This window comes from Triturus cristatus, chromosome 8 (genome assembly GCF_964204655.1).
Source record: "Triturus cristatus chromosome 8, aTriCri1.1, whole genome shotgun sequence".
NCBI classification, from domain to species: domain Eukaryota; kingdom Metazoa; phylum Chordata; class Amphibia; order Caudata; family Salamandridae; genus Triturus; species Triturus cristatus.
In genome coordinates this window covers 1,556,151,507-1,556,223,595 of record NC_140591.1, presented here as the reverse complement: position 1 = coordinate 1,556,223,595, position 72,089 = coordinate 1,556,151,507, and the positions used below count along the sequence as shown (strand labels likewise).

Sequence of the window (72,089 nt, the reverse complement as noted above, 5' to 3'; positions counted from 1 at the left end):
CCTCGGTTTAACACTTCTTTACGGTTAGTGAAAAGGAGGAGAACATTGCTATATGCTCCATTTGTAATACCTCTGTTAGTCGGAGTAAGATTGGTATAAACTATGGTACCGGAGGCCAAATAACCCATCTGAAAAAACACAACTTGATCAACTGGGAGGACCACCTTCGCAGCATAAAAACTGCAACCATTGGTGTTGGTGGGGATAAACAAGTAGAAGAAGAAGATCCGATCACGGTGGGAGAGAAAGGACAGGGAGACATTCCGTCTGGTAGTGCTACACAAAAGTAGCCCTGTCCCCAGCAGTGCAGTATTATTGTCGACCACATCTTCAGCAACATCTCAGTGGCACAAGAGTAAGAGTCAGCCTGGGACAGCAACGAGTACCGCAATGAAAAAAAGTGCGTTGTTGAGCCTAAGAGGAAGGAAAACCATGCAGCTCACCATTATCAGCATGTTTAGGCCGGTGCAGTACGAATGCAACCACCCAATAGCACATTTGTACAATGCGAAGCTGGCTAAAATGTTATCACTGGACCTTCTCCCTTTTTCTTTTGTTGAAGGGGTGGGTTTTCTGGAATTTGTGACAGCCATCTGCCCAAAATGGCAGGTTCCTAGCTGTTACTACTTTGCCAGAGTTGCTGTTATAGCACTACTTCACGACGTACTGGAATTGCTTGGAAACGCCTTGAAGCAGAGTGCTGTTCATAGTATCCACCTGACAACAGACATGGGGACCAGTTGCCTAGCCACTGATTACATGTGCCTAACTGCACACTGGATCTCTTTCGTGGGGGTTAAACAACAGATATCTGCTGGTGTTGACGCTGCTGAGATTTTTGATGCCACTCGCAAACATGCAACTGTAGCCATGTTTGCCATGGAGAAATCTCATACTGCTGCAAACATTTTGGGTGAGTTTAAAAGCAAGGTCTTTGAGTGGCTGTGCCCAAGAGGGCTTAACATTGGTTTTGTTGCCACGGACAATAGCAGTAATGTAGTTAGGGCCATGAAAGATGGTGGCTATTTCAGGGTCCTGTGTTTGGCTCACTGCATTAACATTGTTGTTCAAGACTTTCTGAAAAATGAATACAATGTCAGCAACTTACTGGTCACCTACAGACGAATATGCACACATTTCAGCCATTCTTTTAAAGTCGGGAAGCAGCTAAGGGTCATTCAACGTGAGCATAAAATGCCCGTCAAAGCACTCATCCAGGAGGTGTCAACACATTGGAATTCAACTTATTACATGCTTGATCGTCTGTTTGAGCAGTACATACCACTCAATGCTTATCTCATGCGAAGATTAGGGGATCCTACTGTGAGAGGCATGACCGTTGAGATGGGTCAATGGGACCTTGTTAAATGCCTGACAGAGATGCTACTTCCTTTTGAGGTCTTCACACGTGAAGTCAGCAGAGAGGACAGTACTATGGGCCAAGCTATCCCATTCTTGCACATGCTAGAGCAACAGCTGAAAGAGGTGTTTGAAACGTACGCAGGTGTGGATGACAAACAGGACGCACATTATTTGGCGGAATCCTTAGCCGTTCGCTTATCTGAAAATACAAGGATTCAAAATAACAGTGTCACATCCACATTACATTACTGCCGCAATTTTGGATCCACGGTACAAAGCATTTCAGAACAGTAAGGCAGTAATTCCTTTTTCAGAAGTGGATGTTGCCAAGTACAAAACTTTGATAGCTAAGCAAGCCATTGACTTTGAAAGCGAACGGCTGGTAATTAGAGGCCCCCTGCCCCAGCCCAGAACATGTACTCCAGGGCAGATTCCAGAGTCAAGTTCTACTTCAGAGCCTGAGGGCAGTGTGTTTGCCTCCCAGCAGTCACCGACACCAACACTACCAATAACCTCAACAGCAAGAACAGGATCATCCACACTACAATCGGCACATGATTGGTTTCTACGGCAGGGGTGTGGTAAGTCCAGAGCTGATGCAAAGGCAAAAGAGGTCGAGCACTTCGGAACACCCCTGAGCATTGAGCGTATCTGGATGACCCAACAGAGGTCTTCATGGACAGAAATCCATTGGTGTATTGGTATGGGAAAAGAAGCCAATGGACAGTGCTCAGCAGGCCGGCGATAATGTATCTGGCTTTCCCTGTCGTAAGTGTCTCTTCTGAGCATGTTTTCAGTGCTGCTGGTGCCATTGTAACGGTGAAAAGGACCAGTCTCTCTCCCAAATGCGTGGAGAGGTTAACCATGATCAAAATGAATCAGCACTTTATACCACCGGACTACAAAATACGTGAATCACAGCAGGAAGAGGAGAGTGACTTTGATGACATAAGTAGTGGGTTACATGACCTACTTCCGTCCGAACCACCAGAGTTTGAGGACGAGCTCCTCTTCCCTGACAACTATGCTTTCAAATTGTTACTTTCTACCTTACTTTATTTATGTGTGTATCTGTCTTTTTCTGCTTCAAATCAAATCACAACAAATGAATCCATCACTACAGTCTTCTCTCTTTATTTCCCTATTGGAGTTGCACCTCTGTGCATTTAACTGCCTACTCCTCATACTCCTGCTCCATCTTCCTGACTCGCCCTAAATACATTTCCCTCAAGCCAGACATTGGATGGAGAATAGTACAGGAAAAATTGTTACCTCCAACAGTCCCTCCAGAAGAAGTGGAACGTGACTATAGGTATCCTCCTTTTGTTTACAAGCTGAATCTCGTCCCTGTCAGAAATAGGTTACCGCCTCAGCAGGCATAAAAAAGCTCATCAATGTCAGAACAGAAGGTACTTGGCACAGTAAGACAAGAGACTCTTTGAAGAAACTTGCTGACATGTCACATTTCTGCAAACTCAATTCAATTGAACAATGACCACTACCCAGGCCGCGGCCCATCTCACAGCACTGACCATGAGGATGTGAACCAACTTCAGCTGCAACTGCAACAAAGAAGTGCCACAGATGAGTAAGAAAACCGAAACAGCGACTAACACTCAATGAATGTGGAGTAATAATGAGGCCACTGGCTCGGTAAAAAAACACACACCTGTCAGAAAGAACTAGGCATCTGACAGCAAAACAGAAGAGCAAGACAGGTAATGTACTAATTTTGGCAATGCATGCGTTGTATGCAGACTCAGAGTAATTGCTGTTTTTTGTGTTGATGTTGACGACGTTGTACGTGAAGTCGAACTGTACTAGTAATTAATCTACCAACCAAAAGTGACTCAAGTGACAGACAATATCTCCCTTCTTATTGTTTAATAACCAAATTGTACTCCTACTACTGCAGGCCAATATCCGTTGCAATTTATAATATGGAACACTACAGACTGAGTTGGAGTTGACCAACATGTACAACACCATGATGATGACCATATCTTCGCAGTCAGTCAGTTGGATCGGAGATGATTGATGGAATAACTCTGGGCATTTCAATTCAAGTGGCATAAAAGGTAAATAAGCCAATAACCACAGTAGACCTACATGTCTGTGTAGTGGTGAGGTCGAGTAGTCACGAGTGTACTAGTGGAGGTATGACTGACAGCCATGTGTTGATTTAGTTACTTACTGTGGGAAATGCTATGTTGCTGTATATAATGTGTCCTCCTGTAACTGTTTCTGGTTAATGGCGCTGTATACAGACTTGTTGTTTAAAACAAATTGTACTTCTACTGCAGGGCTATCTATTGGACACCATAATCATGATGACCACATATACTCTTCGCGGTCAGTCAATACTTAGGATCAGAGATGATTGATGGAATAACTGCGTTTCATGAAGTGCCATAGAAGGTAAACACAAGTCAACAAGAACCACAGCAGACCTACATGTCCGTATAGTGGTGGAGTTGAGTGCAGTGGTATGACTGAAAGCGGTGCATTGATTTATTCACTTAATTTTGGAAATGTTAGGTTGCGGTATATGTGCTTTGTCGGGCTTTGTCTAAATTATAGCTAAATTGAGGTTTGGTTTCGGCCCGGTGCCGTGGGCATGCTTTGTCCTGTTGGTGTACTTTGAAAAATGCGGTAAACAGAGTAGACAGACATGATGTATCTATCCATGCCGCCTCAGTCTAAAAGTGCTCGCTTCTCTGTATTGTTGCACTCCACCATAATTGATGCATTTATTTTATTCATTGATTTTTCAATATCCTATTTGTTTTTCCATTTACACTTACAGGCCGGATTTTACCCAGTGCTATACTTGGAAAAACAGCGCACACTTACCTTCCCAATGAATCTACATGTGCCAGGCAGGCAGTGGCATCACCCAAAATTGATGGAAGGAGCATCCATGGAAGGGACTGAGGACCAAGGGGAATGCCGAGATGCAACTCCCCATTTGACCAGGATAACACAATAACAGTATCAACTTTCATCTTTGAAACTATTTGATTCATTTTTTGTCTTCAATCATTAATACCGTGTGTTGTTGTTATTATAAATTATTTTTGCTCTCTGCTTATAAGTTCTAATTAATCCCACGCGCTATTTTTTAATTTCCTTTGCTATCTTTAAAAGTAAGCCCGGTACAGCAGAACACAAACTGTATGTAATCTGTTATCTGTGTCTCTCTCTATGAGGGCAGACAGGCAAGTCAAAGTGCCTAATATTAATATTCTGATGACATGCACTGTCTAATTGTCTAGTAGCAGTAGTTAGTAAGTTTTACTTATCATTAACCATCAAATTATCATCATCATGCATGCATTTCCTTTTTCACCCATAACACATTTATGGATATGGTAGTCTACAAAGATTATGCTTTCTTTTGTTGTTTGTCCATGTGTGAGAAGTTGGCCTGGCATATGCTGTCCTCTAGCTATAGGGGACACCTTGCACCAGTCCAATTCGACTCTTATGGTGATAGGTTAAAGACAACCTTTAAAGAAAGATATCCTAGTGGTAGCTGTGGAGAGCAGCCTTCAGGAGTGTTAAGCTTATTGTTTTACCATAGATAACCTCTTGAATGACCAAATGAAAGAGTAGTCCACACAGGTATATATATAAAATATATGTCGTCGAAATCCAACTGATCCGGAAGAATCGCACTGCTAGACCTTCCGAAGTAGGAAACGGACACCAACTTTGTGCTTGATTACTTTATTTTTCCCGCAGTAAATGCCGCCATGACGCGTTTTGGGCCCGTAAGCCCTTGATCACATATAAAATATATGTATTTATATGTATTTATTCTAAGAGCAGTCCCACAAGTCTCTTTATGAGGCTAGAGGAAAAGTTACAATTCAAACAAGCATTGATATTTACAATAAATAGCACTGGAATCATAGGGCCCCAGGGGGGGACCAAACCATGTATTAAAAAAGTGGTATAAGAACCACAACAGTTCTACAGACACTGCCTAGGGCATTAAGGGTCGCTGGCCCCTTGTGAAACCACCCAAGGTAGTGAGGAAGGGGACCCACGGGAGACGCGTGCAGTGGTATAAGCTGCTAATGGGATCCCTATTAAAGCCTATAGAGAATGTTGCGGTTGAACTTTACAAGATTAAAAACACTTCTAGCAGGAGTTCAAGTTCAGGAGCTTAGAGTCAAGCTTTTGAAGAGCCCACACCCACGAGAGTACCGAGGAACCACTGTTACCTGCCCCAGGGAAGCCGGGGGCATAGGTCGTTTTCGATGTCGGGTCGAGGGCTGATTTTCAATGGGAAAAGGTGCAAAACTGTTGCTAGCCAAAAGCGTTGTCGATGTCGTGAAGATTAAAGATGTATATCTTGAAGAGAAGGACCTGAAAGCAGAGGGGACAGAGTCTGGGTCATGGCACAGTGACCAAGGAGCTCAAGAGAAAGAGCCCTTCAATGTCGGGTGCTTCAAGTGGAAAAGGTGCAGCTTGGATCAGCAGCCACGGGCTCCGGGAGGCTTCAAGGAAGGCCAGCTTGTAGAGGGCAACTGACCACAAAGGATGAGGGTCACTGTGGTATTAGTGTCCGGATTGGATCCACTAAGCCTTGGCAACCGCAACCCACGCAAGATTCACAAATCAACTGCTGGGGCAGACCCACGAGGTCTGAGCGAGGTCTCCAGCAAAGAGACTGAAGAGAAGGCCTGGAGCAACCAGGGGAACTCTTTGAAATAAAGATTGACCTCCGCTAGGGCCCACCAGTTGAGAGACAAGGGACCGCAGGAGGCAGCAATTTGGCATGCGTAAAGATGCACCCACGGGTCGCCGGAGTGGGCTAGGGTGTCGATCTTTGGCACAGATGATGCTGAGAGGTTGGCTCACAAATGGGCCAAATCACAACTTCTCCACTTGTCGGGTTCGTGTGCTGTGCAAGAGGTGGCTGGTGTCCTGGGGTAATGGGGATCTCGGCACCCACGGGGTCAATGGTACTGAGCTTTGCTGTGCACACTCACTGGCCTCTGGGATGCTTGGAAACCCACCTCAAGGTAGAGAGGAGTCGACGATGTCCGTAGGAGCAGCGAAGTTCCAACTGGGTCACTTGCAGTGTTTCAGATGCCTGCCAAGCAGGGGGGTAACTCCTTTACCCCAAGGGAGATTTCTTCATTCAGCTGGGCAGCAGCTCGTCAAAGTTCAAGTCTGTGAAGTCCAAGATTAATCTGAGGCTCTGGGGACCCTGCAGCCACCTTTATCCAGAGGTGGGGGGGTGGCTAAATCAGAGCCCACCAATGAGAGTTCAGGTGGGAAAGGGGGGCTACACCCTCCCCCCTTTGTGTGTTTCCCACCTGGGCAGGGGACAGGATGCCCCTGAACTGGTTCCAGGCGGTGTATGCAGAATGTAGGCGCTGTAGCAGCCTACGTGCAACTTTGAAAAGCATCCTATGGTGCACCCACCCAGTTCCAATCCACGTAGTCTGTCTGGGGAGGTGGGAACACCTCCCTGCAACAAGATCCCTATTGTCCAGCTGCCGTGGCTGGAGTTCTGCCCAGCAACAGGCAGCCAGAGTCGTGTGGGTTGCGGGTAGCATCCATTTTGTATTACGTGTGCACTTTTAAAATGGTGTCTAAATTCTGCCGCTTTTCCCATATCGCCCCTCTAGCAGGGGGGAATCATGCCCTCATGCCCATGGCTGGACTGGGGGTATGAATCCTACATGTTTGACACCAAACACGACATGGTTCTGTGCAGCCACTCTTAAGTTATCACGCTATCGCGATTACTTATAATGCGGTTAAGAGTATATGGTATGGCTGCACTACAAACAACCTTGCACTAGTTTTAATGAAGGTTGCAGAGGGGCCCTACTCAGGTAGGGGTCCCCCCTCACACATATCTCAGCACCCTGCCTTGTAGGATTAGCAAGGCCTGCTTTAGGGGTGACCTATGAGGATATACGTGTTGTAATGGGGTGGGATACAGGGTACCTGTATCCCTGTAAGGGGTGCAAGCACCACCTTACCCACACTACAGTAGTGGTCTGGTGGTGTCAGTTTGTATGGCTGTCCCAGTGGTGGCACAATAAATGCTGCAGCCCCTGGTTGGCATCTGAGGGACCCATGCCCTGGGTACCTAGGGTACCATCTACAAGGGGCTGATAGGGTATCCTCAGTATCCAATTGGTATGTACCTAGGGTACTCACATCGGTTTAGAGAGGAAGCAGATAGGCTGGGGTCCTGGATAGCAGGATCCCAGCCAGACTAGTCAAAAACCATTCAAATACCAGGCAAAAAGTTGGGGGCAACCATATCGTCAGATTCCACCTTCCTACATCATGCGTATTGTTTTTCTTTGTCAAACCTTCCCCAAAACCCCCCTTCCCAACCATTCATCAAACCCTAACCCTCTTCCCCCAGGCTATGTGATTTACTGAGGTGTGACTACATTAAATGTACACCAATAATTGATCACACGCTTGCTGGGGTGGACGTGGCAAAAGCAACACTAATTCAATTTCAAGGCAGGAGGAGGATCTTCTTCTGCTTGCCCACCCATGATAAGTAAATTTGCGAGTTAACTTTTTAAAAAAAAGGAACCTAATCAATCATCATTAATTGCTGGCATCGATTGTCATCCTTCCCGGTATTACGCACAGCACTAAAGGTTACGCTTGAGTCTAGTGTAGCCAAGTTGAGTGACTCGAAAACAACAATTTTGTAACTTGTTGTACTAGGCTATCCCCTCACCCATTATGTTTTATTTACTTCGGTCTACTACTCCCCCCAGAGTCTCTCTCAGGCGACTGACTGACTATTTTTCTTTTTTTATAAATGCTACTGCCAGTGTCTACTACTACTACCACCACAACCATGGCATCTGATTCTGCATTCTCTTTGGAAACCCAACCTGCATGGTCATGCAGCCATCGCTGTGCCTAACTTAAACATCAATCACAGGTAAGAAAAGAAAAGATGTTTGGGGGCGGAATAATAATGGACTAGGAGGAGAGACTGACCATACTAGTAGGACAAGTCACTTAGTGAGGGCTACCGCATCTATCTGTTTGTGTCTTACAAATTCAGCCAAATATTTAAATCAAACACTGGCTGTGGCCCTGCAGCAGCAAGGAAACAGTGTGATGTAAAACATTAACCCCACCCACAAATCATTAACCACATTGTATGTAAAGTATAAACATATAACATTTAATCCCCGAACAAAAATAAACCATGTAAAAAACCCACCCCTCTCTCTAACCCCAACCAATGTCCAAAACTTAAAAGATCCAAAAATCCAATGTCTAATTGTGAAAAAACCCAACACCCGATTCCCACCCACCAAAAGAAGATATAAAAAAGGGGCAATTTAACAGGGTCTTTAGCGGCGGGATAGTCTTCTAATGTCCTTCTCCATGGCCTTGAACTTTTTCTTCAACTCCTCTACCTCCTCCTCCAGTTGCGCATTCCGGAGGAGCATGCGTTGCTCATAGGCCCTGCAGTTACATCCACAGGGGGCAGCAGTAGTGCTGGAGGTTGTAGGCGGGCGGCGATAGGTGGCTGCCTGGCCGTGGCGCAGAACAACTGGAGGGACCTGCCTGGGGCCCGGGGCATTGGAGGAGGCTGCAGCTGCTGCCGCCTCCTCCTCCTACTCCTCCTCCTCTTCCTCCTCTGCCAGAGCCACCAGCCATCGGTATTCCGCGCAGATGGCCTCCAGCTTCCTGCGCCGGGCCATGACAGACAACTCCTTCCTCGTTGGCTTTTGAGGAGCTATATCAAGAAAGAAAAAATATTTTACCAAAACTCTTAGCAAAACAGTAACAGAAAATTAATTCAACACATAGTGGCATAGTAGCTGTAGCACTAGCATGCACAGCACATAACATTTGTGGTATGTATCTTCCCTCCCACTTCCTCAGCCTCTAACATTTGTGGGAGTTTCAGGCATTATACTAGCACTATGGCTCAGTACACCAGTCTTCCTTTTTCTCTTTAATTTAGCGAAATTACATAACCTTGTTGTAGCCGGCATGCCAGCTCAGTCAGCTTGCGCCCAAGACAAACATACTCAAGTCTGACTCATGACGCAGAATCACGTTAGTTCTATTTACTACTGTCTGCAGGTGGGCAAGCTCGTAATTTTCTATTACGGGTGGCACTTGACATAGTCTCTCTGTTACATCAAGTGTAATTGCTCAATTTCACTTTCACCCTGCCCAGACTACTACTAAAAGGCAGATTATTTATCTGATCCAATGACCAATGCTTATATATGGGACAACATGAGATACTTTATTTTGATTGATTGTGTAACCAACAGATAGGCCACACCCCATAGAAGGCTGGCTGACAGTAAAATTAACATAGGTAGGCACTGGTCCTCTGAGTCGGAGGAAGGTGCTGATAACTACATACATACAAAATATCTATATGAGATGTGCTTGCAAACTACTGTGAGTCAAGGGAGTATTCTGAAAATGCAACTTATATTCCCCTCGGCTTTGCTACTGTGGCGCGGTATCTTTTACATTCTCTTCAAAGACTCTGGTCTGCATACAGTGACAGTCGCCACCTATGCTATCTATGATGAATACATCCAGGCATCCATCCATTCAAAGTAAACGTTTAACATTCTTCTTAATCTCTCAACAAACCTTAGTTTGTTTCACCAACAACCACCCATGCGTCCTTGCTTGCCTTGGCTGTGAGTTTGACTCAAACACCGCTGATGATTCTTCCTATCCTATCCACCCATATGGTTTGGGCACCCATGCAGGCATCTTTTCTTTGACCATTCACCCATCCTTCAACAACCCATGCATCCGATTCCTATCAGCCACCTATGCATGCTTCCAAAGTATCCTTCGCTGCCAGTCATATTACATCTCGCCCGTCCTTCCTCCTTCCACCCTTCTTTCCCTTTTTGTTCAACACATCCATCAAGGTCATCTGATCTGACTTTTAGTCTTCTCCATTTTACTTTCACAGCTGAGTTGGAGTCAGATAGAAGAGACCATTGGTTACTCAACTCACGCTGCTAATGCTATTGCTGCTAATGCCATTGCTAGTGAAAGGGTGTTTTCTTCAACCGTTGTCTAATGTTCATTGCAACTTCATACTTACTAAGTCTCAACAGTACAGTGAAGGTACAGTACACCCTTCCGGCTAGTGTAATGTCAATAAGTAAGGAACATATTATCTTACCACCGCCCGCCGCTGCTGCTGGCTCACCCCCTGTACTTGCACCTGCAGGTTCCGCTGCCACATCTCCTACTCCCTCCGGAATGGCCGCATCGCCGCTGGCCCCAGCACTGGTGGTGGTTGGTAGTACGCGTAGAAAAAACATTACACATTTTTAGATGCCATATAATCCTCCCCCTATTCATTCTTTTTCACTAGCAAGATTGGAAAAAAATTGAATACATACATATACAACATACATCACTACTCCAAATCGGGTACTAGAGGGGAGTAGACACTAGTAGTGTTATTATGGTCCCTAGGGTAATTCTAGTCTACTCTACTCTTTGCAAAGTTAGCCTGAGCCATGCACCATTTTAGCTTCATGTCTTTGCGCATGTTACCTCGTAGCTTGTTGTGTAAGACGCCTTTGAGCCCACATGAGCTCATACAGCTACTACTTTGAGCATTGCGTACAAGAGGTCGAAAAAAAAACACTTTCTGGTCAGTCCGTATTGCTTAGCCAATACTATAACATGCTACACTTTTTGACATGACTGAGAAATGCTTGCATTATACTATCTAACGCGCACCATTTTTATCATAACAGGCGAAAGATTCCCTTCCACGAACGAACAAGAGCTTTGCAGAGCTTATGATGTAACCAGTACTTCTACGTTCTAAGGTGAGGGGTACCCCATAATTCGAACAGAGATCTTTTGACGTTTTTCGGTGGACTTGTAACAATGTTTATTGTTTTAATCTTATGCATTTTGCTTTTTTAGCTGGCTCGTATAGTATAATGATTTGAATTGTAGAACAACGTACAGAGCTTGTTATTTTAAAATAAACCTTTTGAACTTCAACTTACACAAAGACTCTGTGGTATTTGGTGTGGTGGACTTACACGAGTGAGTGAGCGAAAGGGTGTTATGTTCTGGGTTGTCTAATCATTGGGTATCTTCGGGGGTTAGGGACCTAATGAGAGAGTATAGCTAGTCGGTCAGGGGATTGGGTGTTCTGACTGAGGTGTGAGGAAGGTCCAACCTCCCATCACCAAAAATCCTATTTTCTTGTGCATAGTTATGTATGTGGCTGTGCAGAATCCCCACAACAGTAGTAGTATATCCTATCAAAAATAGTCAATATCTGGTTGGCCATTTTGTTGGTGGGAATTGTCGAAAAGCCTCAAGAAAGATTAAGACCAGAAGACGACAACACAAAGGACTGGACTCCTTGGCTAGAGCTATCGGTGAATCTGAGTTTTATTTAAAACCATTTAAATAAAGAGTGGCCAACTGGGCAAGCTTAGCTATAGACAGACTAATAGTAGTAGTAGTACAGAGAGTCATAGCATAGGCTCATAGCAGAGGCAGTTGGAGGCAGGGATAACAACAAGAATTTAGAAACAGTCAAGATCGAAGAAGATTTGAAAAAGAAAGAATTATGAAACAGAAATAATAGTTCTGAAAAAATAAGGTGCTGTAAAAGTTAGGGAAATATAATTATTAATATAACCACTGGAGGAGTTACCGGGGACAGCAGCAGAGCCCTCGGTAGAGGAGCGCTCCTGGCCATGGGAGGCATCTTCATCTTGTCCTGCCGCCTGTGTCCCCGTCTTCTTGCCCCTGGGTGCTGATCATGTAAGATATAACAATGAAAGAGACACACATTAATAATTGGTGTACTGTGAAACAAATCAAATATTTAAAAAAAACACTCAAAAAACATTTTAGGAAACAACAATTGCAATAAAATTGACCTATCTCATCAGATCGACTAGTAGTATTATTGTAGGATTCACGGACCGTCTACTTATTATTTATGAACACTAATCCAGAGTTCCATTCTGATTCCAGAATACTAACTAAGCCTATGTACCACCTGACCTAGCCCACATATTCCAGACTGGCCAATTGTTCAATAAGTCTGCATTTCAATTTTAGCCGTCAAAAATGTATGGGTGTAGGACATATGCATAAATTTGTGCATACACCAAATTGTTAGTTGCGTCTGATGTTCTGCTAGTGACACTGCTAAGCCTTACCACTCATTAAACAAACTACAAAAGGTTCTACTAAGGACTGGGGTAAGCAGCACTCAGTGACAGAGAGGATGCATAATGCAGACCTCTAAAAAATTACCAACTAATACTAACTAAACCTTTATCAATCCATCTACCACTATCTCTTCTTAGTGACAAGAGGACAAAGGAAGGACTAGAGTCTCTGTAGCAATAGCATTACCTGATTTAAGTTCTCTAAGTAAACTCTTACATAATCAGCCCAAGCGAGCGTAAAGTTGCAAACAAGTAAGAGCAGCACCGAGCACCTGTGTCCAACAATCACAGAAGATTTTAAAATACAATTTACCTGCAATGTAAGCAGCCGTATTCTTGATATTCGGAAAAAAAATATACACAATACTTATACTACTAGTATATTAGCTACTCAGAAGCACCACAACCTCAACACCTAGCAGGTCCAACAGGTCCTGCTCCCGGTCCAAGATGTCAGACCACCGGTGGGACAGCTGGTGATGGGTGCGCTCGATCCCAGACTGGCGAAACACAGCCCGGCGCACCTTCGCCCACCGGCGGTGATGCTCCTGGGTTGGGTACCCGGAGCCAGGCCTGCCGCCAAGGTGAGGTGGCGCTGCACAAAAAAAAAAAAACAAGGGCGGCCACCTCCACCTCCCCAAAAAGCTCCCGGGCCTGCACCCCTGGTTGGCGCAGTCTGCCACAAGGCAGGCGGCTCTTGGGCGCAGGCGCCTTGCCCTTGGAGCGGCCGTTGGTCTTAGTACTACCCTTAGGCATGGTTCTGGGGGTGAGCGGGAGGCACAAAAGAAAATAAGGGAAAAATAAAGTTAGGGGAAGGAGTAAAAGAAAGTAATATAAAACAGTAGAAAAGTGAGAAAAAAGTTAGTAAAAGTAGAAATAAAATGCAAAATAAAGACTTAGGGACAAAGAGGGATAGATAATAAATAAAAAGAATCAGAAAAACAGTGTAAAAAGCTAAGGATGGTAAAGATTGAGGGAGGATAGAAATGCAGGCCCCAGAACCATAGAATAGAGTGAAAAACAAGATGGCCACACCCGTCACGACCTCGTGGATAAGTTTGCGCGATATTTCCCCGCGAGCACGCACAAAACGTCGCAAACATGTTAATCACGTTCCCGAACATGACATGCGCATCGCAAACACGCTATACGTGATGCGGAACAGGAAATAAGGCATCGTGAACGGGCGGGACAAGTCAAAAACAAGATTGCCTTGCCCATAGATGACCGAATGGGTAAGTTCGCGAGATACTATACCCCCAGCATGCAAACAGACTCCCGAACACGCAATACGCATTCGCAAGCAAGAAAAACGCATCGCGAACGGATGGGACAAGCAACTACGCGCGCTCGTGAAGCGCAAGTGCAACTTCGCCTAGCTACGCGTAGGTGACTACGCATACTATGACCAGAGTTAGTTTTCTGCAGCAGCTATCGCTGAGAAACTGGCGATATAGGCAGTTTGCACCAGCTTGAGAATGGTGCGGAAAATCTATCACCACTTTTGCCACGCTAAAGTGCTGATAAATTGGCGATATGTCCTTGAGAATATGTCCCTCTGTTGGGGTCCCCCCATTCAGGATGCCCAGATGTTTTGCTATTACTATCTTACTACATTTGTCTCATCCACGATAATTACATGACAAATAGACTGCAATTGTTTACCACTGGTGTTTGCCTTTTAAAATAAGGCTGCTGTCAAGCAGTAAGGGTATGGGGCACCTGGCTGGTTATATTTGTGAGGGAGACTACAGCTGTTCGCAACCCGGTGAGGGTGCATAGTTAGCCTGGCACACGGGGTACTCTGCATGATTAGATATTAATCTGGAATAGGCATTATAACGTTAGTGTACACTAATTTGGAAAGTCAGTGTGATTTGCTGTTTTGTCTGTAGTACTGAGACCATTGACCTATTGAATTGGGGTGTAACCCGTGCGGGAAAATCAATTCTGCTAGTTTCAAAAAGATATCTGTAAAATGGAAGGGTCATCCAGATTTGTCATATTTCTCTGGCCCAGCTCAGGGTCAGAGCCTAGGTCTTTTGTCACCCTGCTTTACCAGGTCAATTACATTTCTTTCCAGGAACAAAAGCCTCCTCACAATAAGGGAACCATTAACAGTGCTTCACCCAACTCGTGAGAAGAAAGGGGGTTTGGGCTGACTGATATGCATCAATCAATCAGCTGGCTTACTGTATTAGGGATGGACCTGCCCAGGCCCACTAAACAAAGAAGAAAGCCTAGACCCCTGGAGCAACACAGGAAGAAGCTCCCCTTTGAACATTTAGTGAGAAAGGCTCTGGCACTGATGTCAGGGTGGGACAGGGCAGAGTCCCCCAGAGGAGATGTGGTTATTTAAAAGTGGATGATGCTATTTTGAACTATCCCAACGTGTTGTGCAGGATGGTTGGGACAGAGGTGGAGAGGTGGTGTGGCACCCTAGGATCATCCAAGTGCTCCTGGAACCTTTCTTTCCCCTTTAAAAGTTCTTGCACAAGGGGGAGACTCTCTTGCCTGATGATTTCTCTGTGCTTCAATGCTGGACCATGGGCTGCCATGGACAACTGGAAGGAAAAAAACCCTGATGCCCACAAATGACTAAGGTCTCTGCCCAGTTGGCCCCAGGACCAGTGGGTCTCCCCAATGACCAGTGAGGCTGGCCCCCTTACATCTCCTGAGGACCAGCCAGGGTAAGGCTTGGAGTTCAGCACACAGAGACAGAGACCAGGAGGAAGACTGGCTCAGGGAGCCAAGAAAAACAGCTCTCTGATTATTATACCTCTTTGGAGGTGAGGAGGTCTCCTGCAACTGCCCTATGGGCTAGAGTTCACCACAAGGAGTAAAATGAGCCCAAGGTCATCAAAAGTGACCCAACGGGCACCAGTTATTGCATTTTGAAGTTTGGTGACTGTTTCTTTTGACCAAGCGTACGGGGCTCCGCCTCCATTCCTTACCTTTTTCTTGAGGTGGGTCTGGGCCTGAGGATAAGCACACAATTTATTTATTTTATTTTTCCTCAGCAAGGGTGGTGCATGGAGCCCCCTCCCATGACTCTCTACAGGCCTAGGGAACCCATCCTCTGGGTTGTTTTATATTACAAGGTGGCTGTGACCCCATCATGGGCCTGGAAACAGAGAAGGATGGGGGAGCACTGTCCTGCCCCACCCATTGCGGTGGTCCTTGTCCGGGGAGCGGGGTGGCCACCGCAGAAGACTGTACCCCACAAACACAAGCAGGGAGAGAACGATGCCTGATCCTGCAGCCACGCATGGAGGTAGGTGCCGTGAGGGAGTCAGGGGGCAGCGAGTGGTGGGCTCCCTCAGTTGTCTCTGAATTGAGAAGACGTGGGGCTGCCTAGGTGGGGCCAGGCACCTCCCCCCAAAAAAGCAAAACAAAAACAATAGGAAGTGCATGCCACAAAGAGAAGCTCATTAAGTATATACTGTTCCTTGAGGAGCTCCACACAATGCCCTGGGCTCTTCAATTTACATGTTTTTCTCCTCTCTTGGTGGCTCCACGATGACAGGTGCACCACCAACCTCTAAAAGGAAGTGGGGGCTGCAGGAGTGCAGCAGCTCCCCCCTTAACATTTTGAGGTCGAGCCTAGAGTCAGCACGCAAACAGTGCTCTAGGGAAGATCTGGGGTAGTTCAGTAGGTGAGGGAATCCCTGCCAACTCCCTCACCCATATTTTTCATTGACTTGTCTTTGTCCATCCTAAATGCTGTTTTCCGATTGGTTTATAGGCTTGTTAGTCCCTCCGTATGACGGCCATGTCGTCACTTATATCCTTATATGACTACTGGCCCCTTTACTTCAAGTGTTGCATGGTATATTTGATTTAAATTGTGATCACTATATTCTTTAATGATGTTCTCTTACTGCTTCTCCCCCCTCCCGCACTCCCGTTGTCCATGCCTTCTTGCACCCCCACCCCTGCCCCCCCGCACTCCTGCCGTCCGTGCCTTCTCACCTCCCCGCCAGCCCACACTCCCATTTGCAATGCAATAGGTCTTGCGTAAATGTGAGTCCTATTGCATTGCAAATGCTTTTTTTCATGAATTGTTTTTTCTGAAAAAAGAAGGCTGTGTCATAACCACAAAAATGCAGACGGACTGCGTGAAGTAACACAGGCTTGGCAGTCATCTTGTAGTGATGTTGACAGCACTTACAGTACTTGCATGTTGTAACATATCATAAATGAACAAAGGACTTCATTACATGCCACTAAAAGAAAATGCTTTATACATAAGCACTGTGAGTAGCTTAATTACTCAAATTGCTTATATAGTTTTAGAAGCTTTCAGAAATATATGTGAAAGAAATATTAAAAGTACACAATACTTTTTTTAAAAGTTTAGAATGACTCACGGCTCATCTATTTGTATACAACTTTCTCCAATAGAGAATTTTTGAATAATGTAATAGCTGCTAGATGCAAACAAGCCTGCATGATCTGGTACCGCATTTCTTTGGGAAATACTGAAGATTCCCTCAATAATGATGTTTAATCATTGGCATGGGAGTGAGGTACAAGGTGAATAGGGATGAAATACACTGAGTCACCAACAAGCCTTATTGAGGCTGCCTCAAAACTCAAAACCCCAAGCTTAAGAAGCCATAAGGCTACCAGAGTGTCACCTCACTCTCAAGGAAGGGCTAACTAAATAACAGTAGGGTGCTTCTGGGTGTGAGCAACTTCTCACCAAATTTATGATAGCTTATGATAACTCTTTGGTTGAAGTAGGGAATTCTGACTTTCTCTATGCTGAACCCCTTTCTATTGCCAGAGGGTACAAAGTACTAAGAACTCAGGGAGTGGTAGAAATGCCAACCAGCCAGGGTGGCAAAGAAGGCACCTCCGGGACCCTTGGGCAAGTGGGCATCATTCACCTTGCTGCACTTCCTGTCAGACCTATCTCCTTGGTAAAGCTCCTACCCAAAGGTGTGAGCTGCCTGGGGAAAAATGAACTGTGATGGCTATTCAAATAGACCTGTCTGGCACTGTAGAATCCGCAAATGAGGACACTGGAAACAGACACCTAAAATTAAGGTACATAAAAGTTACCCAAATTCCAAACACACCAGCAGCTTTCTCGAAGCACATCATGGACGCACAAAATGGCTGTTTGCTAAACTTCAATTATTTTCAGTTTATGCATCAAGTGAAAGCACGGCATGGGGCGCTTTGTGAACAAATGTTTTTTTGTTTGTTAGTAAAAGCGCCCAATGCCATGCTTTCACTTTAATGTGGGCCACACCCCTTTCTTTAAGCGGGGCTCCCTGTAACCTGAATATTGCGAGCAGCATCTAAAGGAAAGGGCGCGGCCACTATGAGAGTGGTCTCTCATTTGCAAGAGTTTGAGCTATTGGCATTATAAATGACAATGCCTTTTATATATGTGTTGGTTTTGAAAACAAATAAATAAAAGGCATTGTCATTTGCAATGCCAATAGCTTAAACTCTCACAAATGCGAGGCCTATTGCATTGCAAATACTTGTTTACAAAGTACTGACCATATGTTAGGGGTAAAAATATCCATGAAGCCCTGGGATTTTCACTAATATTTTCAAAGCACTCCCCAGGCTAGACTTCTGCTCTACAGCTTGGAATGCTGTGTCCTGTAGGAGCCTATTATTTGTTTGCAATTATTGTGTCCTGGAATTGTATAAAGGAAATACATGTACTAAAGTGCCCTCTAGGGGCTAAATATATAATTGCATGTAATGTGGTCATAACGTGATGCCCTTTAGGGGATGCTTTTATGATAGCATTAGCATTAGTTGGAAAGTTTATACAAAAATACAAATACACATGTTTTGGTCATTATAAAATGTTTATTGAGAAAATAACCTTGACAATGAATATTGATCACAGTGAATATGCGTTATTAACAGTAATAAGAGTATTTACACATTATTTTTATTATTGATGATTGGATTTACATACAAAATGATGTCTTTAACACGGTTTGTTGATCTTGAACCTTTGACCAAGCCAGTGCTCTTACCTCATATGTTTGTATAACCCCTTTAGGGGGTCAAACGTGAATATAGATTGTCATCAATGGTACTTTCCATCCACCTATGTACATATCTGTAAATTACTGTGTAGTATTTAATAGTGTGTGTAATAAATGCATTATTCCTTTAGCTAAAGAAAAATAATTGACTGGACAATCATTTATTTGAGGGTTATCATTGCATGCCAGTGAACAGTAATTACTAGCCCAGATGCTTTCCCTTGAATAAGACTTTGATTGCTCTGCTCCACTACCCTGAGGGACTCAAGTCCGTCAATGGGGTACCTTGAGGATCTTTTCCTTCTGCAGGCCACACAACTACTACCCAATTATCCTACACTCCACAATGTGTTGGACCAGGTATGTAGCATTTTCATAGATGGGGATTTTCAGTACACCTCCTTTTAGAATGTTTTCTGAAGCCTGCTGGTTGTGACTGGTGGGCAGTGACCTACACACAAAAATCATGTTATCAACCCAAACCAGTCTCAGTTTTTTTTCATTCTCCTAGGGATAAATACATTTCATGTGTTAAGGCTATATTTTAAACCTAGAACAGTGAAGGGGCTCTCTCTTGTTATATAGTGTGTAAGGCCATTAACATTTTGTGGATCACAGTGGGGTGAACATGAATCATACCACAATCCCTACACTGACTTACCACCAATCTGTATTTTCAGAAATTGCAATGTTTTCAACACCACATGAGCTACAGTCTGCAGCATGCTGCAGCTTGAAACCTTCAATGTTTAAGGTATTCCAAGGACCATAGTTAAATGAGTCCAGTTAGACCTTACCATGGATGTATACATGTGCTGCAGGTCTGTGTACATGTTCATCTGTTCCACTAAGCCTTTCATCCTGTCAGTGGATAATTTGAGCCAGTGGTTGTCGGTGAGGGTCACCACCACTCATTTTTGGGACTAGCACTTCGTTTTCTGTATTAGACATTTACTGAGGGCAAAAGAGAGGCGAACACACAAAACGGATTGATGGAGGAAGAGAAAGACAGAAAAAAACTAAATAAACGCACAAAGCAGGAACCTGCAAGAGTGGGATAAAGGGACAGACACCTGCAAGAGTGAGATAAAGGGACAGAGAGTGTCTGGCAGCAAATTAAGGAGGCATGGGATGGATTAAATACTATGCATCATTGGAATATGGTGCACCAACATTTAATTGCACCAGCCACAGGCTTTTGAGCCAAGCTTTGTGCACCTGCACTAATTCTTTCACAAATTAATCACGGACCTGATTATTATGATATATAAGGAGTACCCTTTCATGAGCAAATCAAATCATTTTGGTTTGTGATTTGTGCAGATGGACTTACTACTGCCCATAAAGTAAATACTCAATGACTATTGTGGACTGTAATGGCTATGACTGCACCACTCTTTCGTAGGCTGTTTAAGGATTTCTTTTTATGCTTCAATCTTATAATGCAGTGCTTTTCCAAAGTGCTTGCAGATTGTGCTGTTTACGGGTTGTGAAATAGGGCAGCATAAGAGCATCACATTTTGAAATGCTAAATATTGGCATTGATGAAATATAGCAGTGACAAGAACAGCCTACATGCCCCTCCCCTATAACATTTGAAGGATTGTCTCAAAATATCACTGAAACATGATCCACACTGACCCATATACTGCACTGTGAATAGTCAGCACATTCCCCAGAATGAAAATCTTTGTAAATTAAGAAAGGAGGAGTGGGGTGTGGGTATGGGAGCATAGCAACATATTATATTTTGAAGAGAAAATAGTTCTTTCTATCACTCAGGACTTTTATGCCTGTCTGGCACAGTAATCCATTATCCATATAAAAGTAGTCTGAAAGAGGGTGTGTTATTAGCATTTCTGGTGTGCTTCCAAGCAAACAATACTAAGCACTGTTGATTGAGCACACTGACGTGGCCTGTGACTCTGGGAGGAGCGCGAGCAGCCACTTTCTATATAATTACAGGAGCTTTGCTAGTACACAATCACCTTCAGACTAAGCTGAGTATTGCAGGATCAACCATCTCTCTCATCATGAAACTGCTTGTTGTCCTCATTTTACTGGTACTTGGCTACTGCCTTGGTAAGTTTTGTTACCTTCTGTACATGGGGTTTATTATCAGAGACCTTCTCATGGAGTTGTAAAGGAAGTTTACATTCTTGTGTTGGTTTTGAAAATGGAGATCCTTAGCACTACCTGCCATAATGATGCATGTACAGAAAATAGGCTTAATGCAATTGAATATACAAAGCAATATGGAATTTGTTCTGGGGTCCTGATTTTTTACCTAAGAATTAATTTACAGCAAACAAATTTGGGACACTAAGTCATAAAATTAAGCTGAACAATGACAGCACTATACCTCCACATTAAAGCATATTCTTTCAAATTGTGCCAATCCACTAAGCTCTATTTTAAGGTGGTAAAAGAAAATAAGATTCAATTAAATCATACTGCAAACTTTGGCAGAAAGATACTTAAAAAGTCAGATATCAGCAAAAATGTATTCCTTGAGCTAAGTGCGAGCCCGTCAGAGCACACAGGAGGCTGGGCTAGGCCACATCCTTAACATCACAACTAAGGACCCCCATTACGTTATGCTCTTTGTGTGATTGTTGTAGTTCCAGTAGGGGTTTTTGTACCTTTGACCTTGGAAGAACTCGAGGGCTAGGATTTTACAGAATGGGAAGGAGGACAGTGATCTGGGGTGCAACAGGTTCTTCCAAACTAAAAAAGAAATTGATCAAACCAGCAGGAAAAAAATCTGTTTTGTAAAATATTAATAATATAGATGTAATTCTTGATGAATGTGTTGATATTTTAAATACCTCCATCCAGCGAGAAGATGCACCCACAAACCAGCTCAAAGACTTCTATAAAACATAAGCCCATCCACTCCTTTTTAGGTCTCGCCTAGTGATGCAGCGCGAAAGTGCTGCCATCGCTTTGCGAGGCATGTAGTATACACTATAGCTGGGGGAAGCTCTGCCCACTTTCCATCTATAAGTTTCATTGGCTTCCATTATAAATTGAGCATTCTGATAGGTTTTTAGCTTCGTAGTCCTATCTCCTGACGGCCATGTTGTCATTATTATTCTTCCGAGGCTATCAGCCCCTTTACTGTATAAACCATTTTGTTCCCCTGCCTCTAACCGTTCCCTCCGGCAGTCCGCGATGTTTTTCATCACAACCACCCCCCCACCCCCTCCCATTCGTGCCTTTTTTAATGCCCGCACTTCTGTTTCAAATGCAACAGGGCTCGCGTAAATACGAATCCTGTTGCATTTTCAGTGCTCGTATGTTTTCTGATTGGTGGCCCAAATTGCACTCTTTGTTTCACATGCACGCGATGCCTTACATTGTATGCATGCATGACAAATCAGTGCTGTTTTTTCAAATTGACTGTGGGAGGCTGATACAGCGCAAGCAGTGGCAGGGAAAATGCTGGGAGAAGATAATGAGCATTTTCCCGGCCGCTGCTTGTGCTGTCTCTGCCTCCCACAGTCAATTGGAAAAAATGGCACTGATTTGCCGTTGGACAATGGCAGTGTGTAGTGTCATTTCAGCCCCTTGCAGTTTAGCTTTTACATGTTGGTTATTGCGACGTCTCGGGCTCATGCTAACTGCCTTAAAATCACAACCCTACTACTACCGCCATGATTGCCTTCCACTTCTCACACAACGTGTATCATAAACCTCCATGCCGTGCTGGAGCGTCTTGTGAAGATGCCGTATGCCAAAACTGCGGGACGTCCACTCACAAATGTGAACAGATCCATAGGGGTGGCGGGACGATGTTCCACCACGCAGTCTCAAGCGACAAGATCCGCTGTCTGAAGCAGACCGACACTGTCAATTCACATCACGGTTGCAGGACAAGGAGAGGCGTTTGCTATGTACAGATAGGTCAAGCGCGTGCATCACCTGTTGCCTTTATTCTGTTTTTTCGATGTAGGAAAAGGGCAGGATTTTGTGTGGCTTGCTTTTTTTTTTCCATCGAGGCAAGCGAGTGAGCGTAATATTGACACAGTTGAAATGTTTCAGCCCTGAAGGCCAGCTTTCGAAACTGCCACATTTCACTTGATTTGCAGCATAGAGAACGGATAGAAATTTTTTGACTTATTTTTGTTTCTATTATGTCTTGTGTCCGTTGTTTTGGTGAATCTGTTTTTGACTTCTAATTCTGAAACATGTTAGGTAAATATTCTTTTGCAGCTTTAACTCACTGTATATTGATTTGCTTGGCACATGCCTGCCATCCAGTGGTTTTATCCAGTATAGTTTAACATTTATAGCGCAAAACACCCTCGGTATATTGACGGAGAGTTTACACTTATCAGGAACTTCACCATTAGCTCTCGTTAGACTCATTTTCAAAGGATCAGTGGCAACTATCAGTGTTCATCAAGGCTGACTACCATTCCCCCGTCTCTCCATGTACTGAAACGAACACTACTCCTACAGTGATCAACTTTTTGTCCCGGCAGGTAAATTCTGCAACACCTATCTTTGTCAATCCCTAATCCGTCTACAAGAACCTTGAACAGCTGTCCTTCCGAACCCTTGTAGAACAAATCCAATCAGTTCGCACTGTCGGAATTCAGAGCTGAGCCTACTATGTGCTCAGGAAGTTAGTTCTGACTGGTGCATGTGTAATGGCACTTGCTCTACAAATTCTGGTTTGCTATGCCCAGGGCATTTTGTGGAGTGCTGCGCCGGCAATTCCACGCAGAGAGAGAGGGAAAAGCTAAGGACTATGACCTTCAGACAAGAGACTGCCCCTGATGATGCACCTTATCACCCATGGACCTGCCATGTGTGTCAATGCTGCCAATGATTAGTTGTTGCCTATTACATGTAATGCTCTTGTTTCAGTCTCGAGGCTTATAAAGTTTTTTGTTTTTTTAAAGGTATAAAAGTTTGTTAGACTGTGACATGGCTTGCTGTTTGTAAGCCACACATGCTTAGAAGGGTAGTACAAACACTACAGGAACATGGATAGGTGTAACGTCCTCGATTGGAATGTCCGTGACTTGGGAACATACGTAAAGAGACACAGGGTGCTGTCAGTCCTGGGTGAGGCTCTACTACTCATGTTACAAACCTGTGCGCAAGGACGTAACGCATTTAAGGGTAGCACGCCTCAAAAATCAAAAATATTGAACTTTCACAAAACATTAGTAAGCATGGAATGCGGTGTGCAATCAATCTCCTTTCTCGAATTAAGTTATTCCTGGGCAGATATAACCTACACATAACCTGCCTTCAACAGACACACCTGGTTAACATTGCAACATTATTGTCTATAAAATGAAATACAATCGGAATTGTTCGACTTCAAAACACGATGGCTGATGTTTGCATGCTTGACATGTTGACGGTAATGCGACGTGCGGCACGAGGGCCGAGTGAGTGATGAATGCTGAACTCTGATTTTTCTCCTGAGCACTTTGACTGCTGCTTGCCCCTCCCCCCCCACCCCCAGTGGCCCATGGCGTGGCCCTTTGACATCCTGGCTCCCGTGGCACCAAGGCCTTCTGGCATCGAGGCGCTTTGATCTGTGATCTGGGGGAGGGGAGTTGGTGAGCTGTCACACGCTGCTGAGCAGGGCGCAGGCGGCACCGACTATCTTCAGTTACGGAAAATGCAATGGAAGCTGCAATTGAAGCAGGTACTGCTCCCGGTGGGTGCTGGCAGGCTGCAACACAGCTGTCAAGGTTTCATATTGCTATGTGTGACATTTTCATAATTTCGGTGTAGTTATGAGTGACATTCACCGACTGTGAGTGACATTTTCTCGCAAGCGTAATGAAACCTATAAATAGTAGAAGACACATACAATTTCGTTTACAGTCCTATTTAGAATCACAAACGGGCTTTTGCAGACTATTAAAACAGCAACAAATAGCGTTTTTCTCTTGGGAAGGTGGCAGCCCTACTGGCAGATGTGCATAGCCCTGCACTTGTGAGTGTGCTGGGTAGGCTTACTCGCAAGTTGTTGACACATTCCAGTGTTAACAATCTATTTAATAAACCACCATCGGGCTCACACATGTGAAATGTCTGGTGTGAGGAGTTTCTGGGGCTCATGAACAAGGGCAGAGCACAGCAAATTGCATCCTTTGCAACACCAGCGGTGCTGCCCCCCTTCACAAGCACAGACAGCGACGAGGTGGGCTGCAGCTGAACTAGGCTGCTATAATGATCAGCCTTAAAACACAGATTTGCAGACGTGGGCTCAATAACACACAGAGCTGAGCACAGCACAGCACCAGCAGTGACACTGAGTGTGTGAGTACTGTACACAGTCTGTCACGGGTGCGGCTGTACTGTAGTCAGTGCGGCCGGGGGTGCCTGGAGAATTTAACATATTTAAGGCTAGAAGCGCCCTCCGCGAGATCACCGGGAGCAGTAAAAGACTGCCACCAACCTCCCGGGCCAAGGACTCTTCTCAAGCGCATAGCACATCCTGCTCAGTCCGTCCCAGTCTGAGTCGCCCTGCCACACCGCCGTGCATGACTCAAAGCCGGCTGCCAACCATGGCCCTCTGCTCCAGCCCTGCCCCAAAAGCAGTCACTCAGAGGCCGTGCTGCTGGACCTGGCGGTCACTGTCACTTTTTTCTATGAACTGTATAGAGGTGCACAGGGCTTTAAGTGGGATGAAAAAACTGTGTGGGGGGTCACTCAAAGGGGCGTGGACAATGTAATTAAAGGCATGGCTTAAAACATATAAGCTAAAAATATGCGCTTAGCATAATGTGCCGCCTGACTTGTATTTTGCTGTTTCTGTCAACGCATCCAGACATATGATACAACAAGTAACATCATACCTACAACAAGTCAGGACTATTGGCTTTGTCAATGGTTGTTAGTTGCATAAGCTAATCAAGCAGCAACTATGGCTAGTATATACTATTGAAAAAGCTGCCACTTAAAGCCACAACAATGTTGCTGCTTCTGAGTTTTGAAAAGTGAAGTGGCAATTTGAAGTATGCGCTATTCAATAGGGCGCCGTCACTCGCATCAGCGCTCAGAGTTTTGTGTTTTAAAAAGCAGACACATGGGAGATGTAAGAAGCAAGGATTTCCCTTCCCCCACAACACTCACCTGGCATGACATCATGCCGTAACTCCGCCACTTATGAGAAGTGAGCAGTAGGCTAATGTGCTGCATATCTAAATACGTATAAGGTCCCAAAGGCGAGACCGTTTTCATTGCAAATGCTTGTTTTAGATGGCAACTGGGAAAGACAAGAACTGTGTGAGGAACAAAGGCCAGCAAGGAATTGCTACAATATGTCCTGGAACTATGAGTACAGTTGAGCAACAGACACAGGCCCTGGTCGATCAAATTATCAAGTGTAATACCAGTTTCACAATACTATGCAATGCTTGTGTTCAGTTATTGTTTATTGATAATGTTAACAATAAAGGGATAAATGCATGAAAGGAGGAGGATGGAGCTAAGAGAAAGAAAAACATGGGTGGGTATCTGGAAGATGATCAGAGGATACTGGAAAACCTAGTAGCTACCTTGGGTACCCTGTGGGAAGAGGTAGGCATAATTAAAAAATGCCACTAAAGTTTTGGAAAAAAAGCTTGAAGAGGCACTAGCCAATAACATAATTGAGCAAGCCTCCAGGGGCAGGAGTGAGCCTGTCTATGAGGTGTGTGCTCAAAAAGTTTGGCTGTTGTCTCCGATGCTCTGAGTCCTCCATCCCGCCCTTCCTCAAAGATTGCCCTTGAGCCACAACTACAGACCCAATTCTCTGAACCTTGGGAGACAACGCCCGTAGAAAGTTATTGGGGTGGAATGCTGACAAAGGGCCAAAGTGTTATGATGTAGCGCCAAGTCCAGCGTAACAGCCAGCAGTTTTATACCCTTATGAACTGGTTCTTGGCTGTGAATAATATGACTGAACCTATGGTGTATTTAACACAGGTGCCCAGGTTACCAGAGGGGGCAAAAGAATATAAGGTCACATAATTAAATGAAAAATAAAATGAAAAAAGGATTTTTAAAGCTTTTCTAATATGCAAAGGGGTCAAGCCGCTAACCAAAAGGAAAGAAAGCACACGTGAAGAGCTAAGCATAGCAGAGGGAATTTACTGGTGAAAAAGCCAGGTTTCTAATGCCATTCCAAAGGACAATAGATCAATACTTCTTTTAAGTTTGAGGGGCAGAGAGTTCTTAGTCTAGCGGTGCAGACTACAGAGCTTCTGCCACCCCAAGATGATCTTTTAAATCTGGGGATCACTAGATTGCAGGTGGAGGCAGATTGCAGGGATCTTGCTGGAGTGTAGTACTGACATTTTTTTCTAAGATATTCCGGGTCAATATCATGCAGGGACTTGCATGCAATGCATAATGCTTTAAAATCAATACGCTTCCTAATGGTAAGCCAGAGTAACTGTTTAAGGGATTGAGGTACTGACTTATATTTGGGAATATTTGTTAGCAGCCTAGCAGCTGCATTTTGGATAATCTGTAATTTGTTCTAGAATCTTTTCTGGATATTCATAAAGAGAGCATTGCAATAGTCTATTTTTGATATTATAAGAGCAGATACAACTGTTTTCTGCAGTCCTAATGGAATAAAAGGCAGTACTTTCCCAAGCAGTTTCGTCAGCAGAAAAGAAGCTAAGGTAATGTGGTTAATCTGGCCCTCAAACAAGAGATTGCTGTTAAAATGAACTCCAAGATTCTTAAACTTGGAAACTGGAGTTGATAATGTGCCAAGTTCCTGAGGCCACCAAATTGGAGACCAGAGGAAGGAATTTCCATTGAACAGCAAGACCTCAGTTTTGGCTGAATTAAGATATAAGCAGTTTGCACTCATCCTTTTTACTATGTGCAGAATACAATTGTGACATTTGATGGTAGTAGCCCCTGACTTATTGGCCATCCACACCACAATTTAGGTGTTGTCTGCAAATGACTCTAATGTAAATCCAAAGGATTTAATTAAAGTAGTCAGTGGAGTCACATACAAGTAAAACCGAGTGGGACTCAAGGCCGATCCCTGTGGACCTCCAGGTAGAAAGGAGGCCAGCTAAACCCATTCACCTCCACAACTTGTTTTTGTCCTGATTGGAAAGATTGTAAAAGTAAGAGTGCCTTTTCCTTGATACCTAGAGCTGTGAGTTGGTCTTTAAGTAGTAGATGATTGACCGTATCGAATGCCTCCGAGCGGCCTAATAACAATTAGTGCAACATTCCCTCAGGCATCGAAGATCGGTCTAATTTCCTCAGGGGATGTAATGAGAACAAATTCTGTGCTATGATGGCATTTAAAACCATATTGAGTTTCGTCCAGTAGAATATTCTTATACAATAAGGTTGCACACTGGAAGTTCGACAGTGTCTTTCAATCATTAGAAATTATATAGTGGTTGTTTAAAAGTTTTTGGGACGGGGACACTAGGGACACAATAAGAAGAGTATTTAAGCATAAAGATCTAGTGGAGGTCCTGTTGGCAAGATACAAGGACCATATCAAAAGCAAACAATGAAATCCAGTTAACATATAAACTCTATGGTGCCGATTCCGATCCGCGTCGGAAAGCTCTCCGACCGACCCATATCCGGAGTGTTTTCCAACCGAGCCGGAGTCCTGCAGTCCGACCGAGCGAGTACAATGCGGCCATATGCTGCCAGACTCGGTTCGGTCGGACTCGCATAGAAGTCAATGGAGCCAGTCGTACGACGTGTACATGAGCTCCCATTGACTGAATGGGTACGTCTCACGCAAGGGTGCCCACTACAGTGGGTACGCATTGGTGCCATCTGCACCGTACATGCCTGTGTTGGGGGACCCTTGGGTCTCCTCCTGTGTCCGAGTCATAGGGCTGCGGGTGTCAGGGGGTCCAACGCGGACCCCCAAAGGCAACCACCCAGACGTTTTGCGAGCCGGACACTCCGGCTCGCACAGGCTGTCCGACGCGTGCATCGTACTGGCTCGGTCGTAAATCGCATCCATTGCATGCCACGGTTAGCTTCTTACCGAGACGTACGGAGTGGTTCGGACCCGGAAATGACTCGGTCGATGAATTTCACTTTAGCTCGCATCAAACTTGCTCATTCGTACAGCTGACCGAGGCGGGCGGAAAGCACGTGTACAGCTCGTAGTTTTTCCGGCCAGAACGCGTTTGGTGCCCTTCCAACCCGGATCGGAATCGGCCCCTAAGTGGCACCGGTCTCATGTGATACTGAAATAAAGGGTGATGTACTGGAGATTTTTGAGATGCCAAGTGCTCAGGAGACCAGCTCAATTGATTGACTGAAATTGCGTAGCAGCCCAGCCAAGAGTTGAGTTGAAATTCCTCTGGTGCAGAAATATATTGAGGGTGGAATAGTAACTGTTCCCACTGCCAGTAGCACAAGCATAATTGCTGCTTGTGCCATTAGTGCTAGAGGTAGAGACCCTTACTCTCGCAGAGACACAAATAGAGACTGAAGGGTGGATTAATACTCCTAGGGAAGGAAACAGGGCCTGTAGTCATGGGGAGGCTAGTAACGTAAGTGCAGTTGCCCAGGATGATGTAAAGAACCTTTTATTAAATGTTGCAAGTATCAGTAAGAAATTACCAGAAATTGAATAGGGCCTCCTCGTTGATGCCTTGATTTCTGCTTATTCCAGGATATGTGATCTACCACATGAGCAGGAATGAGTTTACCTCCCATTGTATCAATCCAACCCAATCACTAAGAGGGAGACCCTTTGATGGACTAACGATCTGGGTTAAGACATCTTTAACTAGTAAAATCCTCCCAGTAAGTACTGACTCTTCAGATTTACTGGCAATTAGCTTATTTCTTCCTTCTGGAACCACCCTGACATGTTTTTGTGTTTTGTAATAGGGTGGGGGATCAAAATACAGAGGCCCTGGTACTAAAAGCCATTGACAATGTACTAAATGTTTGGCCAGGTAAAGGTCTACTTTTATTAGGCGGCAATTTAATACAACCTTTGAACCCATAGAATTTGTGCCTTATGAAATTTCTGAAAAGCCCCTTTGATAGACTGGGAATGTAACGTGTATGGCAAACGCGAGACAACCTGTGCACAGTCTAACAAGCCAGTTTAAAAACTCTGGGCCGGATTACGATGACAGTGGATTGCCACAAACAGCCCATTGGTGGCGGTCCCACTGCCATCATTATATTGTTTTCCACTACCACATTAGAATGGCAAGCAGATGGGTGGCGGTCGGAGAGACCGACCACCATGGATCCAACGGGCTCAAGGAGGGAACTTTAATCCCTACAATGGTGGTGGTGCATGCAAGGCACCATCATAGGATTTATGATGTCCTTCAACGCCGGCTGTTTCATGGCGGTATACCCACAATGAAAAGGCTAGCAGAAAGGGACTTTAGGGGCTCATAGAAGGCCCCCCTTCCTCCTTGGCCCTTATTTTTGGGGGCCACCTATGGTGCCCCCATGCATATTGCTGCACCATGTGCATGTGTAATGTCTACTTTTTGTACTGTGGCGTGTGCTGCACCCAGCAGCACCCTCTGCAATAGAAAATAGAGACTTTGTGACCATCGTGTTGGCAGTCACATCTTAATTTGGCTAACGGGACTGTTTCCGAATGGATGCGTCCAACCGCCATCCTCATTAGGCCCTCTCTTGGAAAAATATGTCAGTAGAAGTGTTACCGGAAACATAGGCAGTTTATCTGGTGATTTTGGGGATTTTAAACCTCTTTCTCAATATGAGTCCACCATAGATGAAATAGTGCTGATGAGGAGTCGTAAACTGGATCTACACTTTAGGTACAAAAAATTACACCTCAAATTCTTTTGAAGAACGTAGACGGTTGCGGCTGATATAGATGATTCTTGTCCAGCATGTAGCAGAGCTTCGGAGATGGTTACTCATTCCCTATTCTTCTGCCCAGCCAACACCTCTCAGTGAAACAAATGGTTGGTGCCCATTTGTAGATCCTTGTGCATCAGAAAGCACATGGAGGCTGTTGGAATTCTTAGAACAACAAAAAAAAGTGATAGTATTTTCTATTTCCAAATATTTAATGTCTGCCTGGTTTTGGCTTTCCACGTGTCTGGTAGCTACTGTCTAAGTGTACTTTAGCCTGTAAGCGATGAGACATTTTCTTTTGCACTCAGCACTTTAACAAGTCGGGCTGTCAACTGTTTTTAAAAATAATGGTTTTATGTATGTATGTTATCATACTTTTTATCTTATTTGCACTGAAGTATTTTACAGTGAGTGTATGTATGCATTTGCACCTTAAAATAACATCTTATCTTGAAATTGCCCTAGGAAATGTTGTGACTTTGGGTACTGTTATGAGGTGTTATTGGAGAAATTATTGATCATGCTGTTTATGTATAATTTTTAGTTCAATACCTTTTTTGTTGCGTACTGTATGCTGTTTTTGTGATCCTGGAGATCGAAACTAAAGCTTTTCAATCAATTAAATTACTTGAGCAAGTAGATAGTTACTTATATCTAGCACTTTCCCCTGAAGGACGGGGTGGCTTTTATCTATATCAAGCTTTGAATTCCTCTTTTGTTTGCCGGTCCAACAAATGATCAGGTCCGGCCCTTTCTCCTATAGGTAATGAATGGCAAGAAAATTTCCTAGCACTTTGGCATATGCTGCGGCAGCTTTCCATGGGACATTGGGAGGGTGGTTTGACCTTGCACAGTGCTGGAGACAGAGGGGCATATGTACAAGCCACTTTTTGTGATGTTCCCTTGGCGATAGGGGCCTTGCTTTATGTAATTAACATGACTTAACGCTGCCTTGTACATGCACCACAACACCCATTGTATTTGACGCTGCCCCCTATCTAAAAGTGTGGTGTACATAGGGGGCAGCACAAATTTAAAACCAGAAAAACCCCGGTCTTAAGGTGGCAAAAGGAGGAGAACGCATTATTTCTCCTCGGTTTTACTTTTTCCATGTGTGCTGCCTTGTGCAGCGCACATGGAAAAAGCAAAATGCCATGATTTGTTTATGTCCAGGAAGGTGTCCCTTCCTGTACATAAACAAACATTTTAAAAAATGCTGTTTTGTAAACTTTCATGTGTGCTGCATGAAGCAGCACACATGAAAGTTACAAAATGGCATTTTAGGATTGGTTATGTGCAGGAAGGGACACCTGATGCAAGGGTGCTTGCGTTGGCATGAAGTTGTGAAACTTAGCGCCATCACAGGGGGAAACGCAAGGCTGCACCATATCCTTGTAAATATGGTGCAGCCTTGCGTTTCCGAAGTGGCGGAGCATGTCGTTAAGCCAAGGAGGCTAACGACACGCTCCTCCACTTCGTCGTACATATGGCCCACAGATTGTTGTTTCACCTGCTAGACTGCACACCACAGGTGCAGGTGAGTCTGGAGTTTAATTCATAGAGACAACTTTACATTTTGCAGGCAGCACATGCGAGATATTGCATGAAAATGAGAGCATCCCGAGCATTAATTTCGAAAAGAATATTATGAAAAATGTAGGTAAAGGTGAAGAATACATGTAGAATTTATTTAGATAAAGTTGTAAAAACATCACAGTTTGAGGAGATCTGAGAAAAAATTGACTGTGTCCCAAATAAGATATAGAGCAATGAAGCACGATAAGCTGAAATCATATCATGAAGATCAAGGACAGTTTGAAGAAAGAAGGATGCATTGATTGCTTTAAGTTCATACACATATAACATAAAGCAGCCATTCCTCAATCTCCCTGATACCTTAACAAAAAAGCGATTAATGCTGAATTTAGATTCCCTTCAAGGATTTCCAAAATGGTCAATTAAACGGAGGCTCTGACCACATTTGCCATCTATGCTTCCAGGCTGCTGTGTTTCTATTGTGGATAATTTGAACATGTGTATTGCTGGGAACAGAAATAAGACTTGTTAAGCGCAAGGCTTCTGCAGCTAAATATAATGTACATACACGGATAGTGTATGTTTTACTGGATCAGACCCCCAACTTACTGGCAGATGTTTAATATTCTTGACAAATGCTTGTATCAAAATTCAGACAGCCCATATCAGTATCCCATCACTAGACTCATGTGTTTAACCTATGATTTGATTTTAATGGGCATATGAAGAAGATCATTTCACCCTAGAATTTCTTTTGGTATTCCTCTATAATGATTTTAATCAATTGTAATGATTTTAATTAATTGTACAATACAAATTTACTTTGATACATAAGTTCTTACGGCTTTTCAATCCTTTCTTAAAAGAATTGCACAGTCTCAACCACATAATGTAGGTAATTTGTGACTTTGTATATGCCAAGGATGTTACCCCACCAGGGTGACCTGCTGATTTGGGCAGTAGAACTTCACGATGCATTGAATCAGAGGGACACTAACCCTTACACCATGCATTTTTTTAGATGTTGGGGCATCAACCTAGCATATTCCATCACATTCTATATACTGTAATCTACATAAAGTACCGATCCACCACATCAACATTTATAAGAAACACACTATCCTGCAATAATGCATTGCTTCCAAGAAACACCAAATAAATGCAGTGTCAAAGCAACACTGACGCCTGTACTCCAATATATTCCAGGAACACTAACATAACACAATACACTGCACCCTAGAGCAACTCCCCTGCACACTGCACTGCTTCCCAGGGAGTCTGAACAACCACACATGAATGTATACTAGTGATATTAACTTATCACATTTCACTACACCATAGAGGCATAAGCAACCACACTGAGCTGCATCTTAATGACACTACAATATCGCACTGAATTAATAGGGTCCAGCCAATCAATGTGCAAGCACCCTACAGGCAATAAGTCAGTAACATATATTATTGAGATATCAACCAACCAGTTTGCAATGCACTTTAGAGGGAGTAAGTTGTGACAGTGAATAACCATAGCAACTATTATTCACCACACTGTATCCTAGGTATGATTGCACAACATGCATTTTGCAGATACTAAAACAGATGGTACAGCATTCTAAGTACACTACCTGCTGCGTCAAAGAGAAACTGCCCCACCATGGTGTAGTCCAGGGATAACAGACTGAGTTCTAAATATACTAAACCACCACATTGCATCTCAGTAAAATAAGACAGCAGAAAGCATTGTCCCCCGGGTGAAATAATCCATCATATTGCATGCATCCTTTTAGCACTGACTCATCACATTGGAGTGCAATGCATCCCAGAGGGACTAACCATTCAACAAGCTAAGATGGCAGCTGAGTAGGAGCTCTCCCCTGAAGCTCCTGGGTTAGGTATTACCATATCGGTAGTTATCCCTTTGTTTTCCCCGCCATCTGCCTCCAAATTACAAATAATCCAACTCCAACTATCATCGGACTGCTATTGCAGCTCGTATTACCTTCGAGGATGACCTCCGGTGACCTGACGCTCCTGCACCTCACCAGGATCGGGCCTACCAAGCTGATCGGGTGGTGACTCATCCACCCCCAGATGCAGTGATGTGGGGCCATTCCACCGTCTGATGCGCCACTCCTCTGCTGGTTGAGTCTCCCCTGGTTTGGGCGTGCTTCCTCTCATCGCCTCTTCTTCAGCGTCACTGATACTGAGGGGCCATGGAGGGGTGTTTTGCCTGGATCCCCCGCTGGTGGGGCTGCTGGTGCTGGCGTTTTATGCTGGCCATTTGAACAGTCCCTCAGCACGTGCCCTCACTGATTTGGCTGCTGGTGCTAGCATTTGTTTGCTTGCCGCCTTAGGGAGCCCTTCGGCACAGACTGCCACCTGGGCTCTGGGGCTGAATACCAGCCCTTCCACCATGCGGCCCTCTCCCTCGTCCTCTCTGGGACTCTGGCTGTGGATTGATGGGCCTCCTCCTTGGATGTCCAGTTGACTGACTGACAGAGCTCCGGGACCTGATCTGTGCCCTTACACCGCACAGAACCTGGCATCGCTGGATACGTGCCCCTCCACCACTTGGATCTCTGACTCTTCCTCTCCCTCTCTGGCGGTTCGGCCATAGTGGTTGTTTTTAGTGGAGTCATTTTGCGTATCTGACGGAGTGCCGGGACTTGATCTGTGCCCTACCACTGCGCAGCCCCCGACATCGCAGGATCCGTGCCCTTCAATTACTCAGACCTCGACCACGCCCTCTCTGGTGATTTGGCCATAGTGGTTGCGGACTTGAGTCATAATTTGCTGAAACGACGAGCCTCCTCCAGTTCCGGTGGTGCTGCCACTGGTGCATTCGGGACCTGGCCCGCACACTGCCACCAAGCATCCCCCGACACTGACGGTCGGCGGCCCACCTCAGCGTTCTCTTTCCACCTGAATTCTGCTCAATAAGAAGGCCACGATCCGCCAGTTCTTGCTCCCCAATATGGTGAACGATGCGGCCCCCTAGTGAGGTTTCTTATTTGTCAAGGGCGTGCTCTCTCCCACTACTGTGGCTACAGAGGAGGGAGCATTCTTCGCAAGGGTGGCAAGGAGGGCGGTTGAGGTACTAGACCTCAGCATGCCTTCGGTAGAAGTCAAGACAAATATCTTGATAGAAGTGCTTCAGCCGAGAGTGTCCCTATCAGAATTGCTTCTCCATTTTAATGAGGCACTTAGTGACATCCTGCTTGGGACTTGTCCTAACCCAGCACAGGGGCTTCTGTGAACAGATCGATTGCATTATTTCACAGCCCCACTCCAGGGAACCCAAACGTCCTCACACAACAAGAGCTTGGTGGTTCAAGCCTCCACTTCCCATGTAAATCCTGGTGCATTCCAAACCACACAAAGGGGATCCAAGAGGCTGGATACCTTAGGGCAGAAGATGTTTTCTTCCATCAACCTGGCACTGCAGACCGTGAATACTGCATGCCTTTTGGGCCACAATTCCCATGCTCTGCAGTACACAGTTGTGCAGATTTTGACAACAGTCCCGAAGGAGGCCCAGGTCATACTCTCCAAGGCTGTTGTCAACAGGAGTTCACAGCCAAGTTTGTGATTCTGTGTGGACTAAAAATAACCAACTCACTGGGCAGAGATGTTTCATCAACAGTGGCCTTACGATGCCACGCCTGGTTGTGGATGACTGGCTTTTCTGGCGGTGTCCAAGCATTGTTTATGGACATGCACTTTGATGGGTCCTGTTTGTTCTGATACAAGGCAGATTCTGTGCTGGAGCACTTTAAAGACAGCATGTCCTTGCCACCCCAATGTGCCTTTCACTCCGTTCCTGACACACAGAATGGACTTCCATCCGTCTCTGTACCCTCAAGTCACCTCGCTGCACATGCTTCCCAGCCACTGTGTGACTGAGGATGGGGTACTAGCAGGCCCCTTGGGGCAGGCAGCCAGCAGTTGGGTCAGTCCACACCAATACCCCACAGCAGCAGCATCCTCCAAACCCTCCTAATCTTCCTTCTTCCCATCATGGGCACCCAGTGGGTGGCAGGATGTGCCATAACCTGCCCCACTAGTAGACCAAAACATCAGACCAGTGGGTTTTGCAGATCATTTGAAGGGGCTACTCCCTCCCTTTTTTGACCACCCCTCCCCCATGCCACCAACTTGCAACAGGCTGACGGAACATCACCTATCCCTTCTCCGTTAGGAAGTGTTGGCTTCTGGGCCATGGGAGCCATAGAGAGGGTGCAGACACCAGATGAAGCTTGTGGTTGCTATGCTCGCTACTTTCTGTTGCCCAAAAAGGACAGAAGCCTTCGTCCTATCTTAGACTGTTACTCAAAAAGTGAAAGTTCAAAATGCTCATGCTAGTTCAGGTCCTGTATGCCCTCAACCCAAGGGCTGGATCGTAGCATTGGATTTGGAAGGAGAATACTTTTATATTCTTATCCTGCCTTCCCACAGGAGTCACCTGCATTTCAGAATGGGCCATGAGCACATTCACTTCACCCCTCAGGTGTTCACCAAGGTGATGATGATGGTTTAAGCTAATCTGTGGAGAGCAGGGGTGCCAGTCTTCTCCTATCTCAACAACTGGCTGTTGGAGGTGGGCTCATCTCAGGCTCTTTTCTTCTACCTTAAGACTATGGCGGTCCCCTGCATTCACTGGGGTTCACTACCAACGTGCCGAAGACACACCCGACTCCCTCTCAGACACTCCCTTTCATGAGCCATTCTGGATGCATGCAATTTTAGGCTTATCCTCCAGAATTGTGAGTCCTGGATATTCAGACTATGATACCAATGTTTCAGCCTCTTTCCTGGACTTAGGTGAGACTGACTATGAGGCTGCTAGGAGTTATGTCCTTCTGCATCCTGCTTCTGATTCATGCCTGCTGGCATATGTGGCCTCCGCAGTACGATCTGAAAGTCTAGTGGGTGTAGCATCAGGGGAATCGCTCTGACATGATCCAAATCTTGAAGGGAACTGCAAAAAACCTGCATTAGTGGCTGTGTTTGGGTCAGTTGCAGACCCTCTCCCGTCCCCTACCAGATCCGACGGTAGGGTCAGTGCGGATTCTGGTCTCTGGCTGAATCCAGACTCTACATCAATCTGTTGGAGCTCAGAGAAATCTGATTGGCATTGGAAGACTTTCTACCATCCATCAAGGTAAGACTAGAGCAGGTGTTCATGGACAACACTACGAGTGCTGCTGCAAAGAAGAATCAAGCAGAGAAAAAAATAAAGAAGGTGCACCCAATGAGGAAGAGTCCACAATATAAACTTTTTGACAGAATCTCTTAATAAAATGATATGAGGAGATATATGTATTCCAGAGTGCTTATAGTTTCATTCTCCACAGGCAATAGGACTTGGATATTATATTCTCCAGATAAGTAGGGTATAGTATACCCCAGGTTGACACCCAATTTCTTTACAGCGCTACAAGTTAAGCATGACGCTTCCTGAACGACCCAAGGAAAATTGACACAGAGTGTCAACCTAGGGTATGTGGAGGATGAAACCACAAGCACTCCGGAATACATAGATCTCATCATATCATTGCTTGACTAAATGAATCTATACATAAGCCTTGAAGAAGTTCATTTCATGAACAAAATGTGTTGACTAGAAGCTGTTTATATGAATATGGAGTAAAGAAAGTATAATAAAGAAGATTATTCATAAATTGGATATTTCTGACTCTTCTTCTTTAGGTGCACCTTCCTCATTTTTCATAGGTAAGTAGTAGGCTTTGTTGTTCCCAACCTATTACAATTTTCTGAAAGTGGAAATAAGTATGGATTTTCTTTTATATATATTTCTAGATATTTATTTCACCAGATTTATGAGTACAACAGTAGTATTCTGCATGTAATGTATTTTTTTTTTACAAATTGTACCTTTTTTGTAATTATTTTAAGTAACATGGAAATTTGTAAGCGTTACAGTGGTAATGTGTAGATAAATTGGGGCATAAATATGTAAAAAATTGTCATGACACATAGTGCCCGATTACGATCCTGTCAGGAAAGCATTCCCACCGTCTAAGATCCGGAATGGTTTCCTTCAGTCTCGACTGCAAGCGTTCCCGACAGCAGATAAAAATGCATTGCAGGTAAACCCCGACCGAGTCGGTAGGAAAGCAATCAGAACAACCAATTCATCCAGATACAAGTCCGATGCGAATGACTTACTGGGAAACAGTTAAAAAAGGCATTCCTGCATTGATTCAGACTCAGTTCACATTGTGAACATCTGACGATGCATCCGACATGGTTTATAAACCGTGTCAGTTGGTGTTACAAATGGCAATTTGAAACCAAGAAAACCAGTTAAAACATGCGTTGGCACCACCAACTTGGCCCCCAAAAATTCAAATGTTAGCCACACCCACCAATCCACCTATTTAAACGGCCAAAAAGATGAGCATCTTCCTTTGCTCTAACACAACTGCTGCAAGGTCACATGATTTCCCACACATTCCCTGCTCTCTGCCTCAATCACTCACACTTCACCCACCACAAAAGATACACAGATTTTATTTTACAAACATTTCATACAAACACACACTCTTTTACAAGTTCACACCCACCCTCACCTTCACCCTAACCCTCACCTTTACCTTCACCTTCACCCTCACCCTCACCCTGGCCCCAAGGAAGTAGCCATGGTTCACAGAGAAGGAGTTGGAAGTGCTTGTAGATGAAATAGTCAGAGTAAAGCCATAGTTATTTGGGAACCTAGTCAAACAAACCCCCCGTCCCAGAAAAATAAGATGTGGGACAGGATAGTTAACCAGGTGAACGCTGAAGTACCTGTCCTGCGCACAATGGATATCAGGAGCAGATACTACGATGTGCGAAGGAGGGTCAAAAAACTGTTGGCCAGAGAACAAGCACAGAGCCAGCAGACTGGCGGTGGTCCTCCTGCACCACCTGTGCACTTCAATTCCTGGGAGGAGAAGGTGCATGCCATCACTCCGCCGGAGAGTGTCCATGGAATACCTAGAGCACCAGAGTCTGGTAAGGACCCACTCCACATTCAAACAAAGTTAACAATGACAACTCCATAGTTATCACTGTAAAGGGCACAGCGATACAAATGACTGTTTTGAAATGAAAACCAAAGTACAGTAAATGAGCATGTGATGTGTATGTCACATTGATAAACAACATACCTGCAATGAAAATCCAAAGGCATAAAAATCCTACCATGTACATACTTCTTAAAAAACTCACAGAAAGGCTTGGTGCTCCAAACACCAGTCACCAGTATCAGCCATCTTGCCAGCACATTTTCACTCACTCTCAGGAGAGCAGAGTCACAGGTAGGCTGTTTGCGATGGCTGGTAAGGTGGGTGTGTGCACATGCCTGATGGGAGTTGGAGTCAGAGCAAAAACTCCTTCCACACAGCACAACAAGCCCACATGGAACCATGCTTTTCTCACAGGGAGTAAAAATGTATTAGCAAGATGCCTGATACTGCTGCATGGTGTCAGAAGGCGTTGATGGGAGTGGTGGTCAACTCAGACAACATGCACTAGTGTCAGACATCTTGGATGTACACCACCCCTCATTGTCAGGATATCAATCTCCCTGGTGGCCTGGTTGGGCTGCCTGGGAGGAGGAATGTACGCACCGACTACATCTATCATCAGTCTCTGTTCCACACACACCTTGCCACCCACCTCAAACAGCACAACTGGGACTATGCTGCTCTTCACTGTGAGTGAAAATGTACTGGCAAGGTGGCTGACACTCTGGACTGCTGTTCCTAACACAAGGGCATGATGGGAGTAGTGGTCAACTCTTACATGATCACACACTCCTCAATGCCAGTCTTAAAAGGGACCAAAAGGCAATTATAAAATTTGTTTAATATAAACATTCAATAAAAAGCAATTATATAAAATTCATATGTTAAAAAACAGTCTGAGCTTCTGATGAAAAATATTGTACATATATCACAGAACCGCAATGTCAAGAGAGATAACAACCAAGACATATACGTCATTAAAGATTTGTTAATTTGAAAGAATCAGCAAAGCAAGAACATCTAAGTATTATTTTATTTCTAATGCATTGTTCCCTAAATTTAAACCCAAAAAATTTACTGGTAAGATGGCTGACACTAGGGACTGCTGTTCGTAACACAAGGCCATGATGGGAGTTGTGGTCAAGTCACACAACAGGCACCAGTGTCAGACATCTTGAATGTACGCCACCCCTCATTGTCTGAACACCACTCTTCCTGGTGTACTGTTTGAGCTGTGTGGCAAGGTGTGTTTGTGGGCCCATATCATGCCTGACTTGCAGTGACAGCAAACGCTCCTCCTCACACACATCTCAAATAGCTCTTCTAGGCTTATGGCTCCCGGACAGTGTGGGGACGTATACCTGCAAGATGGTGGACACTGCTGTACGGTATTGAACTTGAAGCCAATCCCCATCAAGGCCCCATCCTCCAGACACCATGCAACAGTGTCAGCCATCTTGAGTGTATACTGTCTGGTATCCATTGGCCTAGATGAGCTGTGTGTGCTTGTTGGGAAAAGCAGTGTTTTCTGTCACTACAACTACCATCAGGCTCTGTCAGACACACTGTCTCAAATAGAAGGAGAGAGGCCCCACTGCTCCAAGAAACAGGGTTCCTTATACAGTCAGTGTTTCAACAGAACAAATCTCTTGAAGGAATCAACAAATGCAGGTATATCACACTCCTTACATGATCAAACAATCCTCAATGCCAGTCTTAAAAGGGACCAAAAGGCAATTACAAAAATCATTTAATATAAACATTCAATGAAAAACAATTATGTTAAAAAACAGCAAGCTTCGGATAAAAAATATTGCGCTTATATCACAGAACTGCTATGTCAAGAGAGATAACAACCAATACATACACATTTGTCATTAATGATTTGTTAATTTGAAAGAATCAGCAATGCAAGAACATCTAGGAATTATTCCACTTGTAATGCATTGTTCCTTAATGTAACAATAAATCCAAGGGGGGGGGGGGCATCGATGCGTTTCGGTGGATTCACAGTGTAGGTTCACCTTCTTCAGGACAGTGAAAATTATTATATCCCTTAAAGCAAATGTGCAGTGTTCACCTGCATAAAAAACAGAACATTTGTCAGAATAGGATCTTTTAATTTTATAACAAAGTCAAACTTATCAACATTACTAATCATTACATATTTCTTTTAAAAAACATTCATCTCTATTTATTTAATTGCATGAATCAACGTATTCATCCCAAAACATGATTTGTAAAGACAGAAATGATTACCACAAAGGCATTTATATCAGATCTATAATTGTCCAAAGGGCCCAAATGGAGACTGGAACCCGAACACTCACTTACGCTTTTCCCTCCCAAACATTCTCCCACATTCATAATCAAGTTCAAAAGGAATTGATGAACTCACCTATATCTTATTAGGTGAGGTACACAGATTACTCACACAAGCTGGTTGTTGCAGATTAATACTTAAGGTAAAGAATGGACAAATTATTAACCCTAACTAGCAAAGTCCTTCCAGGTTTCTTCTAGGTGTCCAATTAGGTGTTAAATAATAGTATCACAAAACCAGGTTGGTTAAAGGGTCTGAGGGAAGTATACAGACCAGCGCGGACATGTCCACCTCCTACTATATCTACACAATCCAAGAGTCCGCGAATCTCTTACTATGAAAAGTGAAAACTGACTGATACAGCACAACAGAACATAAAACTATAAAGGGAGTCCTCTTAAAGAGGACAGGATCCCATCACCCACCGAAGTGGCATGCTTCATCATATGGGATTTCCTCCTTAACTGCAGCCTAGTGCAGTTAAGGAGCTACAACTCCTTGCAGGTGTCAAAAGGAGGAGCTTGCGGATGTTTTAAAATGTAAACAGAGGACTAGATCTATTAAAGATCGATGAAGCTGCATATGGTGTAGTGAGAAAAATGGTGCAGTGTGTATAAAGTGTGTGTTAAAATTGACTACAGAGAGAGAAATATGTTTATTGGATATCTCGGGGTGTCAAGGTTAAAAAGCAGTAAAGGCGCGGTCTGAGCAAATAAACGAATGCACTAGTGACAAATGAGGTCTACATGTTTCAGCCAAATTAGATCAAAGAATGTGATTGTGGCTTTCTTCAGGACCATGGTGTGTTACTACTGCAACAATTATTATTAAGAGGGTGAAAATTACCACAATCAAAATGTATGAGGAACGAAACAACCAACTAGCATACCTGCGTACTTATTTGTCAACAAAACTACAGGGATATTTGGAAATCACCTGTTGGGATAAAGAGAGAAAAAAGGCACAAATTCACAAGGTGCAAAATGTCATATCAGTCAGTTTGCCATACAAACTCATTAAAAAATAATAGGCTGTCATGAAAAGGTCTACAATCAACCTTCTTACCCGCATGAAGTCGGGGATCCCGCCCACCGCTCCTGGTAACAACTCAGGGCGTGAGGCAACTCTCTGTGAAGGAAGATAAATAAAGGAGAACTAGTACTGCGCAAGCATGTAGTTCTAAAATAGCGGTAGCCCTAAAAGGCACCTCCAATGTAGAAAAAAGGAATAGAAATAGAAATAAAAAGGAAGTCACTGAGAAAGGCTGTCATCTGTTAAACGATAAGTAACAGCCCTCATTTGACCAGAATAGTGGCCATCACAACAAAAATGACCAGTGAAAAGGGAGCTGCTGGTATAGTAGATATAGTAATAGTACTACTCACTCTCTGAAATCGGGACAGTAGGCAAATGAAAAGTATTTAGTTCTTACATAGTTCGCAATTGTTAAAAAATCTTCTCAAAGCCATCTCTCGCTCACTTGTCGAAATCCAGTAGTGTGATCAATAGACGGGAGAGGTGAAACAGTAAGTAAGAAGGCCAAACAAAGTCAAGACAGGGGCTGCTCACAATAGCTGCATTGTACCAACATAAACCAAATGGTAAATACGGCGACACGGTGAGGTCTGAATGCACATAGATATACATATGCAAAACTAGCTCGCAAGCTGCTGCCGGTAACCTGTCCATCATTACCCCGGGCGTTCTTCTTGGTTGCTCCCAGCGGTAACCGAACAGGTGTGAGTGCTGCATATATGTTAGTTTGAAAGTGGCATCACCTGTGGAAAGGCGTGAGGGGCAGGTGCGCTAGCGCGTCACATGACGTCAGAAGGGGTCGTCCATTTCTCTACGTACATGCAAGCACGTCTGGTGCAAATACCATGGGAAATGTAGTACCGGTGTTGTGTAATATCTGGTATCCCCTCGAGATCTGGTATCCCCTGCTCTTCGGAATTCTCCGGACGTCCTGCCTATTGGGCAGCTCGGACGAGCCCCCAGCAGCCCCGCCCACCCCAGGAGAGAGGAACCTCGGCTCCAGCAGGCAGAAGGAGCTGCGCGCCGAGCAGAGCTGCAGATAGATACGCACGCATTGCAGTTAGGTGATTCTTAAACAGCCATTGAATCCCTTACGTCTTGGAGACAGGAGAGAAATTAATCCATGGTTCTGAAATTAGCTCATATTACAATTCTTTTCTGGGCCATTTCCAACTGCTGGCTAAACAATTACGTTCGCAGATGCAGCGTTCTTTTAGGAAGCACGATTAAAAAGTGATTTACAGTAAAATCTTTATTGAAATGTTATTCGAGTTTATGTGCGCTAATATGTATTGTGTGTCTGAGAAACATCATGTATGCCTTTGTGCCACTTTCATCGTGAGCAGTGGAGGGCACACATGTTTGTATATACTTACTTTAGTTCAAGCACATAGCTGGCAAGGTTTCAGATTGCTATGTGTGACATTTTCATAATTTTAGTGTAATTATGAGTGACAATTCAATGACTATGAGGGGCACTTTCTCGCGCGCAAAATCAATCAATGAAAACATGAAAAACATGTAAATAGCAGAAATTACTCCCATTTGAGCAGCGAGAACCTCTACGGGCCCCTGACAGACATTAAATTATGACGCCCATTGAGAATACCCGACTATCACAATTTCAGGGATAGTAGCATAGTGATGCACACAAAAATGCATAGGTTAAGTAACAGTCACAAAGAAGAACTTACATAAAACAAAAAGGAATTATAAACTTGTATAGTATGAGAAACAGTACCAGAGTCATAAGCATAGTCGTACACAATATTCACAGTTGTATAAAAGGTCAATTTGTATGCCAGCTTTAGTTTGGAATGTTGAGCGGAAGCTATTATGCAAAGGATCTATGGCCTGTCACCCTAAATGCATTACAATTAAACACTTCTACTCATTCACTGTGCCTGTGTTCACTTACATTCTTACTCAAACTCGCAGTTTTTGTGCCCTTTAAATAATTTTTACCTAATTCATGAAAAATTCTATTCCGACGCTAGTTCAAGAAGTCCACTTTTTGCTCAGATTGAGTTTCCATCGCTTTGTAAGCGATCAAAAATATTGCAGTATAGTAGTGTCAACTCAATTGTTACATTCAGCCCACTTACCAAAAGTAGTATTTTGCGCAACACAAGTGATACATGCGAAATAGACAAGAACGAACTCACAGCTTATACAGCTGAGCTGCTTGTAGGAGGCTGCTCTATTACAGAGAGAAGATAATTGGAGGAGGAAATGCTGCCTGCACGACCAAAGCTGGGAGAAGTGGCTCTGATTTACATGCACTCACACGAAGCAGACATTTTTTGCTGCAACAGGCAGGCGCGTTATGCAAACGGAACTTGTAACATATTAAAGATTGTGGCCACCTTCGAATAATACTTTGCTTTTCTTTTGGGTAGGGCAGTATGGCAGCGCCAGAAGGGCATTGGTGCACATGCTTTTTGCCAGTGATGGAAATGGATGCTATGTTGTTTTTGCACTGGTGTAACTTTATCACAAAGCATCCCTTGATAACCTAAACAAGAACCCTCCCGTTGGTTAAATGTCAATCTTACGTGTAATAGTGACATCAGTCATAGTTCCTTTATTCGTGTTTGTTGGGGTAAATAAAATAATAAACTTGTAGGAACTAAGGATCCCTAGCCTCGTTCCCATATTTACACTCTCGCGTCTCACCTCCCCTCGACTGATGCTTGCTGGTGTTTGTCATTACTCTTTTCTATAATTTAGTGTAATTTATTAGAGCTTTGGGGAATGGGTGGGAATACTCCTTTTGTGTAAAGGTAATGTGGATTTAAGTGCCAGACTGGAGCCCAGGACACTTGTGGAATGGTGAAAGCTGCTGCTGTCCGCATTCAATGTAATACAATATTTAGTTAAATGTGAAATGTAAACTGAACTGTCCCTGACATTGATTACCTTAGGGGCTACACTGAACCACTGTCCCTGCTGCACAGTTAGTTGTTGTGCGAGCTCGGCTGCCGCTGCGTCACTGCTCTCAGTCAGAACAGTCATCCGACCTGAAGGAAAGAGGGCTGAGCATAAAACAGTGAGTACCTCGAACTCCTCAGGTCAGTGTCGTCAGCTTGCCCGCTTATGGCCTGCCTTTACGTGTCCCCTCGTGGCTGCACAGTCTTTGGATAAATCCTTACAGTCATTCTCATGACGTTGGGTCACGTGAATCAGAATGTTGGGACCAGGTCAAATGTATCCAGAGCGGAGCACAGCTGAGTCTGCCCCAAGCCGCGAGCAGCACGAACCAGCACTTCGAGATTTGCTCAGACAGACACTGCGAATTACTATATTGCAGTGCTCCTGCTTGACACTGAGGAAGCGCTATAATGCGTGATGATTATTTTTAATGCGGTGATGCGGGGACTTGCCTTCAAATGCGTTAGGATCACGCGTGATGCGTGGCACTTGGCAGGGCTGCAAACACCTGCCTTTGCTTTTTCTGTAAGCTTCGGTGCGTGTGCTTTGTCTTTCATGGCAAGTTTGTGTGTTTGCATGTGTGCATGTTTGTGGGTGCATTTGTGAGGGCATGCATTATGTGGATGTGCATGTGTTTGGGCACCTGTGTGCTTTTGTTTTGTTTGTGTGAGTGTATGTGTGTGTGCCCTTAACTTCCAAAGCAGTTCTCTGTGCTCATGTTTGTGTTTGCATCTGTGTGGGCATGCAATGTGAGTGCGTGTGTGATTGCATGTATTCCTCGTGTGCAGACTTGATTGCTGCAATGTATCTTTCAAAGTTAAGATATAAGATACTAACTTATATCCTGTACTGTCAATTTCTGGTAAATAAGAGCAAATACAACAGTCTAAACGGTATGAGTCTTATTTAAAGTATTGAAATGGATGGAGACAAGCAGGTTCCTGATCTCCTGAAAAGGTGCTGTTCCGCACAAAACCAAATGAGGTGCATATTAAATGTATCATATGGAAATGATTTAGATGATTAGTGTGAAAAGAGTCAGAAAAGAGAGCTTCCTTTTTTATCAAGTATGTTAGTGGCTCTATGTGATGTGCTCACAGAGTTTCTTGTGAAGTGATTGGCATTTAGCCATGAACTTGTAATGAGGGACTTTCTAGCCTGCTTGCACAGATAAACTCGTTTGCCCCGATTTTGACTCTCTGGGGTCGATTCCGATCCGGGTCGGACAGCCCTCCGAGAGCTGTCCGTACCCTTACCTTGCGACCGACTCGTCCCGGGAGCCGGTCCGTCCGGGCAATGAAGTACGATGCGCATAACTGACACAATTCCGTCCGACACATAGGCTGCGATTCCAGCAGCATTTCCAGTACGAGCCGTACCTCCGAATGCTGATTCGAGTCGCCCGGAAGCAGTTCCCACAGCAGTTTCCGGCCGGACAAGTACGATGCGCAAATCCCACGCGCCAGATGGGTCGCCACTAGCAGCACGTCACAGAATCCGGGAGAGCTGCATATCAGGTCCAATTCGCGTCTCAAAACGATCCACGGCTACGAGACGGACCAATTCTCAACGTGTACGAGACGGAGCAACGAGCAGCAAGTACGAGCTGAACCAACAATGAATCCCATCGTGCAGGTCATCCCAGTACTGTACATCAATGACTGGATCAGGAACAGACGCGCAAAACGCAGACGGTCAGTCAGACACCCCCACAAATTAACATCACGAACACGCGAAATGCTACACACACATAGGGGGTGAAATCCCTTCCACCAGCAACAGCAAAACAACAGGGGTAGCATGGTCCCCACTAGCAGCAGTCACCACACCTAGGGGGTGCCCATCACCACTCCCCTCCCCACTCATAGGGGGCTGTATGTCCTGCACCACTCCCCTCCCCACTCATAGGGGGCTGTATGTCCTGCACCACTCCCCTCCCCACTCATAGAGGGCTGTATGTCCTGCACCACTACCCACAACTCATAGGGGAATTATGCCCTGCACCACTCCTTTCCCCACTCATAGGGGGCTGTATGTCCTGCACCACTCCCCTCCCCACTCATAGGGGGTTGTATGTCCTGCACCACTCTCCTCCCCACTCATAGGGGGCTGTATGTCCTGTACCCCTACCCACAACTCATAGGGGGATTATGCCCTGCACCACTTCCCTCCGCACTCATAGGGGGCTGTATGTCCTGTACCACTACCCACAACTCATAGGGGGATTATGCCCTGCACCACTCCCCTCCCCACTAATAGGGGGCTGTATGTCCTGCACCACTTCCCACGCATAGGGGGCTGTATGTCCTGCACCACTCCCCTCCCCACTCATAGGCGGCTATATGTCCTGCACAACTCCCCTCCCCACTCATAGGGGGCTGTATGTCCTGCACCACTACCCACAACTCATAGGGGGCTGTATGTCCTGCACCACTCCCCTCCCCACTCATAGGGGGCTGTATGTCCTGCACTACTACCCACAACTCATAGGGGGATTATGTCCTGCACCACTCCCCTCCTCACTCATAGGGGGCTGTATGTCCTGGACCACTCCCCTCCCCACTCATAAGGGGGCTGTATGTCCTGCACCACTACCCACAACTCATAGGGAGATTATGCCCTGCACCACTCCCCTCCCCACTCATAGGGGGCTGTATGTCCTGCACCACTGCCCACAACTCATAGGGGGATTATGCCCTGCACCACTCCCCTCCCCACTCATAGGGGGCTGTATGTCCTGCACCACTTTCCTCCCCACTCATAGGGGGCTGTATGTCCTGCACCACTCCCCTCCCCACTCATAGGTTGATCAAGCAAACCATCCCCTTAACATCTTGGCAAGATCATATGTTTGTGTGTGCAAAATGGCCACAAGCCAGATCCAGACAGTGAACATACAATGTGACTCACATCACATGCCTGCCCAAAAGTCACAAAAAGTGAGTGTGGGGTCCAGAAAACCAGCAGATCAATGTGGTGATGGGGTACAAACCCCCCATCACTAAAGTGACCAAAAGGTGAGTGTGGACATAACAAGAGCGGCATAACCAGACCAGCACTTGTGACTACTGCAACCAACGTAGTGGCAATGTGGTGGTTGTGTCACTTACAAACATAGATATGAGAGGCAAAGAATGCTGTGTATAACAAGAACTTTCATGTGCAGACATGCATTGGCCATGACCCCTGACAATACCAACAGTGTACAATTAGACTGTGTGAAAAGTGAGCATCATGATGCATACACACATATCTCTACAAACAGACACACAAACTGCGGATTCCTGTGGAGACTTTCAATGTTAGGTGACAAAGTCACATACCATGGCAGCAATGGGACATACCAAACATGATCAATGTGCAGGATGATGAGCTACAAGAACCATTGGACACTAGGGACAAACCTCCAAACAACATCCCCCCAATGGAACGCTAAAGCCACACCAATGCAGAGGCGCAGATGCACAAACACAGACAGGCAGCCACACACTGCATATCATACACAACACATGTGTGTGTCACAGTGTCCCCAGGCTAGTGCACAACGCATGACGGTGAGCTGAACTACAATGACACACATGTGTACACAGTGCCATACAAAAGTAAATCTTTGACTGGGCACACCTTTGGGGGGCAAGCAGGCATTGTCAGGTGAGCGGGATCACAAAGGATTCATGTGACACAAGGTGGGTGGAACAGCAACCAACACAGCATGAGAGAGACCCAACACAGCACTGCCCTTTAGTACCCTAATTTGTGGTGACATTAGCCTGTAGGCCAATCCCACTGTTATGATAAAGCAAGTTTTTCCCCATACTGTGTAGAACAGTCAGATGTGCATCCTGTATCCGGGATCACAAACTCACATCACACCTCCATAAACACAAATCACTGGCCATGGCCTGAAAACAATGGGCAAAAAGTAGTCATGGGCCAAGACATGATTGAGTAGACATGAAACAACTCCCATTGTGCATCAGCTAGGCACACAGGGACTAGTGATATTGTTTGTGCACACATGACAATCCCGGGGGGGGGGGGGGATCCAAGGTACCCACAAATCCTCACACATGGGCTGACAACAACACCTGTGAAGGTCTGCCACACTGCACAGCATGCGGCACATCGACATTACGTGAAAACTACACAATTAATTCGGAACCCTGCCACACACCTACACCAATGTTGAACCAAAGGAGAGCCACAACGCACAAAGGTCGACACCTTACAACATAGCAGCAATGACCCTGATGATAGGGAGTAGTCTCACACACACACACACACAAGTGAGCTTGTCAATGACAGATATCACAAAGGAAAAACAACATGATGTTGGTAACACATAAGTGCCAATGGTAATCCAGAATGTGTCCCACGTGAGTTGGACAACATCCCTGGAATTTACTACTGAAACAGCCAGGGATGCCAGCCTTATGAGCAGTAGTTTGTCATGCACCTACATCCCACAAAAGGCAGGGCAAAGAAGTTAGATGAACACAGGCCAAGTCTGCAAGTCCACAAAACAGGTACATCTGTCTGGAACACAGGCTGCATCCAAAAACGTGAAGTGAACACATACAGACATGCTCACACAACACACACCATGTGCCCAGGCAATGTCATGGAATGACACAATGCCATGAGGGTACTGCACTCCTGGGGAAGGTCAGCTGTGCCAAATGTAGTCTGTGCAGGCTTCTGTCACGCCAGCACAACACTTGCACAGTGATCCAACTATTACAACTCAAGAAAAGCTATGTCACAGAAGCTTGTGTATGGGAGTCCTCCCTCAGTCATCTGCACATATGCAATACACATGTACACCAAGTTGGACTGATGACACAGATGACTTGTGTAACATGGATGCACAAACATGCCTGTCCAGTGGAGATTGTCCAAGTCAGGGAATCTTTCCATGTGCCCAAATGTAAGCACAACCTATGTGCAACAGTGTATGCTAAAGATGCGAAGTTGCAACCCCAAAGAGAAAATCTGGCCTACAACATGTAGCCAACATCACACCCTGAAATTGCAGCTGAGGATGTCATGGATACATATCTGAAAAGTACACAGATTTCAGGGACCACATGGAGTACATCCCATCAAAAAATATTCTGTTATACCTTTAAAACACCTGTACAGTAGCAAGTCCATGACACTCATCATCAACATCATGTACATTTGATGCAACAACACTGGATTACAACAATTTACTTTATTGGGAACATAACTCTTTGAAACCGTTTAGCCACAATGTCAAGAGGCCAATGGCCAGTCCATTTCTGGAGTTCTCACAGGGTGAGATGTGACAAGTCGTCAACCATTGCTTGCCTGCACTGCTACGGGCAGGGGACATCTCCCCTTGGAAGGGCATACACAAAGGCAGGCCAGGCACCGCAGTAACAGGATCAGGGGACAGCAGAATGAGGCAGGGGAAGGTTGGTGGGTCCAGGAGTGTCACTGGCAACTGCAGCAGAGGTGTCTGACACAGTTGGCGCCGTCACCACGGCAGGGCCCAAGTCCAATGGGGTGTGTGCTGACACGAATGCAGGGCCCAAGTCAGATGGGGTTGTTACTGGCAGCACTGCAGTGGGGAGGTCAGATGGTTGGGACAGGGCCTCCACTGCAGTGCAAAACTCCAAGGGAGTGTCATGGGGCTCAGGTGAGGTTGGCAGGACAGAGGGGGGGACACGGTCCCCACATCAGTGGCAGGAACAGGCTGAGCATGTGAGGTGGGGGTGGAAGTGCATGTGGTAGGAGGGGATGGCCTAAGCATTTTGGGGATGCGGTATCGGTGTGTGGGGGAACCAGGGGCAGGGTGTGGTGGGGGACCTGTGGAGTGGTGGCCTGGGGGCTGCAGGATGTAGACTGTGACTTTGAGCTGCGGGATTGGGGGGTCTTGCTCTTCCTGCTCTGGGGGAACTTGCGGATGGGGGCCTCAGTGTCCGGGCTCCTGGGGGTGGGTGTCTGTGTGGCAGGGGAACTCGCCCTTGTGCGTGGTGACTTCCTCTTCCCCTTGTGCAGCTGAGCAGATGGATCGGTGGGGAAGAGGCCAAGGTCACAGAGGAAGAGCTGCTTGGAAGGGGGGGGGGGTGCAGGTGAGGCAGAGGAAGTGCTTTTGGAGGGAGAAGCATCTGAGGTCTGTAGAGTGCTCGTGGATGCCTGTTTGTGCGTCTGTGACCCATCCCCTGTGTGTGTGTCATCAGTCCCTGGAGTGTGCGTGCCTGCGGATTTTGATTTTGACTTGCATGATTGTGTGCTGCCTGGGTCTGTTGTGGTGCGTGCCGGGTGTGTGTGTGCATTGGACAGGTAGGGTAGTGGGGGCTGTGGGTGTGGCAGAGGTAGGAGGGGTGAGGGACTGTTGGAGGAGGGATACTGCTGCTGTCTGTGTGGAGGCCATGGACTGAATGGTCCGATGTAGGGCAGACATGTTGGATGAGATGCCCTCCATGAAGGACACCAGTTGAGTCCACAGAGTGGTGTGGGAATGGAGAACACTCAGCATCGCAGTCTGCCCTACATGGAGCTGCTTCAGTAAGTCCACAGACTCCACACTCAGGGCAGCAGGGGAGACAGGGGCAGGGGGTGCGGTGCCTCACACGGGGGCCTCCACGGACATCTGGGAGGGTGGAGATGGTGGTGGTGGTGGTGGGGACAGACTCACAAGCACCACATGGACATATCTCAGAACTGCAGGACTCATGATTTTAATCTGCCAGGACTAACACATGCCATCTCCTGCCACTGACTCAGTATATGTGTCATGCAAAGGGATGGCCAAATTCATTGTCACTAAAATGGATATGCTTCACTCACAAAACACCATGATGTGCACATGTTTTGATGGTCAAGGCCACAATAGAGTGCATGCTGTACAACTGATATCACTGTGGGATACACTTCAGCAAGTGGGATACCATGCTACGGCCCAGTATGGCTAAGCAGCCAGCACTGGCTTCTGTCTCAGGGGCAGTGCATCCAAATTTAAACACACTGCACTGTGTCACAACCATTAACATGTATGCAAATGTAAGCCCTGCAGATGTCAAGTGCACAGGTACACCCAATGCTAGCCACATCTTCAGGCATCTGATGATCACACGTAATAAAAAATGCAACAGATGACTGACTGCAAGCACAAATCTGTAAGCATGATGACATCACAGCATGATGAGAATGAATTGAGACTGCCTGCACTGTGATGTACAATACAACATTATGCACCGTCAAGAGATTCCACACCTATGCATGAACCCATTGTGATGATCCATTGGCCACACCCCAGCTAGCTGCACAAACCAAAATGACCAACACCACAGGAGACTAAGAGGCTAGGCCACCTCACAATGACACCGATGCAGACACCATATAGCACACTTCACAATGCACTAATGTTAGGCTGACACACAGGAGTAGAAGAACAGAGTGTACTTCATGTCCGGAGTAGGCATACCTGTCCAGGAAGATGTGCAACATGGGATTACCCTGGACACCAGGCATGTGTCCATGCATGTGTGAAACACATGATGTACATTTTTCTGATGCCCATAAATTGTCGTTGCTGCTACATGGCTGTGTGTCAAATACCCCTGGCACATATGGTGTGCCAAAACATCAACTGGAACACATATCAATTGCCCACACAGAGTACATGTCTTTTTTTCTGGCAATGTGCAGACACATGGAAATCTTGTGCCTCACTCATGAAGACCAAACAATGCACCGGTCGCAGATGCTGTTCACAACGTTAAATTTGTACAACAGCAGGAACACACAACCCAAGTTACACAAGTCACAGACTGAAAGGGGCACACCTGTGTATCAGATGAGAATGGGACATGATCTATTTTTGCCACACGACTCCTGTACAATCAGACAGGAGATCTGTGGAAGTGAAACCAGGATGTGGGAGTGCAAAGAGCATGTGAGACATTGGACACAGAGAATGTATGCACTTACCCCCTCCTTGCTGCTGTGTGGCCTTTAACTGCCCATCCAGGTCCGGGAAGACCACCGCCAGAATCTTGAGCATGTGGGGGGTCAGTGTCCATCGTCCGACCCTTCTGCGAGGAGACGACAGCTTCAGCTGGACTCTGGAAATCCTCTGGGTCCAGCCACGAAGGTCCTGCCACCTCTTCTGGCAGGAGCGGATGTGGCGTCTGTGGGCCCCCACAGAACGAACAGCACGGGCAATGGTCAGCCAGATCTCCTAATTCTGGTGGGCATCAACCTGTGAGGATGACAAGGAAAGAAAAAGTCCTTTACCACACATGCCACATGTTTGTGCATCACACAGTTGGATATACATGTCTCTCTCGCAAGGGTATATGATGGACACAGGTAGTGCAGATATGGTGATTGACAGTTGTCCTGAAGTTCCAACAGGGAAACATTGCCTGAGTATTACAACCGTGTGAAAAGGCACTTTTCATGCACAGTACCTGTCCACTACAGGAACCTACACACCCTGGGGGTATAAACACAATTTCATTGGTGACAGTCAGACAACATACACAATGAATAATGGATGTGGAGTGCAAACTCACCTGCTTCCCTGGTGTCCCATACAACTTGCTATACTGTGGAAGGAGGCTGTCCAGCAGGGCCTTGTTCTCCTCCACTGTGAAGGCTGGGGCCCTCTCCGCAGTACGTGCCATTCTTGGAGCCAGAGGATGCAGAGACAGCAGCAGTGGTAGCAGAGATGTCAATCTTGATCATGTACTGCAGTCAAGTGAGCTCCCAGGTGAACAGACAGACTTATATCTGTGCTGCAGAGGCAGATTCAGTCCGATGTGTCAAAAGCGATAGGTCCAACACGTTTGCATCCTATGAATCTGGCCAATCCATCGCATTGCACGCCTCGTACACGCCATCCGCATCATTTGAAATATTCAAAAGCATTGCAATGACGAGTCTGAAACATTGTTGCAGGCAGCCAACAGATTTTCAAGAAACCGATTTGTACCAGGCTTAAATCCGCATCTGTTCCTATTGAAGACATTGTGCAAGGCGTGCGTGCAAGTCGTTCGTGCGGCTCCGTCCACCCGTGTCAGTCCCCATTGAAGACATTGTGCAAGGCGTGCGTGCGGCTCCGTCCACCCGCGTCAGTCCCCATTGAAGACATTGTGCAACGCGTGCGTGCAAGGCGTGCAAGGCGTGCATGTGGCTCCATCCCTAGGTGTCCAACGCGTCTTTCGCATTGGTCACCCGCGTCAGTCACCATAGAAGTAACTGTTTAAGGCGTGCAACACACCATAGCTTGCCATTGACCCATGGCCACAACAACAATAAAGTCTGTGACACAGTAACTCAAAGTGCATGTCAGGCTATATTACCTGTGTGAGTATGTGGATAAACATGTGATTTTGTATGTTTAACTTAGTGGCACCCACTCCCAGGCAGGGCAGGTTGTCATGGGGACAGATACAATTGTTGGCTGGACACATAACCACTGTGTTTGACAACAGTACATTTCAGTGCATGAGGCATGTACACAGTTCCCGGTGTACATTGTGTATGTCATGTGACACACACCCTGACTCTTCAGTGGAATGGTAGGTGCCTCACAGGGTGACACAGTGCCACATATGTGATGTTCATCCACAGTATGTGTGCATTTTCATGCAGAGATGATTTAATGTGCTCAATGTCAAACGTTCACAACATCCCTGTCTATTGTCAATGTGAGTTGATGTTGCGTCTGTGTGTCACAAACATCCATGTGTAAGCTGGCATGAAATCAGGGGGCACTACATGTGTGTGTCATGTGTGCTTTGTGTTGTGCATATGGGAAGCCACATCATGATGGTGTCCATGTTGCGACACAAGGTCCCTGTGTCTGTCTGTCAGGATCCTGTGATGTGGGGTAGACATCTGTCCTCACTAGTCTCTGTGGTGTGTGTCTGGTATGTGACACTCGTACTGATGTACTGTGACGGAGTCCATTGATTGCTCACAGCACAACAGGGACCTTGTTGTGTGGCCCTGCAGTGCTGAGATGTCAGATGATGGGCATGTATCTGATATGTGTGTCCATACCCAGAGCACACACATCATGTTCTTGTGTCCTGTAATGTGGTCTCATGTGCTATTTGTCATGTACATTGGCACATAGATAGGGGGAATGACAAACTGTCTTTGCTCTCCGTTGTACTGCAGGAGACCAAATGTCCAAAGACCGTTCCCGGACGTGGAAACCATGGGTTAACGTGACTGCATGCGACGGTACCACTTCACCAGGCCACTGATCGAAGAATTGTCGGAGCAGTTGGCCCCACATCTGCAACCTGGCTGGACATACCCTACAGCGCTGACCCCAAGGTGAAGGTGATGGCAGCCCTACACTTTTTTGCCACCAGTACTTTCCAGCACACTGTTGCTACTGCTGGTGGGATGTCACAGACTATGTTCAGCCGTGTGCTTCGGGATGTGTTGGAGGCAATGTTGCATTTCCTCGACCAGTACATCCATTTCCCCAAAGCACAACAACTAGCTGACATCAAGGGGGACTTCTATGCTCTGGGCAGGATGCCACATGTCATTGGCTCTATCGATGGGACTCATGTGGTTTGGTACCACCGCAGGCACATGAGCAGACGTACCAGAACAGGAAGCATTTCCACTCTATAAATGCTCTTGTCGTTTGTTTGGCGGACATGACCATTTCCCATGTGTGTGCAAGGTTCCCGGGCTCAGCGCACGACGCCTACATGATGAGGAGTAGTCGCATCCCAAAGATGATGGCACAGATACAGTACCAGCGTTCCTGGCTTGTCGGTGTGTACTGACTGCTTATCATTGTGTGTGTTTGCTAAAGTAGATTCGCACCCTATTTTCACACTCAACTAATGTGCAATTGTCTCTCTGTAGGTGACTCCGGATACCCCAACATGCCGTGGTTTCTGACACCCCTCAGGAACCCTGTGACACCAGCGGAGATGCGCTACAATGAGGCACATGGTCGGACCAGGAGAGTGATTGAGCGGACATTTGGCCTCCTGAAAAGCAGATTCCGCTGCCTGGACAAGACAGGAGGGGCCCTCCCATATGCACCTGCGAAGGTGTGCAGGATCATCATTGCGTGCTGCATGCTACATAACCTGGCAGTGTGCAAGCGGTTGCCTCTCATCCAGGATGACGATGACCAACCTCCGCCAGCCGTGGAGGATCCTGGCCTGGGGCATGATGCCAGTGATGATGAGGGTGATGGTGATGTTCGAAGCCAGCTGATCCAGAAATTCTTCTCATGAATGTCAGTATACAGGTATGTGTTGTTAAAGTAATGTGTCGGCATGACCTATGTTGGCGGTGCACTGGTGCCAATTGAGTGTGGCTGTATGCTACTTGTCAGGATGCTTGCTGTGATGTGTCCATTCTGGTAGTCTGTACTCCCAAACAGTGTTTACCTGATTGTTAGGATGTGTCTGGGTAGTTAGTGTTTTGTTTTGGGCATGTATATTGTTGTTGTCTCCTGTAAATCTGTGTTTTTGATTGTGTTTTCTGTCTGTCCTTCACAGGGTACTTTGGATGCTGTGTGGTGCGGTCTGAACCCCAAGACACAAATCATTGTTCCAGAGTGCAAGTCCCAACCAATGATGTGCCCCTGGACTTTCATCATTCACCACATGTTTCATTTTCTGATCACTGTCACGTTAGGTTAACGTGCATCAGTTGTGGAATTCTCACAATGTGAATATTTAATAAACCTGCCCTTCACTTTGTGATGTGCTCCGTGTGTGTCCATGCATCTAACAGTAATTCGGATCCTGTACCTGTGGGCTGCTTGCCAATGATCCCGGATGGGTGTTGTGTGTGTGCATTCCACTGTGTTTCCTGTTGACATCAGTGTTGACGAGGAGTTAGGGGCCCTGGTGAGATTGTGTTGTGTTGTCCTAGTGGTGTGTCTCCCTCATATGTGCCACATTCACATGACTCACATAACTGTGTTCACATTGCTGTATTAGTTTGCATGCACAGTGATCCTTAGCTGCTCATCATCGCCATGGCACAAAGCAAGTAGGAATCACGACAGAGGCAAGTATTGTGTGATTGTGAATTTATTTACAAACATGTGTAAGGATGGTGAACGGAATTTGCAGTGTTGTACAATGTGATGGTAATCCAAAGTTCACAGGTGAGTTGGTAGTCTTGGTAGTTGAAATATCCAGAGTAGAATCCACAGTCATTTAGTGCATTGTCACAACTTTAACCCTCCATGTCAAGTGGGTGATTTAGATGTAGGTCGACAAGGTCAACTGGTTTTCACACAAAGGATGTTAACAGGAGCAGGTGTTGGGTGCTTGGGGGATATGCATGGCCATCAGCATCTTAATTGCCCTTCTTCGGATCACCCCTCTTCTTCCTCGGGGGACCCTCATGTGTAGGCTGATGCGGTGCCGAGGACTCTCCGCCAGAGTCCTCCTCCCTCCCTGTGACTGTTGCGGATGTTGTGGCAACAGATGTTGTGGGCGCACATGGAGGTGTGGTCAGGTTGGTGCTGATCTGGTGTAGGCATGTCAGTATGCCCCTATGCACTGCTGTTAGTTCATCCAATTTGTCCCACTTGGACTCCACCCGGGCCATGTGGGAGTCCAAGCGGGCATGATGGGCAGCCTGCTGTTCTTTGAGTTCCTTGAGGATCCCCAAGACCTGTCCAAACTCTCCGGTACTTTCCTGGTACGCATCTATGATGCGTTCCAGGTGTGGCTCATCATGCAGTCCAGTTCCATCGTCAGGCTGTGTCCTCTGCCTGGCCACCCTCGCACCACCCCGACCCACAGGGGTAGGACCTGCCATGGCCGGCCCAGCCAACACTGGGCCCCCTTGAGTGTTAGCGCCGGTTGTGTTGTCCCTTGCTTCCGGGGGGCCCTGTGTACCTGTTCCGGTTGTTGTTCTGGGGCCTGGGCCTGTCCGTGTCGGCATGGGGACTCTGTCTGGTGTCCGATGTGGCAGGAGTGGTTGAGGGGGGTGCTGATGTTACTGCTGCTGGGGCTGCACGATAACTCACGCCAGAGGTGCCAGGTCGGTCAAGGTCGTCGTCCGAAGAGGACGGAGAGTGATCCACGCAGGCGAGCTCAGGGTCCGGCAGAGTCTGGGACTGGGACTGTTCCTCAGGACCTGCTGTGTCCCTAGCATCCCCTGTGTTTGAAGGAGACACACAATGTATGTTATGTTTTTACAGACCTCAATGTTTCACACACATGACATTTGACACTGAACATCATTATGAGAGTCTGTACATTGCATTTTCCTAAGTTGTGACAGACAGAGGTTGATATTGTTGGAGCACTTTGTAATGGCAACCTGGAGCATTTTGATGTGCACGTCAAGCTGTGTGCATGACCAGCTCATGTATTGACCAATTGTCTGTAGATGCAGATTGCCACTCAGGTTCCATTACATACCTGACACTGCTGTATTATCACTGTCCACATTTGTGCTTTAACAATGACATACGTACAATTACACTTGGGGTATGTGGCGAGCTTGGGGCATGTATTGTGTGATTCTTCTCTTTCCTCTGTGTGTCACATTGGTGTGTCTGTGCAACATGGTTGCAGTATGGTATGCCTGAGATCCAATGTGAGACACTAATTTGTTGTCTGTGTTCCTAGTTCACATCTCTTTTCATACAAGTCATGGTGCTAGCATAGCTAATGAAGTTGGTGCTGAGTTTTGTATGTGCTAACGCCTTCTATCTTGTCAAATTCCTCCACAGTGAGAGGGATTGGGCACAGAAGCTCTCTTGCTTTTCAATGCTCATTACAGTGATGGGCAGAGGTGTGTGTGTTACAGTTCAGCTGTTGTGAGTTGCATGCCTCATCAGATACAGTCCAGGTTAGTCATTGTGTTTGGGGTCTCCATGACAGTGAATAATGTGTTGCATGAACATTACGTAAAATGCAGACCGATGTGGGATTGAAATGCAGCTCACAACTGCACATTCTTTGAATGACACCATGCTACAGTGTCAGCTATGTGTGTGTTCATTCTAGCCACTGTCAGGTGTCCACTGTCAATGATGTATAGGTGACATTGCGTGTGCTTGTTGCTATGTACTATGTCTACATCTCCCCAATTGTCATCTACAAGACACATTTTCAAAGCCAGGTCAGGGGACTCCACAGGGACACTGCATCTCCAGAGAGTGGGAGGATACCTACAGTTCCAATGGGTGTGAGTGTAGATGTGTTTGAGTTGGCCAGTGCATAGGTGTGACTTGCAGACAATTCATACATCATGACCATGTGTCATTCATCTTGCCAAGACATTTACTTTTGGAGTGACTGGTCCCAAGGGTGCACTTTGTTCTGGCTGAGAAGGTGTGCTTTGAGGCGACATTGATGGTATTGCAGGACCTCCTTCACCCACAGAGGCCAGCGAATCCCCCATGTGTCCTGCCTCCATTGCAGGGAGTCACAATTTATGTTCAGGATGTCTGGTCTTAGTGTCCTGTTGCCAGTTAGAGGTCAAGGCCCAGCATGGTCTTGTGCTCCCCACAGCAGGGCCTAGTGTCAGCCATCGTGGTAGTACTTTTGCACTCCCTGTGAGGTGAGCATGGTTCATGGAGCATGCGTTTGGCCCCACCCACCTTCCCACAATACCTGAGCTTCCTTCCTGTGGATCTTTTTCCCTATGTGGTGGTGGGCCTGTGCTGACAGTTTGGTAGGCAGTGGTGTCCTGGTGTTTGTTTGCACTCAGGTCCTGAAAAGCCCATGTCTTTCACACAGCAGATCCCAGTGTGGTCAATATTTGTGGGATATTCAAAGGGATTCTGAGGGATTGCATTAGACCAGGTGGTTTGGGTGTAGTTTGTGTTAAGGGGTGTGTGTTTGTGTATGTGCAAGTGCCTGCTGGTAGTTGTAGTCAGAGCTGGCAGTCCTCCTCCCCCACTCCAGACCTCCCACCATGCATCATGCTTCCATTGCAGGGAGTAGTGGTCACCTTTCACGATGTCTGGCATTGGTGTCCTGTTGTCAGTTAGAGGCCAAGGCCCAGCAGGGCCTTGTGCTCCCCACAGCAGGGCCTAGTGTCAGCCATCTTGGCAGTACTTTTGCACTCCTTGTGAGGTGAGCATGGTTCAGTGTGAGCTTGCAGGGACATGTGGGTGGGGGACTGGTGGCTGTGACTGCAAATCCCATCATGCTTTCTGCTACATGCACATTCCCAGCAGCCCAACCTTCCTTCATTTTGACTCAGCTTTCCTGTGAGGTGGTGTGACAGTGGTGGCAAAATGGATGACAGTGTTTGTTGGTTATTTATGGTCATGCCTTGCAGTATTGGTCATTAGGTTTGTACATGTTTGGACGTAGTTCCATCTTACTGTTGGATGGCAGATATTGTATTTGTATAACTGATATACACCACACAGGATACTTGCCTTTCCGTTGCTATGGCTTTGCTGGCGGTAATTTTTTTCACAGCCCCCTTGACAGTGCTATATGTGTGTTGCCACACAATTATGAGTGAATTGGATGTGTACTCACCAGGCTCTGGTATTCCTGTTAATCCATGTATGCTTTCCGGTGGTAGGATGGCCCGCACCTTCTCCTCCCAGGACCTGAAGTGCATTGGTTTGGCAGGAGGGCCACCGCCAGTCTGCCTGCTCAGGGTGTGTTCCCTGTCGATGAGCTTCTTGTCCCTCCTGCGCACATCATAATACCTGTTCTGTATATTGTCCTTTGTGCGCAAACAAGGTGCTTGTGCGTTGACCTTGTCAACAATCCTCTTCCACATCTTGGTTTTCTGTGACATGGGGGTCTGTTAGACCAATGTGCCAAACAACTGTGGCTCTACCCTGAGTATTAAATCAACCATGACTTCCAACTCACTATCTGTGAACTTTGGATTCTTCTTGGGGGCATGGTGCTGGGTGGTTGTGGGGATTGATGGGGGGTGTATGTCAGTGTGGTAGGTGTGAGTTTGTCAGTGAATATGTGATTTAGTTTTTAAGTGGTGCAAATGGTGTAGTTGTTGTGTGCGTTGTGGTGTGTCTCTGCAATGTGGTGGTGGTGTCAGCTGTCCTATGCCTGTAGTTTGCAAAGGATCATGGTAGGGATTTCTTGCCATTATACAGGTGGAGTTGTGGGTGTGTCTTGGTTCCTTTTTTATTTTTTATTTATTGGCTTTGTCATTTGTTTTTTGGGGCTTTTTGTTGTGATTTTTCCTTTGCTTTTGTTGTGCATGATTGAGACGTTCGTTTGACTGTGTCAGACGCTGCCAGAGGCTCGCGCGGGGTAACCCGAATCTGTCACACTGACGTTCTGCTGTTTTTGATGTTGTCGTATGCGTTGGATGCAGAGGGGTCTGTAGTTTGCTAGTCACTACTTGCTGTGCGTCTCGGTTTTCATGATCGTGCTCCGTGCGAGTCGGTCTCAATTCATACGTTTTGCATCATACTGCACGGCTCGTGCATCGCGGGTACGTTTCGGTCTTGTCAATTCCTAGTGCGTGTCGGTCGGTAGGATTCCCGATCATTTTACGGGCGAATCACTGATTTTTCGTACGTTTCCGTTGTTCGGCTCGTGTTCCGTGCGAGTGGGTTGTAATTCACATGCGTTGCATCGTACTGCGCGGGTCGTACGGCGCCGGTCTGTGTCGGTCGGTCTCCGTTCCCGGTCCGTGTCGGTCGGTATGTTTTACAGATGGAATCAGAATCGGCCCCTCTGTCTTAAGTCTCTATGGGAAAGCCTTGCTCCTGTCACATCTTAAGTGCCCCTCCACATGTGGGCCATAGAAGAGGTCCACAGGGCAGCAAAGCCCAGCTATTTACAAGATGCGAGAGGAATTAGTGAGAAAACCCTTTCATGCTGCACAAAGCTTTCTCATATTTCAGAATGGTGGGAGCAGGTGTGAACCTGGACTTCCTTGGGCATGTGCAGAGCCAAGGAGTTGGGTGCTTTATATGAAACTAGATATTCAAAGGTAGTGATACCTGTTGCAATCCGATATGGTGGGCTAATGCACCTGCAAAAGAAACCTGTGTATAATAAACAAAAAATGAATTAGAATCAAGTTGTAACTACTAAACCTTGTATCGATGTGTCTGCACTATGAGGAGGTATTGTCTAAGTCAATTAGTCTGGCTTACAACTGAAAGTATCTATATGCTTTCATCCATTCAGTCACTCATCCGCACTCACATGAAAGTAGTCACTCTTTATCATACAGTCAAGCATCTGGCCTCACCTTACCAACCTACGAAAACCTCATGATCGGACACTGCTCCACAGCTCATTCATCAAAAGCCCAGAACACTGACAAATGAGGAAGGTGCTTGATGTGTGTGAGGCCTCACTTTGGTAACGACCGGACCCTTTTTATGAGAAACCTAGTAAAGGGCCTTCAATTCAGAAACCACCTTAGAACCTGCCTTTTCAGAGATGCATTTAATGTTCACACTTTAAAACATAGTCAATATAAAAACCAGGCAAAAATGTCCTCCAAGACCTTTTTCTAGGATGACCATTTACGTGTCTCCTATGTGTACCATATCCAGGTGGTTCAATTCCTTTTCATCACCATATAATTCTATTCCTTTCACCTTCTTTACTTCCACAGTGCTCTAAAGTAGTCATAGGGCAACACCTAAGAGCTTTGTAAAACTATTAAATGCATAAACACATCTGCACTTTAGTTGCGCTTCCATAACTAAATAAAATGATATATGTCCTATTTGTCTTGCTTGCAGAGGGGCTCAGACTCAGTAATTCAGTACTTTGCTTGACTGGCCAACAAGAGTGGAACCTGCTTTGTCCATACGCAATTCCTTGCTGTCAGACTGGTTGGATAGAGTTGGAACTGCACTACCCACAGTAATCCATTCATGGTGGTCATGTGATGACTGCTGGTGTCGCTTACATAGGCGGGAAAGTACAGGTATTCCTGCTGACCCTCCTCAAGCACTATAACATGTGACACCAATGTGTGCTCCCTCAGCCTTCCCAGAAGGCACAAGTGACTTACCTTCATTGACACTTGTCATCGTCCCTAACGAGTGCCACCATCCATCATAACATTCACTCAGCAAATCAAGGCTGAGCCCAAGTGCATGTCTGTGCCGCACCTGGCGATTGAGATGACTGGTCTGTTGGTGCTGAGTGGATATGATGCAAGCTGGCACACAGGCCCCTAATGATTGACAGCACAGCAGAGCAGTACAAAACTAAAATCCTCATTTTAAATTGGTCCTAATTTTACTACTGAACTAGAAGGCTGCATGGGCTGGGCCTCATGCACAGTGACAGTGCTTGTACAGGAAGAATAGAGGCGTCCCAATGACCACCAGCCTCACCCTCGTCCATGGTGAACTATGACCCCTGTTGAGGGTATAACACTGGGGTGTCATCAGCACAAGAGATAGTCATGGCACACCTGCAGCAAGTGGCGCACCTGTTCAAGGCAGATTACATCAATCCTAGTGGAGATGCAGCTGCCCCATCTAAATCACGCGAAATTAACCTCGGGAAGAATGGTGCCAGCATATTGTTTTTTCTTTCCAAATGTGTCTTTAGACATGTCCAGCTTCCGCTACTGCTGCACTGTTCTGATAAATAGCATCCTTTGTTAGCATGTTCATTTCCAATGAGTGTTTATTTTAACCCATTTGAGTGAGTAGGTTGTATTTGCCTTTGAAAGGCTATCTCTGTCCTCTCACCTACTTGGCTGTTGATGCCCTGCAAGAAAAAAGTCAGTCAGGATGTAATTTTCCTTTTCGCATTTCACAAGCCTGCCAAGTAGCACTATGACATTTGATACTATCAGCCATTCCTGGCTTTTAAGACCACAGCATTGCGGGCCATGTAGTTTTCCATTTTACACTTTCATTAAGGGCTCATAATCCTAGCATTCAAAGTGCTGCTGACTAAAATTCCAGAATTGGCCTGGCGTTTTATACATCCCTGTTAGACCTGGCATCTTTGGCGTGGTTACCCCTGACTTTTTGCCTCTACCTCCTGTATTTTTGATGCTATGCTGGATTTCGATTTTGCTGGTTTAGATGCTTTGGGCACTTTGCCACTGCTGATCAGTGTCAAAGTGCAAGTGCTCCCTTGGTAAATTGTTGTATTGATTGGTTATCCATGATTGGGATATTTGTTTCACCTGTTAGCCCCTAGTAAAGTGCACTGCGTGTGCCAGGGCTGGTGATTCAAATGCTACTAGTGGGCTGCAGCACTGATTGTGCCACCCACAGGAGTAGCGCTAAAATGATGTCTTAGGCCTGCTTGCAGTGCCTATGTGCAGTCCAGGACTGCCATGTCGACCTGGCCAGTGCACCCACTGACCAGGCCTTATCCTTCCCTTTCTGTACATGTCAGGCATCCCTATGGTGGCCCTAGGTACCCCCCTGGGCTGGGTGCAGTGTATCTGAAAGGTAGGGCATGTACTGAGGTGTGTAACATGCCCTGGTAGTGAATTACAGCCATTTTCGTTTTTCACTGCTGAGAGGCTATCTTGCCCATAGGATAGAATGGGGAAGGCTGTTTACATGCCTATCTTCCCATAAGGGCAAGATAGAAAATCCAAGTTTGGTATCTCTGTGTTCAGAATTTAATCATACATCTTTTTAGCAAGATGGTTTTTAAATTCACTGTGTGAGAATAGCACTTTTTAGAAAGTAGCTATTCTCCTGTTTAACCTTCCTGTGTGCCTGTGTGCTGGTTGGCTGACTGGTGTCAGGTGATGTGCTAGGTGGCTCCAGGAGCCTGGATGAGTCAGCAGCAGGGTGAATAGGGAGATCTGCTTTGGATGGGTGGGAGGAGTAGTCCCTGGGTCTGAATAGGGCTGTCCCTGCCAAACACAAAGCTGGCTCCACCCCCTGCTGGCCAGGCTGAGGACTCTGCCTCTGCTGGCACAAAGAAGGCTCCACCTCCTGCTGAGCGTCTAACGACCCTGCCCCTCACTCTGAAAGGAACCAGGTGCTCCAGAGCAGAGCACACCCAGGAACCGGTTTGAGCAGGGGAATCCCCCCACTGGAACAAAGAGAGACAAAGACTTGGAGGGGTATAAGAAGAGGACCCCAGACACCTAAAACTTTAGATCACTTTGGAACTAAGAAGAAACCTCTGCCAAGGAGAAAGCTGGAAGAAACTGAAGAGGAGAAGACTGCCTGCTTGCTGTTTTGCTTTGCTGCCAAGGAGAGGGGAAGGACTTTGCTGTGTCCCCTTCTTTTGATTCTGATCTCCAAGGGCCTGAGAAGAGCTGGCTCCCTGTTAAGAAGTCCCAGGAACAAAAGGACTTCATCACCAGCTCCCCTGGAACTCTGCTGAGAGAGTTCTGACCTGCCTTGGAGTGCTTGCCCAGTCTTGGGGCTTCAGGAGGTCGTTTTGCTGTGTTGAGGGAGCTGGGAAGCAGAAGCGTGAACAAGAGTGACTGGTACCCAGCGCATCATCCGATTGCGTGTCGCAAGACGAGAGTGCGTGGAAAATTTCATCGCGGCACCATCGCAACACGCAGGGTCTCCGCATCGCCGAGTGCGTCGAGCATCGTCCCGAAGCGTGAAGCTTCCTGCCATTGCGATGGTTGTCGCAGAACCAGTTTGCGGGCCGCACCACTGCCGGTGCGTGAAAAGTCTCCAATCGCTGCGTGCGTCGACGCAGAGTCCCGTTCCGTGGCGCATCGAGAGTTGCGGCGCCGGAAGGCAGCGCTGCGCCACGCATCGCACCACATCGAAGAGTGTCGCATCGAACCTGTGCGTGAAGCTTCCCCCTAAGAAACCTACGCAACGAAAGCCAAAGGTATCGCATCCTCCCCCTACAGATCGGAGCCGGCGCATCCACCTCTGCTGCGTGAAGCAGGGCTGCTGCAAAGCCTCCCCAGGATCTCAGGAGCATCGCATCGCCTTTGCCATCTTCCTTGTTATAGCTTTTGGGAACCTTATCGCAACTACAGGTACTGTTGGGCACAAGAGTGTCGCATTTTGTGCATTGAGAGTCGCATTGTGCAGGACACTGACTTTGACATCCTGGAGTACTTTCTGCAAACTCTTGAACTATCCTTAAAGTAACCTTTTTGAATTATATGTTGGTTTGTCTGTAATATTTGGTCTTGTGAAGTTTTTAGTAAAGATACATTATTTTTCTAAAACTGGTGTGGAGTAAATCTGTGGTGTTTTCACTGGGTTACTGTGAGTGTTGGTACAAATACTTTACACATTGCCTTTGATAGCCTAGACTGCTCAGGCCAAGCTACCTAGAGGGTGAGCAGGGGTTATCTTAACAGTGTATCCCCCTTTCCCTGACTAGAAGCAAGGGTCCCTACTTGGACAGTGGTACCTACCCTGCCAACTAGAGACCCCCAGATCTAACATTATGAGACACTTGTCAGCTATGTTTAAAAATCAAATCAAAGCAATTTACATCAGTGGTTCTTAACCTGTGGTCCCAGGACCCCTGGGGGTCAGCGAGGCAAACTCAGGGGTCCATGATTGTGTTACAAAATGAGATAATATTAAAATAAATACATTCAACATCATAAAGTGTATACAAAAAAGGAAGCAAAATTGAAAATGTAAAAGTTTATATTGATTGTGAATTAAAAAAAATATTTCAATATTTGAGCATTCGTTTGGTATATGTTTGTTTTTGTATTTTTGTGCATTGTTTTGAGATTCAAATTATGAAAATTGCTTAGGCTCGGGGGACCCCATCTTCCAATAATGACTCAGTTCGGGCCACCACATTCCAGTAATGACTCAGTGGGAGTCCACAGAAGTCAAAAGGTTATGACGGCCTTATCTAGATAACTTAAAATCTGTTTGTTTCACACATAAAACCAAAAGTAAATTCTGCCCATGTATTTTGTGAGGGTTTACTCACACCATGCATTAAAACAAGCATAGGCAATATAAATAGTTTTGTCCTTTGTGTAGTGAAAAGTATAATACTAAGCTTAATAACGCAATACCACATGGACAGCAGCAGCTCAACCTTTCCTAAATCTGGATGAAAACGACATGATATCCCTTTATGGGGGGGAGGAGGTTCAGTGTTTTTATGCTACTTTATAATTTCGCCAAATTGTTGTAGTGACCATTTTTTGTAATGTATGCAGGTTTTTTTTATGCCAGTGAACTGTCATGTTTTGTGTATCCGCAGCTTTGCAGGGCAGTTCTGCTTTGTGCGTCTATGTGGCGTACAATCCTATTGTGTAGTGCAGAGTAGGTGTTCTAGAGTCAGCTGTGGATGGACAGTGTAATAGCAGCCTTGCTGATTGTGTTCCAGTTTCACAGGGAGATCTGTGCATGTGTACATGTGTTGGGGGTTAAGCATACTTTATCGGTCGAGCAGATGCATGTTTTGCGTGGTTGCACAGTGAAACTTATGCTGGAGATCCGCTTATTGCATGTCCTGTCCCTGTTCCCTTCATTCATTACATCTGTTTGCTTCCTCGCCCCACCCTGGCCCCTCTACTGCTTGCCCCTCCACCCACTTGCTTTTGTCTGGTTTTTTTTTTGTAAATATTTTTATTGCACACTTTCTATCAATATAAACACCCTATACCCACCCCCCCATGCCCTGCCCCATACACTCAGAGTTAATCACTATACACAAAGAGTATAAAAAAAAACATCCATATAACCAAAAATACAATCTTTTCTATTTTACCACAACATAGAGTTGGAGCTGACCAACCGGGCGGCAGATTTACCCCTAACAAAGTCAGCTGTCCTACTTTGTAGTGCTTTGTGCAAGAATAAACATTGACATTAAATAACATCCCTCCAAAAATACCAATAAAAGTGACAGACCCCCCTCAACCTGAGGGTCTCATACCCCATTTGCATTCAATTTGCCCACAGGATATACAAACAATTGAGCAATCCTTATATACATATACAAATTCCTAACCGTCTTGCTAGCCACACAATGTAACCTTTAAAGATAGTTTGGCTATTTTAAAAAGACATAGAAAAGGCTATAGCCCGACCTCCTGGGTCTCCCACTGCCATATATACTAAATGCAAATCCCCCAAGAGCCCTTTACATATCTAGTTGTTTACCCAACCACTTAGGGGTGCCCAAAGTTTACTTCCCCTTTTCTTTGCTTGTCTGTCTTTCCTAGCATAAATAGCCTTCTCCAGATTGTGGTTCACCAATAGCTGTCTCAACCAGTGTTGGAACACTGGGGGATTTGGATCTAGCCAGGCCGATGCTATAGTGAGTCTTAAAAAAGCCATTGCCACTGCCAAAAAAGGTTTTGCCTTAATAACCGTCCCTCTTTTTGAACTCCCAATAAAATAAGATGTGTGGTCAGACTGACTTTTATCTCTAGTTTATATTCAAGAAAACGGGCGATTTAGACTTTTACAGGGCTCAGGGCACTACAAGGTGCAAACATATGCACTACATCATCACACACATGGAAATGCGAGGACAGTTCACACCTCAGCCCTGCCCCATTTTGCTATACTAGTGGGCGTGTGGTATAACATAAAGCAGGTCTGAAAGAAGTGAGCTTGCAAATTAGCTGACATAAAAACAGATTGCGAGAAATTAAGAGCTTTATAGAGATCCAAATCCGATATCAATACATTCTCTTCCCATTTTGCCGAGAACTTTACGAGATCACCTTTCATCTCTAAATTCAGAATATTATATAAATTCCCGATTCTGCTTTCGCATCGTGCGGTTATTTCTCGACCAGCTCAATTATGCCAAAGCCCACTGAGCCACCCCCCTTATGCTGCAGATAGTCCTTGACTTGCAGATATAAAAAAAAGTCTCTATCGTTAATACCAAACTTATGTTTTAACTCCTCAAATGAGACAATCCCAGTGGAGGAATAAAAAGCCCGTAGACTGTTGATACCTAATTGCGACCATCTTTGTATACACTAAACCCCAACAATTAAGGGAAGATTTTCATTAGTCAGCAACGGTTTGTAAAAGTTCATTCTTCCTATTTTCAGCAGTTTGCATACCCCGGCCCAGACTTTATAGGCACCCAAAATGCACTTGAATCTAACTTTTTTGTAATAGCTAAACTCTAGTTGTCTCCAGAAGCAACCCCAGGCTTCAATGCCAATCAATAACTCATATGTTGAAGATATAGCCTCTTGAGGCTTCTTAATGTGCTGTTGTCCAAGTAATGTAGAGCTATATTGCAACATAAAGGCCAATAATACAATTTGAGGTTTGGTAATGCCCCCCCCTCCTTTTTCTTTTGGAAGTGAAAGGTATTTCAATGCCTTTGTTGGTTTGGAGTAGGCCCATAAAAACCTTGAGAACACTGCCTCAAGCGTCTTCAACCAATGGTTCGAGAATTCTAAATTGATTGACCTAAACAAATAAAGAATTTTAGGGAAAAAAATCATTTTTATTAAATTACACCTCCCCACAATTGTAAGATGGAAATTGTCTAATCTGCCTAGATATTTTTTCATCTTTCTTATGAGAGGGTCCAGATTTAGTCCACCTCCGAGTTGATGCTAACACCCATATAGACAGCTTTTTTATCATTCTTTTATCCACCATCGTTATCTTATCATTTATCACCATGTGGGTCTCATCCATATTCAACGAGTATCCACAAACCTCCCCAAAGAGTACTGCCTCCCTTTCAATTGTTTTAAGGGCCATTTCACGTTTAGGGGTCACCACGGCTATATCGTCTGCATACGCTAAGATTTTTTTCTTATACCCTTGTACTACCACTGGTGTAATTGCTGAGTTTAGCTTGAATTTACGTTTCAGAGGGACTATATACAGTGCAAACAGCTAGGGGGAGCAGGGACACCATTGCCGTATCCCTTGTGTGATCTCTATATTTTCAGGCAAATCACCTGAGACAAAAATATTAGCTCCTGGTTTGTAATATAGGGTCTTAACCACTTGTAAAATGTCCAATGCCCATAATCTGCATTATCTGCCAGAGAAAGTGCCAGAAGACCCTATCAAAGGCTTTCTCTGCATCCAATAAGACCAGAGCCACAGGGTCCCATGACACTTGTACTGCATCGAGCAGTGTGACCACTCTTCTGATCTGATCTGTCATGTCCCGCCCGCTATAAAGCCATGTTGTCGGCTGGACACTATCTGTGGCATAACCTGTGCCAACCGTGCAGCTAAAATCTTAGGACAAACCTTTGCATCCCCGTTCATTAAAGTTATTGGTCGATATGAACTAAGAACTGTGGCTGGTTTATTCTTTTTTAAGAAAACAACCATATTTGCTGTAGACCACGATCCTAGAGGGGGAGTTCCTCTATAGATCTGATTTAATAAATCAGTCAGATGTACTTTCAATTGGGGGGCAAACGTTCTATAAAATTCCACTGGGATTGAATCAGGCCCTGCGGCCTTACCTGTAGCCATACCAGCTAATGCCGTATAAATCTCCTCCCAACATATGTCCCCTTCCAGGGACTCTTTATCTTCCGGGGACAATATCCTTAGCGGCACTCCTCTCAAAGTATTGGCTATCTGATCTGAGCTGGCTATTGATAATATGCCCTAAATTCCTCCCTGATCTTCTTGGGCTCAGAAACTGCCCCGAAAGTGGGATCACATATTCCTCTCACTTCATTTGCTGAGATTTCTGTCTAGCTCTTGCAGCCAGATGATGCCCGGCTTGCTCGCTACATTCATACACTTCCTCCCTCCGGGCTGCCATTTTTTCTGCAGCTCTATCTGCAAAAATCTGATTAAGTCCTGGTCTAGCTAAGGTGACCCCTAGGTGAGCCTCCCCTATCTCCCCTCCCTGCTTGACTATTCCAACCAGGTCCTCCTCAGCAGTGGCTAACATATCTTGTTTACGCTGAATGAGTTGTTTTTCTTCCTTCTCTCTATCCAACGAGAACCCCAGCATCCCCCCACGTAAACACATCTTCAGTGTGTCCCAAACTACCCCTATCGGTGCACTACCACTTTTCCCTTTAAAAATATTGGGATCAATTCCTCATATGGCTGCGATAATCCACATTTGTTAATAAGGCCCGCTCAAAACTCCACTTTGTTTTAGTTTCAGTCTCCCCGACCCTGAATTTCCAGCATTAAAGGATTATGATCTGACAAAAAACACGGGTATCATTCAATTCTACAGCTCGTCAACAATGTATTTGAGATAAAAAAAATAGTCTAGCCCCGCAAGCGCACCATGTGGGCCCGAAGAATAAGTGAACCCATGCTCTAGAGGTCTCTTCCTACTTCAGACATCAATAAGCCCATGATCTTCACAGATGCTTTCTATGGCACGAGAAACTTTTGTTTTCTGACCCACATACTTTTTAGATTTGCCACTATCCCAACCACTGGGCAGATTGATATTCAGATCCCCACATACCTTTATTGGCAGAGGCTGATGAGTTGATTCATTCGATAAGTCGTTAATAATATGTGGGATGTCCAAAATACTCCCATACACAGAACATAATGACAGTACGCCTCCGTTTTTAATATGACATCCAACAATCACCAATTTACCTTGTCAGCTGGAACTTGCGTGAACTGTATTTTATTACCTTTGGCCAAAATCGCCAGCCCCCCTATTCGAACACTTTGAGAGATCCCCACAATCAACCTATAGCCAAGAGTATTTAGGACATCTCTACGTGAGCCTTCAATGTGGCTCTCTTGCAAGTAAACCACATCTGCTTTCAATGTTTGCTGACAAACTGCCACTCTCGCTCTTTTTTGGCATCATTCAACCCACACATACACACTTTTCCTTGTCCACCCACTACATGCCTTTCATAGCCTGACTATAGCTCTTATACATGGATACAATTAACAAAAATGCCTCTGTCCTAATTTCCAACTTTTACACCTCTGAGCGTATGAACCCCCTATCCTCCCCCTCACCCTACCCCA

General features: G+C 45.6%; 1 long non-coding RNA gene across 1 annotated transcript; it reads right to left on the bottom strand.

Annotated features, from left to right (window-relative positions):
• Window positions 1-40,814: 40,814 nt before the first annotated feature.
• Window positions 40,815-43,088, bottom strand: LOC146806137 (uncharacterized). The gene is made up of 4 exons (XR_014967555.1): window positions 43,013-43,088; window positions 42,383-42,445; window positions 42,207-42,253; window positions 40,815-41,074 (listed from the first exon to the last, which is right to left on the bottom strand). It is a non-coding gene; the product is annotated as an uncharacterized LOC146806137 (long non-coding RNA).
• Window positions 43,089-72,089: the final 29,001 nt, after the last annotated feature.